Below are 72089 nucleotides of genomic sequence, written 5' to 3' on the forward strand. Positions count from 1 at the left end.
AAACCTAATAGAACGCGTACTGTAACTGCTATCTTAGAGTCAGCAATGAATAAGGAAGAAGAGCAAGAAGAGCGCTTATCTGAACATCAGTTTTCCTAACTAATGATTTGTGACTGAAATGAACTTTATATCATATGATTGTTAGGGATACGCAGGTACTGTAGAGACGCTCACATAAATAGAGGTGGGCGATCCTCCCTCTGACTTTAGAACTGCGACAAGTTTATAATGCAGATCAACTGGCACAGTTTGGAGCACCTCAGGGTCTCACTAGGCTCATCACATTAGAAACCCTCCGCAAACTAATCATAGAAGTGGGTGGTTATCAGCAACGTGTACAGATCCTTGAACGCGGGTCATCGCGAGAACTATATCCAATCCGTCACAGACAGAACAAGAAAGCGAGATATTCTTGCTAAGAGGAAGGATGTATCAAGACGTTTCAGTCATTGGCTGCCATCCAAAAACACCCTAACAAAGGCAAACAGTGAAGCTGACAAAAAAATCCGCCTATGATAAGTTCAAGAGAAAATGGACGAAGACCGGCTTGCCAATTTAAAGGGGGTGGCTACGTTCAAGGTCGGACCTCAGGTAGACTTCTGACGAAACATCCCTAACTAGCCAAATGGACTTTGCATGGGCTCTTTGGAAAACACAAAAACCAGCCACCTTTTCTCAGAAAAACAGTTAAGAATATATAAAAGTAATATATTTGAACTGCAGATAAAGACGTGAATGAAAGTGATCCTCGCAGTAATGTGCACTACTTGGGCAGTAGTGAAAATAAGGCCTGAAAACTACTGCCCAAGTAGTGCACATTACTGCGAGGATCATTTTCATTCACGTTTTCTCAGAAAGCACAGAATTGTCTCCTTAACATGAGTTGGACAGGGGAGGAAACCAGTACGTCAACCGCCTCTTACAAGGCAGAAGATAAGGAGTGACCTTGCAAATTTAGACGAAGACTGCAGGAGAGGGTACAACTGCTATTAAACTAAAAAAAATAAAGATCTTTGCATCTCACTTTTCAAAGTTGTCAAATATTTGGATGAATCGAAAAGTCTAAATTTTGTCTCCACTACACAACAAATAACACAGTAGTGTACACCAAATAAGTTTATTTAGGGAAGCCTGCCGAGAACCAACCCGAGGCATATATAGCCCGGGGAATGCATACATACATATCTTCGCAACTGATATACCATATACAATCCTGATATACAGTCAATTCCTTAGACATTAAAAAAAGGTATACATTACTAACATGCAAACTTCACCAAGTCTGGATTAACAGAGATGGGCAACCGCTTACAAGGACATAACTACGGTTATACAGAGGCCAGAAAAAACCTGCCAGAAAAAACCCCTTTGGGGAAAAACATGACAGGAAATCTGGGTAGGAACCATGGCCCAAACTCAGAGCAGTTGGCAGCCCATCCTACGAGGCTTCACAGCTAAAGAAAATATGTTTTCAAACTAAAATAAATTTGTCATCAGCCAGAGGTGAACGGTTGGTTCTGAGGCCTAGATGGACATCACGTGCTATACTTTCCCTTATATACCACTGCATCATTACCCATGATGCTCGGGCCTAAGGCCCAGGCCTTGTCGTATCTCGTGCCGACAAAATATCTATTTCTGCCTTATTCGCAGACTCATTCGTCAGAAATACCATAAACTCAGTCGTTTATTTGCCTCTTTTGCTTGACAAGCCGTCAATCAAATTGACTGATACTTGAAGTGAACATTAATTAAGGATCAAGAAAAACCGGGGGGGGGGGTGGTCTATATCCCCCCGGAAAAAAAAAACCAAACAGAAACCAGTTTGTCTTTTTTAGTTTTGGGGTAGATCCTTTAACCTGGCAAAGTTTCGTTGAAATGGGTGAGATGGAACGTAGCACGACTGCCAGGTGCTACATGCCATTTTTCTCAGATTTCTTCGACAATTTTTACCAACAGAATTCCAACCTACAGTTGATTTGAAAATGTATCTCGACAGGGTGGACTACACAAACATACTATTTTAATTACAGTGATAGTGGTAGAAATCTATAAAAGCAACCGAGCAAAACACCGAATGTACACACAAGGTTCATGTACAATTAAGCGAGTATTTTCATGCGACAACTACGTTTCGAATATTCTATGTATGCGAACATTTTAATTAACTCACGCTCACGTATTTACGACAACATTTATAGTTACATGTTATTTACTCTACAGTTATGGCAGTGGGATAGATTGTACACTAAAGAACAATATATGCGACAGGCCAATTTCAGCTAAAAACACGTTAGAGCTGGTATCTTTGTAAACAGCGATTTGTTTATTCAGCACTCAAGAAAAATAAACTCAAAAATTTTACCTAAAACGGTGGTTTGTTCACGTAACAGTAATTTTTAATTAATTTTTAAGTTAAAATTGACATATTTAAATGAATCAAAACTGAAGTAGAGACCAAACACGTCGAGTTTTGTCCCAAAAGCGTGCGATTTGCAGTAGGAGTAGAGCAAGAAAATGGCCTAACTCCGTGAAAATGCATGCTATATATTTTGGTCTAGCGCGCTCGCTCTTCACGGGCCAAAAATAATATTTTTACATGATAAAGACGAAGAATTTCTCGTTGAAAATAGCCCTTTTATTTTATGTACATTCGTATACCCTCGATGTTATGGTCGTCTGAAATATAGCAAAATTCAGCGTACAAACGAAATAGAAAATATAGTGTACTTTACGCGGGTGGTTAAAAACGAAAGAAAGTTCAGTTGGAGATGAAATATAGTTTCAAAGCTACTTCAAGAGATGAAAAATAACTTATGAAAAAAGTAATCCAAGATGTTTCGTTGTCTTGTACGAGCGTTGAGAAAATGCACTGCAAGCCCAATAGAAATTATGCAAATTGGGTACGTTTTGGCCGATTTCGAACTTTCGTATTTTTTTCCAAAACAAAAACTCGCGGGAACTTTTGAATATTATTTTTGAAAACGATTCACCAAAAGGGTCTTTTGGAGCAAATAAAAAAAAGTTGAATTCTTGCTTCTGTCGCCGGATTCTCGAAAATTACTGACAACCTCTCTTAAATGGCTAGAGAGACTTAAATATCACCACCTGCTCATTTCGGAAACTAGATTCGTTCTTTGGATCTTGCGTGGTCTTCAAGAGGAGAGTTCTCAACGCCTTTAGCAATGAGAGTGGTAACTGCTTTAAAATAACATAGAGAACCTGACGGAAAATACAAACCAAACAAGAATCGATCAATTTCGTTGCTTCACGGCCGTATATGATCGAAGTCTTATTATGTTTGTTTCGTCATTGATCTCATAATTTTCATTGAAGCTATTGTGGGAAATGGTCTCATTCTTTTCCCTCTCTCCTTCATCAACCATCAAAATGTTTGTTCAGTAATCTTGCATGCACTGATATCACCGTTGGACTCAGTTTCCAGCCGTTTCATCTTGCTTACGCAATTTCCCAAGAACACTCTGCAAATTGTGACCATAGCTCGCTCCTCAACCGAACCTTGGGGGTCATTTTCTGTGGCGTGTCTGTCCTCACAGTGACTGCAATAAATATAGGCAGACTTTTAGCTGTTTCACTTGGGCTAATATATCGACAAGTAGTAACTCTGTGGCGAGTAAGAGTAACTTTAGTCCTTTGTTGGCTTGTTTACATTACAAGAGGAATAACAAACCATTCCATCCTTTTTATTTATTTGATAATCAGTAACATGAGTGTAACTTTTTCGATGATGACTTCTACTTTCTGCTACATAGCAATTGACAAAAAACTCCGCCGTCAACAAGCTCAACTCCAAGCCTAAACTATCATTCCCAAATTGTGTGATACACATACATTTTTCAAAGATAAAAACATAGCAGAATGACGTGCTCATTGTTGAGTTGAATTAACAACTGAAAGATGGAAACTTAAAAGCCGCGCTTCGAAAGATTGCAATATCACTGTCATCATCCGAATCATCATCGCCAGATATCGTGATTTCAATTTCGTCGTCATCATCATCATCCTCATCGTCATCATCATCGTTATCGACATCGTCATCTTCCTTGCCACCTTCGTCGGATTCCTAAGAGAAAAAAGGCATTGAGTCGTTATTTTGCTGACCTACATCAAACACGTGTTGCAATAAGTGACGTGATTTAAAGTTCATCTCTGCTTTAGTGCCAGGAGGGCGCTATAGTCCACAACCTAACAAAGTGCAGGATTTTGTATGCAAATAAGGCACGAACGCTCGTCCTCGTCATCAGCCCTACGCAGCCGCCCGACTTCGTATACCCGGCAAACGCTTTCGTCGGTGCTCGCCTGATTCTAAAAAAGAACATTGCGGGATTTATGATATGAAATAATTCATGTGAACTGTTATAACATGATGACGAGATCCTTGTGGTGATATTTTGCAACTTATGCAATCATGAAATGACAAGTAAAGCCAGTCAGATGGCTCACATTGCCAAAGTTTCTCCCAGTTGTCGTGGCATAAGGTAGCTGGGATTACTGCTAGCTCCTAAGCTTGTAATGCAGGCATTATATTAGGGCGAGTTAAGGTTAAGAAGTTCGCGATCTATTATTTGACCGGCCATGTTTGACTTGGAGATTGAGTGGACAGTGGAAGGAGGGGGCGGTGAAAGGCGAAAAGACGCTTGCTCGAAGAGGATGTTTAAAAGCGAAACACCTCCTAACGAATTGTGCGTCACCGCATTTTCGGAATTGAGCAAGTAACCGCAACCACAAGAAAAACAAAATAGCGTAGAGCGGATGAGTGAAACTATGAGGCAGTTTTTTTTCAGCGAGGAGACAAATGACTTCGACTTAACCCCCTCCGAGGACACAGATATGAGCTGATATTCACTGCATTCTATGTTCTTTGAGTGTAGCTTCCGTTAATCCCTTTGACGATGTTTCTTCCATTTGATCGTAAACGGTACTTTGAAGCAGACACACTTCTGCACACGAAGGTTTGTTTTATATTTAGTTTTAATGCTAACTGTGTTCGCCCACAGCTCTGTTTGTGGGCGAACAGTTTCCCAAACCAAAAATGACCTCAGGCGAGCGTAATCTTCATTGCCCCACCCCCCTTTTTGACCGTGGCTCAACCCCGTGTTACAAATTTCTTCCTCTACTGGAAATGAAAGGCTAGTTAGTCGCAAGGCTCTCCTCCCCACCCCCTTCCCCAGCATTTCGTCAAGTTTTCGCACCAGTTGCTGCTACCCATTTTCATTCCTCGGTGGAGAGATGTACTGTGAGAATAACGTATCTTCCCAAAGAACGCTTCACAAAGACCTAACCAGGGTCCCAACCCAGACTCCTACACTTTAATGATTGGGCTTCAGCTCCTCAAATAATTTCACAAAGAGGTTTGGAGGAAGGAAAAAAACAAAAAAAAAAAAACAAATACAACATTGAGACTTTGAACAGGATTTGAGCTTGTGACCTCGCGAGATGCCGGGTGCAGTGCCCTGGCCGACTGAGATATGTAGTCACTACCCCTTAATGAAAGGTGAATTTGTCGGCTCAGGTCTTACGATCAAGATGAACTGAATTGAATGTTTCATAGAAATCATAAGATTCCTCTTATCTCTGAAGGAATGAGAAGAGGGAGAAAAAAGAGAAGAGAGGAAGGTAAGCAGGAGCGGGAGAGGAAGAGGATGGGAATGAAAGAAGAAGGATGGAAGGGAGGAAAACAAAACAATGCAGAGGTTTCCGATTTAAAAGTTTACCTTACAAAGTTGTTACACTTGTCAAACTTGTGTATAACCCGTTTGCCTTTGACATCCCATAATACACCGTCGTTCAGTACCCTGTCGTCCGTGGGATTAAAGGAGGCGAGGTTCTTTGAGTAGTTGTTAGTGTTGTTGGAATCGTGCAGAGTTAGTACCCGCTGACCTGTCGCAGTGTCGTAAATCTGATGGTTGAATATAATCTAGTGAATAATATCATCACACTCTAACTGCATTCTAATGCTCGTTGTTATCGAGAAATAAAAAGGGTGTTTTAGCAGAGAAGTACCACAAGCAATAAACGACAAAAAAAAAAACAACAACAAAAAAAACTGAACCAAATACAAGAAAACATTGGTCAACCCTTACTAAGGTTATCACAAGGCTTTGCCTCCAATTTATTAACGATCTACCGCTAGAAATCTCGAGTTCGACGCCTTAAAGTTTGTTTAATTTTTCAAAAGACGCATTTCAACTGAGAGACGTGAAAGAAAAACCAAAGTTGTTTCTAAAGCATATCAAAATAACCAATAAAAAATTATTAAACACAGCCAACAGGCCTCAGAACAAGTAAACTGAGGCGTAGAAAAGTGATCTTGGTCTTGAAGTCTGAGCTAAAAATGCTTCTTGAAAGTCCATGTATTCGTATTCCATGTATTTGTCAAACTAAGGCTGATCGCGATGTATTTAGAAGTGAAAATGTATCATATGTCTTGAACTCACATCAAAGAGTTCAGAGTGAGCAAAGGAACACGAATGGAGAGGATTAACAAGCTGCTTATACGCTTTCAATTTTAAAAAAAATGTTAGTGGAGATACTCAGAGTTCACAAATAGAGCAAAATATGCCAGTAACAACAATTAGACATAGTTTGACGCTACTCTGGTTTGCAGATTTAGTGAATGTAACCGAAGAAGTTACGATTCCGATGGCATAGACCCAACGTAAAAGGACCTCTTGTTGCAGCGTTTAGATCACCCCTGATGAAGGCACTAGACAGGAGTGTCGAAACGTTGGGTCTATGAATCGTAACTTCTTCGGTTACATTCATTAAATCTGCAAACCAGAGTAGCGTCAAACTATGTCTGATTGTCCACCTGGTTGCCGTGCGAACTTTAATATAACAACAATTAATTTCCATTCATTATGGAACGATTAGGGTGAAGCCTTGGAGTCTGTTCATCACCTTTGGGATGGAAGGAAAAAATGTTAAATAATAGCGAACTTGAGCAGTCAGGAATGAAACGCCGAGGAAGACGTCGACTAAAATAATGAATTTTTATTTCTGGTTCGGATTTTGCGAATGGTTGGGTGTGTTTACCGTCTCTTACGGTGCCAGACCACAACCTCAGCATAACATATGTGAGCCTGGTTGAGTTCCAAATGGAAATTTTACTCCTATGCCATCAGGGTTTCCGTTCTCAGACATAGCAAATTTTGGTGATTTCACGTTTCAAGTGCTGTTCTCGTTTTAAGCCGTCGTGGTTTGCCACAGATCCCTAATAAACATAAGAAAACGTATGCATCCTGACACTGTAGAGCCCACAGACAGAAGCGAGTTTACACTAGTTATGGGTAAATCGGCAAGATCCGATTAGAATTCCAGTCGCTTGGGTAGCAAAGATTTTCATACTCGACCACTTCATGGAATATCCAAACAAAAAGTCCACAAAAAATGAACCAGTCTTGTGCAAGGTTATTTCTTTCTTATCTCTCTTCATGCAGCAATAAGTGCTGTGAAGTTTTTTCTACCTGAAGGTTATACGTTATACATAAATAAGCTTTTTCTGGGGGGGGGGGGGGGGGAAGGGAGAGGGAGATTGATGAAAAATAAGCAGAGATGTGTTATTCATTGCTATTTCATGTTTAACGGAATGATACTGGTTACCTCTTTCTTTTAGAAAAAACTGGTCTGCTCATAACTCACAGATCACTGGTAAGTTAAATCTGCACTAAATAATGTATTTCTTACAACTACAAATCAAAAAACCTAAACACATTTTTTTTAAATGGAAAAATGTCTTACCCTCTCCATAGCGTCCTCATTGTAAGCGAGATAATATAAACACATAGAACATCCGTAGCAGCCACAGATGGGCGGGGCACTTCTAGTAACCGCTGGACACCGTTATGAGTCACAAATTTTGTGGCAAACTTTTTATGACAAAGAAGGGATGCCAAATACTAAAAAGACAATAAAAGGAAATAGCTTTTCAATTCTGAGGCTTTTTTTGTCAGATCTCAGTCGGTACAATGCATTATTGTCTTAACCTTTAACTTCCACGAATGACCAACACAGAATTTCTCCTTACAATATCAATACAATATCAACCAGATAAGTAATGAGAATAAAGAAAATGATCAATTCGGGCAGGATTAGCTGATCCAATACTAAATTATCCGAACTAACATTATAAGAATTCTATGGTTGACAGTAAGGGGAATTACAAATTTGATCTGGGAGTTGAAGAGTTAAAGCAGTGTTTTTCAAGAGGGATGAATGAGGTAGAGTGTCGAAAGTTTCGTTTACCCAAAAGACAGAATTGGTGTCGAATTGTTCATTAGTCGTAGGAGTGCCAGCGACCCAGAGAAAATCGAGAGTCAGATTCGTAAGTGGAGCCAAAAGCTTGACGAAATAAGAGTTGGAATATTCCGAGCAATTTCTTTTCTTCCGATTCTGCTAAAAACTCCAACGCTTATGATCCAGTGAAAACTCGATTGTCGGAATCACAGGCAATGCCAGTTCTTAACTGAGCTAACTGATGGCTCAAAACTCCAGCAATTTATTTTTCACATATCATTAGCGAAGGAGTCACAAGTAGCATCAGTATTTTGCTTCCGATTCTATCAGTTTGATTTTCACAGGATCATGTCGCTGTACGCTTTTTGTAAGGACACCGGCGAGGGTGAAAACCAACCATAACTGCATGAAATTCTAAACGTACAACACAAAAGCATGACGTTACCGCCTCCTACCTACCTAACTTGAGGGCTTCAAAGACAAGTTGTAGATCCACCTGGCCTTTAAATGTAATGTAGTGCATTACAAGATCCTGGGCTTTAGATTCTGTCGGCAACAGCTGAATTGAAACGTTCAAAGAAAAATGTGTCAAGATAAATCAATGGCCAAGCAATGCTCCAGGCTACGCTACGACTGTTTTAGTTGCCACAGCAACTGATAAAATTTTCTACGGCTCAAATAGAACCTCTTAATTCAGAGCTGAGTGCATTAACTTTTGACCAAGGCCAATTTATGTCCCTTCATCAAAAAAATATTTCTTGCTCGCGCCAATTAGTTAAAACGCATCACATGATCAAAAATCCTTGATCCGAGTACATTATCTTCTGACCAAGGCCAATTTATGTCCCTTCATCCAAAAAGTATTTCTTGCTCGCGCACGTTCAGTGAAAGCGCATATGATGATCAAAAATTCTTGCTCCGATTGCGTTATCTTCTGACCAAGACCAATGTATGTCCCTTCATCCAAAAAATATTTCTTGCTCGAGCACGATTAGTTAAAACGGTCCAAACTCAAATTTTTCAAGTTATAAGACATTTCTAATTAATCCTTGATTAAGAGCCCTTTTCCCACAAGCTTCCCACATACTTCAGTGGAGAGACTCTCTCTGTTCTTCATATATCATTAAATGCTCAAGTTCCTAATTGCAGCACATACCTCCTGATATTCCCCCAAGGGAGTCAGATACTGCAGAATTAGTCTCTGCTGCATGCCAAGAGTCAGGGGGGGAGAGGGAAAAGGGCATAGGGACTACGTGTTACCCTCCCTTAGGTGCACAAATCACATTTCCAGTGGAACGGAAACCCTTGCTTGTTTTAACAAGCAATGGATGTTTTGCTTGTAAACAACTTTTACCTGAAAAAAAAAAAAAAAAAAGAAAATATCTATTAATATTAAGGAAACTGAGCTGGCTTGTGTAGGGCAAACCTACTTGGAGTACTTCCTTCCTGGCACCCCCCCTCCTCACCCCACCCCCCCCCCCCTTGACACAAAAGAAGAAAAACAAATGATAATATGAACAAAAATACTGAAGTGCTTGAGGAAGGACACTTCTCTATCCATGTTATTGTGACCACCTAGATATACTATCAAATCCCTCTAGTTCAAAATTCAAAGCTAACCTTGTTTCCCTTAAACTCCCAAAAGTGATCAACATGTAACTTCTCTCTATAATGTACATACGTAATTCACTTAACAGCTATTGAGAATACACAAACTTATCAAGCAGAGGTTGTTATCTTGATCTAAATACCAAATTCTCATAACTAATTTACATGGAAAGATGTAGCAACTATAGGGGAGAATTAACAATCTGATTTTGGGAGTCAAAGGGTCAAAAAAAAAAACATAACGTGCAGCTTTCCAACATTTTTCACAAGAGTGGAATTTTGAGGCAAAAAATAAATAAACTCAACCTCTCAAAGACCCTATTTGCACTTACCGGTATCTAGTGTCTATTCCATTGAAAGCTTCAAGGACCCCATCCAAAAGATCTCACTTTTGTGGAACTTATTCATCACATATTCCTTGCAGTGCTCTCAATAAGATTTGAAGAGGGTGGCTTCCTTGGTAAGGCACCTGCCGGAGAATTTCCCTCTTGTAATCCCATTACTTCCATTTGGAATAAACTGGCTTAAAACAGAGTTTTTGGGGCCAAACTTTCACAGATGATCATTAGATATTTTTGTTCTTGACAACAATTGTTTAACTGATCATTTTATTCCAGATCAAAATTTTCCATTCCCTGTTACTCACAATGTTACTGTTTTTGCTCTTGTTCCTGTTTGTCTTTGCCTTCAAGATAATCCTGTTTAACAGGTCTGTCACAAGGGACTGTGTAAGGTCTGACAAGTCCTTTAAAATGTGCAGCTGCCACAGCATACAGGGAACCTAAACATGTGAAAGTTAACATTTAATCCTCAGCCTATGGTTTAAAAAAGGCGTTCCAAACAAAAATGCCATGAGTGACAAAAGACAATTCCTGAGAAGTGTAAACCCAACTATACACTCTGACTTTTGGAAAACAAATGCTGTTAAGCACAAAGCTAAGGTGTAATATTTAAAAAACCCCTTTTCACCCTAACATCAGTATGCATATTCTCCATACTGTTCTATATACATTTTTTTAGTTTTTGACTTGGAGAATTTATTTAACAAGATGTCAAAAGCTTCTTTATTTGGTGATCATTTCCTTTGTTCTCATAGCCTTTATGTTTGATTCAGGGGAGATATTGTAAGGAGAAATTAGATGCTGGTCACTCTTTAAAGTTGCTATATTGACTTACCAAGGTAGAGTTTTCTTCTCTGAATTCTGCTGCAATATCCTGGCTCTCCATGGCAAATGCTAAAAGACCTGTTAATAGAATAATTATCAAAGTTTCTATTATTTGATACTTGAAATTAAAAACAAATTAAATATGCAACTGCAGCAATACACATTAAAAATGAACGAAAAGGAATATTAGAATCCTCAATGAAACCATGACTATCTATATCGTAGCCTTGTGCACTACCTTGGATCACCTAACTTAAACAACCTTCTATTTACACCCAGTTAATAAACATGTACACAAAATTGAGTTAATTCAGAAGCTGAAGCTGTACAAGAATGAGATAAATCTCATTTCCCCAAGAGGCCACTTGATGCAAATATTTTGTCAACTAAATTTTCTTTTTTCTCTTTTTCAGTTATGGTGACCAAAATGTTCAAAGCCTGAAGTACTGTGTAAAGTAAGACCAGTAAACTATGCTATAAATACCTGTAGCATATGATCTCAGGGGTTCCAAGGCTTCTCTGGCCCACTTGCATAATTGATTAAGCATTGCTTCCTACATGTACATGATTGGCATCAAATTTGTTGATAGATCTAAGGTTTGATTCAACGTGGGGACTCAGATCAGAATTTTTTTCTTTGTTGTGACAAGACAAAAAACATCTTCCTCTATTTCTTTACCAAGCTCAAAACTTACCATCTCTCTTACTCTATTAAAGAAATATGTATTTATTAATTAAGGAAAAATGAAAGTGAATCTGAAAAGTTTGCATTTTTTTAAAAGTTTTTTCCACTGAAGTGAGGTGACTGAGAGCAACAAATAAAATCTGTTTTTTTTTTTTTCATCCATAATTTGATAAAGTAGAAATTGTGCGATTTAATATTAAGTATTTAATTTTTTTCTAAAAAGGAAGGGAGTGCCATGCCTCAGAAACTGGACACAATTTCTGGACTTTAACATGAAACTCAAGCTGACAAAAAAATGTCACATCTTAAGATTATTAACACTTTAACTCCCAGAAGTGATTAACAAGTAACTTCTCCCTATAATATTCATACATTATCCAGCAAAAAGGTAATGAGAATAGTCAGACTTATCAGGAAGAAGTTGTCATCTTGATCTAATATCTTGTACATATGTAAGAAAATAATAAAAAAAAAGTATGAAAAGTGTAAAACACCAAATTCGCATAACTAATTTACAAGGAAATGTCTAGCAGCTAGAGGAGAGAATTTAAATCAAATCTTAGGAGTTGAAGGATTAAGAATACCTTGCTAAACTTACCATATCCTGAAAAACTGCAGCACTTTCCAGCCCAGGCATGGCATTTAACAACACTCTGGCTGCAGTGCAGTTCAGATCAAACTGTTCCACAGTGCTCATGATGTAGGAGTTCAGTAGTTTGTCCATATATTCATCATTTCTGAACAGCACGTTTCCATGCGATGTTTTATTCGTTCTGAGAGGGGAAAAGGATTTTTTTTTGGTGTGTAATTAGAGCCACATGCCAATTCAACAACAGTTTTGGTTGGATAGAGAAAACAATGACAAAAACAACACATTGCCATTGGGGAAACAGATTTGTTTTGCGATAGTTGGGGGCAATGCGGAAATTTTACCAAAAATACTACTGCTATTACACTTCACCAACCTTTGTAGTGTTTTAACGGGTGATACATTATCCTGATCTTCCTTTCGCCAAGTATCCAAAGGATTACTGAGTTCAGAGGTGCTATCCAATGCAGCCAAAACAAATAGACAGTTTACTACAACGAATCCACAACGTGTCGAGTTTCGAAGATTGAAAAGCCCGCCATTTTTTATCCGAAAGATATAATGATAAAGGATTACATGGTCTTCCTCTTCGAAAGTGATCTCGCTTTTCTCGGCATAATTACTCTGATATTACTGCAAGTGATTTTGTGGACTGTGCGAAGATCAGATGTAATTCCTGTGTGTAAACTATAATTATTTACGACGATTAGTCACATGGCGAGTTCCAACACAACACGCGCTAAGTCCCAGGCTATTATCAAATTTGCGCGCGGAATGCCTAGTTGTTATTGACCTCAAACCAGTCTTTTTTATTTTGCGACTCGGTCGGCTGTGATCTTATTTGGAATGGTTCACCTTTAACGACCAAAAATAATCATGAGAAATGAATGACTTCCATTGTATTTTGCCCTCCTTAACTTTTGATTCTAGTTTGATAAATTTTTTGAAGTGCTTAGGAGGAAATTAGAGTACCACAACTGAAGTTCAGATAGGTTAACGAAAGTTACTTAAACAGTTACAAGTTCTTTAATGATTTTACGTTTCTTTCTTTGAAGGCTCATCACCAGATGATTATCCGGACAAGTTGAGGCAGTTTTTCTGTGTAAGGTATGGAGAAGCATGGGGATCTCGTTTTTATACAATGTTTACCCAAATTGTCGTTTCTGAATTTTACAGTAAATGTCTTACTTTTTGGTCCATCACTTTCTGTCATTTGTCCTGACTTTCTCTGATACTTGTCTTCTGAAGTTTTCAAACTGTTCATTAACAGAGCAAACCTGCAAAAATGTTCCCCGGCATCTGAAACTTGGAAAATATTGACCGATCAGCTTGACAGGTATGAAACCATCTTTTGGATTCTGCTATATTTACTCCCCTGGTCTGGGAACTAAACGATCTTTACGTAAGGATATTAAAACGGTTTTCAAATGAGGTCCACCAAAACAAAGTAAAGTACCCGTTACCAGCCACAAAATCTACAAATAGCTAATCATACAAGTAAACAGACAATCAGGCAATCGGGCAATCAGAATTATGGACAATTCCATGCAGTTAAACGTGAAAGTCGTTATTGGTATTTTACTTGGTTCTCGGGGTAAGCTTTTTTTGCTGATCGTCACGAGCAAATCGACTTCATTCCTCCAAACTGTGGGTTGAAGAATGGTCTCTCCGTCATCTCTGTCATAATTCAACACCGTCTGTATGTAGGCTTTGAGATGGTACATGTCCTCTTGTCCTGTGAGAAGGGCGCCATTAGCTCGGAAATTGACTTGTTTGAAAAGTGCGTTATTAGCAGGTTATTAGCTGGAGTTGTCATGCGATTCACAGTGTCATTGCGTGAAGTGAGACTGGCATTTCCCGTCGTCTTGAATCCCAAATACAATTTCACAAAACTCCGCTCCAGATAAACGTAATCCGATTGTCTTTCTATGTAAACGTGAATCGGAGTAATACTCGCTGTCTGAGGTGGTACTTTGACGTACCTGTAACTAGCAGTAGAAGAATCCGTAGGTGGAATCGTGAATAGGTTGAGATTAGGATTGATAGCGGCTTGTTTTCACGGCCATCTCGCTACAGATGATGTGTTTACTTCAACGTCTCCATCGTTTATGGGTGCGTCAGCGAGTAGAACGGTTCTTAAATGATCTTCTCTTCCTCAGAAACCCACTGCCTTGCTGACCATGATACCTTTGTCTTCTTTTATACTTTTTTAAAATAGGAGTCACAGGATCATTCGAATATCCTGTACCCACCCCAATGATAGTGGCACTACTACGTATGGTACTGATACGAGTCATTTTTTAGGCTCCAAAGATATAGTTCAACTTTCTCCTGATTTTTCGTTTCACTTCGTTCTTGAGTGCTATAGAAGCACCTCTCTTCGCTCCACGTCCCACTTCTGACAAGGATCGCTTCTTCAATCCACTTTTAAATTCTTTCTTCACTACCTTTAAAAAATCTTGTCTCATACCACTTCCTACTTGTGGTGGAATGTCGCCTGGTACACCTGGTTCGTAGAACAGGGGTGGCGAACTCCAACGAAAAATACCACCTCCCGTTTGATTCGGACCCCCACTTGCTTTGAAACGTTTCAAACTACCTCCTCTCAGGATGGTGTGTCAAGTACGAGTACACACGTCACTTTAAATCTTTTTTATGGATCCAACTGTTATATTTAGCGGGATATCCATTCCACTTGACGTACAATTTATCTTTTTGTCGTTTCAAGACTTTCTCCACTCTAAAATACGAGGATTCGTCCAATTGTAGTTTTTGTAAATCCCACACGTAAAACGTACCCTGCAAAGGTGTGTCTTCGAATTCTTCCATTTTATTGGTGGTAGTCATAACCGGTAAGACTTTGCGTACCACAAACACCTCTTCAGTCCAACCGGGTAAGTATCCTTTTTTGAAAGTTCTAAATTTTTTATTCAATCTCACTTTATCCCCCACTTTAAAGGCAGGAGGTTTTTTTCTTGAGATTCACATACTTGCCGTACAAATTGTCCCAAACGTCTTTGGGATTGAACATAGTGACTTTGGCGGGAGTCATGCGAATACTTCTATGATACGTGTGATTATATTGATACACGAGTTTCGGTAAGTTGTCTACATACTCTAAGGTATTAGCCGCTGTAAAATATTTGTACAGTTTAGATTTCACACTTCTATTAAATCATTCGACAATACTGTCTTTGGCATCTCCGTGGATGGAAAAATGATGAATGTTCTGCTGTTTCATCAGAGTCTGAAAGACTTGATTGTAAAATTCCTTTCCTGCATCTGTCTGTAAGGTTTGAGGTTTACGTCCCTAAGCAGTTTTGAGGATCTTGGCAAATGCTTCCGCGACATCTTTTCTTGTCATCTTTTTAATAGGTTGAGCCCACGCGTATTTGGAAAACGCGTTAATGACGACCAGAATGCATCTGAATCCTTTATTCTGTTTAGCCAGAGTTTGCACTTCCACCAAATCAGCTACCCACTGTTAATCAATGTCAAAGACGACGACAGGTTGAAACATACCTCTTCTACGACGCGGTTTATGAAGCGTATAGGCAAGATTTTTCTCTAATTCTTTTTTCGCTTTGGGACGTGAAATACCTTTAGCTTGAGCATATTGAGACACGCTCCCTAGACTGCCGACGACACCGGGTGTATCGTAATCGAGTATATTCTTTGTCTCGGATTGAATCTTCCTTTTCTTTTTAGCCATTACAATTTGAACCAATGACTCACACAGTAGTAACCAATCCAATACTCTCCCAAATACTGTGTGTACAATCGATTCCACATATTATATGCATACTTTCCCTCGTAATATCGCATGAAAGTCATCAAGTGATGAATACGAGTATGGGGAGGATACAAATGAGGTTTCATAGCATGTTTATACACATCTTCTATCATAAGGGAAGGAACCCAGTCGTAAGGCATTCTGTACACGTCATCGTCTTCGTACACGAGTACCTTAATGCGTACACATACCCACGATACGAATAGGTAGTGAGCGTAACAATATAGACGACGCCACCAAGAACCCATGATTGAACAAAATGAGAACATGATTTCAATTTACACACATTTTATTTATCCGCATTATAACACTCCAGACACATGACCTCGTTTTCTAAACATTCCAGTTCACTACTAGTTAGGCCTAGTCGTGGAGCTAACCTCCTAAACAACGATAATCCAATCCTCTGCGCAATATGTGCATGCTCTTCTTCAGAAAGCTCACCTATTAAAAAATAAAAAAAATTTACAAAATTCATTTTTGAAATAAAATCGTGAAAAATTCTTCCACTTTTTTAGGATCTTCTTTGGCTAATTCCTGAGCTAATAAGAACAGTTCTTCACCTGTGGATATGCCTTCCTTAAATCTACGCTCTGAAAAACGCAAATTATACCATTTTACTTAAAATTGATATAAATGTTAGAAAATCTCTAGGATCTCTAGGATCTCCTTGTTCATGAGGTTTAAAACCCATAAGTTCTTAGGCGTAACTTCGCCATTTACCGTCCGAAAATTTTTCAACCTATGCATCTACTCCTTCTTCTTCTACAATTTAAAATAAGGGCAGTGTAAGATGACGTCGTCTATCTACGACAAAAAATGTCATTCCATGTCAGCAAACAGAATTTGCTGTGTTTTCCTGGAGGGTTTGTAACGCCACCAATGGAATAGATTACAATTCTTCTGACGACATTTCAAATACATCTTTTGATAATTCATGTCTGACTTGTGATGCCACTGGGTATCATTCACCGCTGGCAATTGGAGAACCAACAACTCTTTGTAGTTGTGCGACAGTTTACCATCAACCAACTGAAATAGAAACGAAGTTCACGTAAGTATATCAACGTTCAATGGCTTTTAAAAAATGTATCTTGATTTACATAACTTACCTCCGACACCAAAGATGATGACGAAAATGAGATTTCAAACAGAGTTCCTGAAGGCTTAGCTGTGCGGAATCTCATTGAAACACTCCACAGAAGATTGACCTTTGAGTTGGCAGGCACCCTCTTAAAACTCCGTCTTGAGAATCTCCTAGTGTATTTCACACCTGTTGAACAAGGAAGTTTGTATGAATGCTTTACATCAAAGAACCCGTGATAAAAAAATTGACGTTCTCCTTAGTTGAGGTATTTTAGGGTAATGCGAATCCCAGAAAATCAACGCTGACTGGAGGCCTGTATAATTTCTCTCCAATTTAACCCTTTAACTCCCATGAGTGACCAAGACAGTATTTCTCCTTACAATATTAATACAATATCAACCAGATAAGTGATGAGAATAAAGAAAAACATCAATTTGGGAATAATTAGCTGATCCAATACTCTTTTCTCAGAACTGTCGGGTCAAAATCTGGTATGGATCGATAATTCAAGGCGGAAATACCGGTGATTAAGTTCGTGCATTTATTAATTGAAGATCCACTAAATCAGATAAACTCGACGATACATTTCTCATAACAAGGAACCGCATACATTTAAATGCTCATAAGGTGTCCTTTATCATGCACAACTCATGAACTGTTGTCTGCATCTTAGATACTAAGTATTTGAAAATATTTCAAAAGATTCCGTACTCTTGCGAACGCTTCAAACTAAAGTAAGTGCGAGAGGAAAGATTACTTACATATCCGTAAAAAAAAATTCAATACCTGTTTCACCGCGACTTCCATCAAATCCAGTGGGACAGTCACACCGGCGAGTACCAAGTAAGTTAAAACACGTGCCTCGCCCGCAAGGTTGTTTATAGGCGCACGTGTTGCCCATTGCTTTACATTTAGCACTGGTTCCGTTGTTGTACAATGGCTGACTGAGGTCCAAGAACTTGTGATCGATGTAAACATTTCTGATGCAGCCAGTAAAATGTTTGTAGGGCACTGGGAATGTAATTGGTAGCGGCACGAGCCCACCGAGAAGAAGAGGGCCTGTCAAATGCAAGGGGCTAAAAAAAAAAAAAAAAATCTGACAAAAAAATCACTGCTTGGGGTCAAGAACTCGTCAAAAACATCTTACAATAAAGGTCACCCACTATACTAAAATTGTTGCATATATTGACCCGCTAATAAATACCTAAAGCTCTGATGATGATGATGATAATTAGTAATAACAATAATAATAACAATTAATTATAACGATAACACTATTAACAGTTCGTATGATATATTTCTCTATTCTCAATTTACTTACAAATTTATTATAATTAATTAATAATAATTAGTAATTAATTAATTCAATAATTAATATTAATAATAATTAATTCAAACAAATTGGAAATAAACATAGTAAATAAACTGTATTTTTAGCATAATTAATTAGGTAAAAACCCGAACGCATTTCTTCCTGCAACGATTACCATCTTTCCGGGCGCAAATCGCGCGCGCGTTGCTCGGAGGTGATTAGCAAGGGATATTTGGAGTTTGAGTAGCCAATCAGAGTGCGCCTATAATGCTACCCACTCTATATATACTCACAAGACTGTTAGCCTTTAACTGACTTTACCAAAGATGTGTTACAGATGTTTCGCTGCACAGTAATATTGCGTGACGAAGTAATACCACCCCTTATTTTCCTCTTCGTTTCGTGACCATCAAAATATTGACTACAAAGGAGTTAAAACATAGAAATGTTTGCGTTTATGCATTGTAAACGACTTACCGAGTTCAGGATTATCAGGGTACTTGGCCTTTCGCGATTTCCCATCTAAAATTTGAACAACCAAACTAAAATCAGTTCCCAAAAATGAGGAATAACTCCATTACAACGTATTTTCGCTGAGCGAAATGAAAGACTTGGACGACACAAACAAACAAACAAACAAACAAACAAACAAACAAACAAACAGAATGTACAGTTTCTGCTAGCCATAAGTCATTCCTAAAATGGTTCAAAGGAGTTGGTTCCTTGAAAAAAAGCAATTATAAATTCCACTATACAGCAATCAATGCCCAGCCCCTTCCACCCTAAACCAGTTAGCCTGGCTCCATGTATGATTGTGGTTTGAGATTGCTTCTGATTGCTTTTGTGTTTTAAGTCTTGTCCTTACTTTCTAGGTGATTCTTCTTTTCTCCCCACCGAATTGAATTGCAAAGGAACATTTCTTGTAGGACGACTGTAATTAAGGAAAACTAGTCTTCGTAGGGCACAAATCTGGTCTTCATTGAAGAAAAAGAAAGGGGATTTGGCGGGGGCACTTTTCTTCGGTCTCTAGGGTATAGAGGCCGACTAGAAATCACTGTAATTTATTTAAAGCCACGTTCTTACTACTTGGACTGAGCAGAATGTATGGTGCATATTTGAGAGAAATTACATTTCAAACACACACCTGGTGCACTGGTATCTTCATCTCTCATAGTATCCGTGACATTGTTGTCTGTAGTAAACCGACTCGTTACACTGCAACGGAAACCACTGCTGGATGGCTCCGTGGTAGATGTGCTGGTGGCGTTTCCATCATCGTCAAAATCATACGGGAATCGGAGAGGTGCCGTCTCCCCAGGGTGATAGGAGCGTTTCTAAGGAAAAAAAAACGGAAATCGAATTTTTCGTCAAACAGGTGAAATCAATAGGTTGGGTGAGAAATTGGAATGAGAGAAAATGGAATAGTCTCGCGAATACGAACAGGGAGGGGAGGGAGAGTGCATGAATTGAAAAGTGGGAAAGAAGAAGGGGAAAAGAAAAAGGTTAGTTCACCCTTTCACCCTCAAGATCCAATTGAAAATTCTCTCCTCTTACCACGATGCATTTCCTTGAAAATTAGAGGGAAGGGTTTGGTATTACTTCAGAATGATATTCTCCGGCTGATAAGACTGACTGTTCTCATGACATGTTTACAAGATAACAAACTGGAACCTCAGGGAGAAGTTACATGTTGATCAAGTCTGAGAGTTAAAGAATGAAACGAAACCTTCTTGTTTTATTTGTTAGTAATTGCCAATGAACTTTAAAAGGACGTGACAAGCGGGAGAAGGATAACATTGTAGTACTCAGAATGGAGATGAAACAATGAAAATTTGCCAAACAGTATTTCCTCAAACAAGCGGCTATTTAAAATATCGGCCAAAGGAGGGGAAGGGGGGTGGGGGGTGCACTTATTGGAAGGATGGCGCTTAATCGAGGGGGGGCACTTGTTGATCTCCTTTTCTGATTCCGCTGCAGTTGAAGCTCAAAAAAAATATAGATAAAGTGGCAAAAGAAAGCGGTTTTCTTCGTATCCCTAGAGGGGGCGCCTGAGGGTGGGCCCTTATTCGGCGGAGGGCGCTTCTTAGAGCGTGGGTGCTTATTCAAAGAAATACTATATTCCTAACAGGGGAGAGATTGGGTCGGATAACAGAATGGCTGAAAAATGAGACGGAGTAAAGATATAGCAGACCATGAATTGATCTTTTGAAAAGGGGGTCAAAAAGCGGAGAAGAGCAAGTGAAAAACAGAACATGCTTTCTAGAGAGGACGAATCAATGAATATGGAATGTCTCATTTAAGGAAAGAGGGTGAGTTAAGCATAGAGACGTAAAGAGGGTAATTATTCCTCTTACAAAATGCTGCGTGGGTTTCTGTATCCCGTATGTCTTGTCCGCAGTCTTCAAGCGCATGTACACATTCTTGAACTCTTTCCGAACCTGAAGGTTTTTTTAAATAATAAAGCAAGAGTGGGAAAGTGAATCAAATATTCCGCCTCCATGAAATCAAATTGAAATCGTGGAAAAAAAAAAAGAGAAAGATATGTTACTCACCGTCTTGTCCAATAGGAGATAAAACACTATTATACACAGGCCCTGTGAACGATACAAGCTCATCAAAAATTTGTCGCTGATCGATCGACCGAAGAACTACAACACAGCAAATTAAAGGTATTCAGCATTTATTAATTTCGAGACGAGTCCTCACATCTTTTGAGAGTTGAAAATGAAAAGGAAACAGGCATTTTGCTTATTGTTGATTATATGTGTTCAGGTACCGAATTAAATTTTCGTCTCTACGCCTCCTTAGCCTGTTTTTCTCTTTAATAAGCTTTTCAACCCAGTTCCTTTTTGCGTGAAATAAGAGTTAATTAGGACTAAAATTTCGATCACGCTCTGATGGGGTAGAAGCGGTGCAATCCCGGTTTTAGTACCGAAAACAACTGGATGAGAGAAATCCTCCATTGCCTTTCCGCATTAAATTAAGAACTACTCTATAAAGAACAGGGCACCTCACTTCAGATGGGGGATCATTAGAATACTCCAGAACCTTATGGGAGGGATTCGGTAAATTTCATTTTATCATTTTAAGGTATTATAACATTTCTCAGTTACTGAGCAGTTCGAGATTGGTCTTTTGAGGGAAGCGGTTTTGAATACAAGGTCTGCATAAATCTGATGTCTTCCGTTATCTATCGCGTGGTAGTTAACTATTGACCTCAGTGGAGGAAGTTAGCGGTTGATATTTAATCTCACCGCTTCACAGCTCGGTAAATATCCATCACGAGCCACCTCTACTTCGGTGAAAAGTTGTTTAATAGTCTTTTACGCTTAAGTCTGGTTTTCCCCAGCGACGCAAACACAAGCGTAAGCACAAACGCGAGCACCAGGAAAGTATGCCAATTGAAAACGAACGTCGACGAGCACAAAGAGTAGCACAAGAAAAAGGACAAATTTTGATCGTTGCGCTTGATTCGTGCTTGCTTCTCTTTGAGCTGTTATGCTTGTGTTTGTGCTCACGTCGCTCGAGTAAACCAGGCTTTAACAAGAGACTGTCGGAAATGAGACTAAAGAATCTGCTATGTTCCGAAACTTCACGTTTTTATTTTATAAAATCAACTTAATCTCCCGCTCTCTCTCACCGTTCTCTTTCCCACGCTCTGGTCTCTCTCAATTTAAATACATAATATGATCCTATTGTTCAATCATCTGTCACTTATCGCAAAAAATCAACCGGAAATCAATTAACGCTGAATAATCTCTCACACACTCCCCTGTTTTTCTCAACGGAGAAAAACACTAGAATGGGGCGCTCGATAAAATTTGAAATTCAATGAACGAAACAGAAAGTTAGTCCAGTATATCAGTTCAGTGTTCCTAAATATCTCTAATCGGCATCAATGTTCGCATCTTGAATGCGATAACGAGCGGCTACCGCTGCATCCCTCCTGGGCCTGAATGTCGGGGCTAAAGGGTTGAGCTGCAGAGGAGCCTGTACATTCTCCCGATCGCAGGACAGCTCCAGTGGGTAAAGGTGTTGTACCGCCCGTTCAAGTGTTCCTTTCCCCGCTCGAAGTTTGGCAGCTCGAACGATTCCGTCTCGTCCCGAAATCAGATCTTCCACGATTCCAATTTTCCATTTATTGCGATTTCGTTCCTCGTCCTTGATGATGACTACCTCTCCTTTGGCCAAGGGCGTGGTTTGACCCTTGTGTTTCATCCGGTGTCGTTCTCTCAACCCTCGTAAATATTCGGTAGTCCACCTGGTCCACAAAGCCTGCTTGCACCTTCGCAAATATTTAGCTCTTCTACGCAGATCAAATTCTCTTAGATGGTGTGGTTCCAGTTCTGGTAGCTGGTTTGATCGAAGAAATAGCAGTGAGTTAGGGGTAAGCACGGGTAACTGTATGTCGTCTTCGACGTAACATAAAGGGCGATTATTCAAAGCAATCTCCACATCCAGTACCACTTCACACAGCTCTGTCCAGGTCAACATTCCGCATCCGATAGTCTTGTTTAAAGCTGTTTTTACCAGTGCGATGAGGCGCTCGAACTGTCCTCCCCACCAAGCGGCGCGGCTGAGGTTGAATTGCCACTTGATGTTCTCATGTGCTAAGTAATCTTGTGTCTTCTCGTCACGCATAACTTGTTTGAGCCACTTCTCGGCGCCAACAAAGGTTTTGCAATTGTCGGAATACATCTTCTTCGGACGCCCACGGCGCGCGATGAGCCGTTTTAGACTTCTTAGGAATTCACTGGTTGCCAGGTTTGGTAGTACTTCCAGGAATAATCCTCGGGTAAGACTGCACGCGTACAATGCAAGATAGGCCTTTCCTTCTGTTTTGGCTTGTAAGTCACCTGGTAAGGGCCTATCCCATGCGATCTTCGTGTCGCAGGCATCTCTGTAGAGCATTTTTCCAGAGAGGGTCACGGGTGAAGCCAGACCGAGTGGATCGTAGATTTTTGCGACTTTTCCAAGAATACCTCTTTTTGTCGGCTCAGCGGTTGAAATCGGGAAGCTGACTTGAATTTCGTCCTTTTCTTTGTCCCAGGGGACTCCTAGCAGTTTTGATTCGCCCTTTCTGGTTCCCAGTTGTTGTTTGGCGTAACTCTGACTTTCTTCATCTACAGTCGCAGTTTCAACTTCTAGTTCCCGATCGTTGGAATGCCACTTGTGCAGCTTGAAAGTCGCCTCACCAAAGATGGTCGTGGCTGTCATCTTGATTTCTAACGCTTGTTCTGTTGTCTCCCCACCACTGATTAAATCATCCACGTATATACTGCGCTCTATCTCCTCTACTAATTCCGGGTTCACCATTTTGTATCGCTGTAGATGTTCTTTGATAACTGCGGCCAAGAGGAATGGAGACGGTGCCAAACCAAAAAGTACTCGAGTGAATCGCAAGGTATCTACTTGTTTGCTTGCCAGATCCTTTATCCAATGAAAGCGTAAGGTATCTCGGTCTTCTCTTCGGACGCGAATTTGCAAAAATGCTTGTTTTAAGTCGCCAGCTATTGCCACGGGATAGAACCTATTTCGTACCAGCACGTTCCAAAGCTGGTTCTGTAGTGGAGGGCCGATTTCGAGGCACTCGTTGAGTGAGGGGACACTTGCATTAGCTCTTGCAGAAGCATCATAAACAATGCGTATCTTTGTAGATTCTGCATTCTCGCGCACGACCGCTTTATGAGGAATGTAGAACTCTTTTCCGTCCTTGACCACCTCGTCAGCGTGTTCTACGATCCCTTGGCTCAGTTGAGTCTGGATAATGTCGTTGTACCTCTCCAGCTCGCCTTGTATCTCTAACTTCCGCACGAGATTTTTGAGACGTTTTAAACTTCCAGTGTGATTGTTCGGTAGGGGGGGGGGGGGGGGTGATTTCCTTTCCAGGGCAAGTTCGTCTCGTACCAGCCTTCTGAACTCCTAGTTAGTTGCTCTTTGAATTCTTCGTAAACGGTTTCCTGGTCTCCACTTGGATTGTCCTTTAGCCCCAAGACGTCTAACTTGCACAATTCTTCGTAATCAATTGCGGAGGTCTGCGTTAACAACATGTTGCTGAGATCCAACTCCGTTCCAGGTGACAAAATCGTCCAGCCGAACTTCGTGTATTCTGCTACTGGTTCTCCCGAGCGCCCAACTCTTGGTCTTGCCCCTGTTTTGATCTTAGCGTACTCGTTTGTTCCAAGGATCAGATGAACAGGCAACATCGCTTTCTCGTCGTTATCATTTGTGGTTACGCCCTTCAAGTGAGAAAACTGAGCTACGATTTCTGCGCATTTTGGGTTTTCCAATGTCAACAACTCATTGCGGTCGACTTTGTTTACTTCGGCTTCTAAGGTGAATTTACCATCGACGCTTCGAATTTGTAGGCCATAGATGTCTATCGCTTTGTTTGAAGTACCAAACATCATTTCAATGCGCTTGAATTGTTGACGGATAGGGCGCAAATGTAAACAGTTCAGAAGCGTTGATGAAGCGTAGGAACTTCCGGCTCCTGTATCCAACAATGCTCGGCATTTAACACCGTTCACGTCAACTGTTACCATAGGATACACCACTCCTTTCCTTTCTGCGCTTGTTGTGGTCATCAGCTGGTCTCGCGATGTATGTTTGTCACAGATCGACGTATGATGTCTTCGACTGCAGATCTGGCAGCCAGAACGGCTTTTGCACTCAGAAGCACGGTGTCGACTTCCGGTGCAGTTAAAACAAAGCTGTTTCAGTCCTAATTGTTTCCTGCGGTCTCCAACTGTCACAAACTTGTCGCAATTCACAGCTCTGTGGTCAGTTGCGTCACAGTAGACGCACCCTCTTTGTGTTGGCGTAGTTTCGTTGGCGTGAAATGTTTTCTCGCGATCGCGGAATTTAGCACCTTGCTTTCCCGCATTATCCGCGCCGCTCCCAATGGGGTTGATTTCCTTCCAACTTTTCAAAGCTTTTATCAACTGTGAGAAGTCCCAGTCCTGCCAGTCCATTTGTCCTCTCACTAGATCTGCTTTTACACCCTTTAGTTTGTCGAGCACACTCCTTACATTTCCAGTGACGTCTTTCAATTTGCCCAGTGTCTCCAAAGATTGCACATTGTACACGAGCTTCTTGTAAAATTCGTGGATAGGCGCAGGTTGTGTTCCTGTAATGACAGGCAAATTCGCGATGTTCTGGACGTACGCATTCACGATCTCGCTCGTTTTCCCATATTCGCCGATGAGGATATTTTTTGCCCTTTCGTAGCCCTCTGTTGTGAAAGGCAGTCCGTCTATCTCCGCTCGAACCTTTGGATCTACCAGCTCTTTTAGGTATGCAAACTTGGTCACAGATGCAAGGTTTGCTTTATCAATTTCAGCTTGAAATTTGTTCCAGAACGGCAGCCATGCTTCATACGTCCCATTAAACTTTGTGATCTGTAGTTTCGGTAGCTTTGTTGTCATTTGTTCAATCTGATTGGCCTTCTCAACAGGTTGCTGTTTTGCCTTGGTCTCTTCCAGTTGGCGTTCGAATTCTAGCTTCATCTCCATTTGCTCTCTTTCGAATTTAAGCTCCTCTTCACGAGCACGGGCTTTCCTTTCTTCTTCGTCCTTGTGCTTTCGATTTTCGATCTCTCCATTCGTCTCCACGAGCCATTTTTCTAGTCGCGAAACTTCTTCGTCAGCTTCGGCGATCGGTTCTTCAATGCTGCTGCTCCAACTTCCAACGTCTTCTGCACTTTTCCCGGCCTTGAACATGGTCTGTTCAACCTTTAGGTTAAGCGCGTCTACTTCTTTTACTAATGCTTGTAGGTTGTCGCGATGTCGCGCGACCGCTCCTATGTTTCCCTTTTCCACAATGCCACGTGTTTTTCCATTAGTGTACAGCAACATCTGCAATTTAGTCTCTGCTTCTTTGGTTAGTTCCTCCATGCTTCGCGCGTCCCGTCGGAGGTGCCACTGTGTCGGAAATGAGACTAAAGAATCTGCTATGTTCCGAAACTTCACGTTTTTATTTTATAAAATCAACTTAATCTCCCGCTCTCTCTCACCGTTCTCTTTCCCACGCTCTGGTCTCTCTCAATTTAAATACATAATATGATCCTATTGTTCAATCATCTGTCACTTATCGCAAAAAATCAACCGGAAATCAATTAACGCTGAATAATCTCTCACAAGACGATTAGTACGCTCATGAATCAGTCAAAAGTGTTATCTTACGTCAAGTTAGATTGTTCGTCGTCATGGTGATGGTGGTGATGCCGGCGACGTCTCTTTCTTGTTTGTTTTTGAAGTGATGCGAACAACGCCATGATAAATACGAGAGTGTTGAGCTAAGGTGATTAAAAGAAAATCAATGAACAACACGACATACTAAATCAATTAATATAATAATATTCAAATACTGCACCATTCCACAAATACAAAAGGTGTATGTAAATATGTACAATTTCAGACCGTCATCTCTATGTAATTGTTTGTTTTGTTTGCCACAGCAACATGCATGTCAACTGAGCCAAAGAATGCCATTGAGGGAAACACTATGGGCCGGTTATTTACACGACGTCTAACCCAAACCGCGATTTTGCGCAGGCAGCGAGCCTTAGGTATTCTCTATAAGAGGGTTGATTTAATTTAGATAAATTTTATTTCCAAGAGGTTCGGCTAAATTATGGATAGCTTAGTGCGTGGTTTTGTTAAACAACGGTTAAACTTTGTCTAAATAACCGGCCCTATGTCACAAAACGAAATAAAACGGGCCCACCGTTCATCAACACAGTATCTGCAACGAGATTATGAGTGGAGAGGAGGATGGGAAAACAAGATGAGGAAGAACGGGTGAAAAGTGGACAGTTGACATTAACTCTCCTCATTAGTAAGACAATTCTTATGATATTAGTTTGGAGAATTTGGTATTGAATCGAGTAATAATATAATTGATATATTTTATTTTTTTCCTCATCACCGCCCTGCTTTATAGTGTGATGATGTTGTAAGGAGAAGGGGAATGAGACCAGCTTCCTAGAGATGTCACTGGATGATTTTACAAAGATTTTGAATTCAATTTGTAATCAGTTTACCACAGGAGATTTACCTCTGGGTTTGCCGTTAACATTGACATGTGTTTTCAGAAGTGGGATCATTCGTGAAGCTACTTACCGCGACAATGATGCTGACAGGAATCGTAAACGTCCAGATAAGTGTTCCATCTGTCGACATCCAACAGCTGCAAAATAATAATAATAAAATGTCAAATGTCGCGAAATTAATGGGAACTATCACTATCTATTGCGTGGTCTAGGAATGTTAAAAGTACAAACAAACTGTTTACGGGGACTAGGAAAAAGTTCTACAGAGACCATACTTGTAAGTTTACTTACAATCTCTGGTTTCCGTAGCCCTCGTTCGCTAAGCCAGCGGAAATTCCGACCACAATAGCGGGACATCCTGAGACAAAAAAAGATATAAAAAAATAACAGAGTAAAAACCTTAACACTCGTTGTATAGAAATCCGTGTTTTATGCTTCAAATAATTTTCGATTGGTACTATTTGAAAGCATTAATTGCGAAAGATTATCTTCAAATAGATGATGGCGAGTGAATATTTTAAAATTTGTGACTTTTGTTAAGTTTCTTGTACCAATCATTCCTCTTCCATCACCCTCCGCCGTTTTTTTTTTCCGAAAAATGTCTGCTTACAACTCACGAAATTTAACCTATTTACTCCCACGATGTGATTGTCAATTCTCTCCTCTCCAGTTGCTTTACATTTCCTTGTAAATAAGTCCCAATGATTTGGTGTTGGATCAAGATAACAACTTCTACCTGATAATTTGGGTATTCTCACTTCCTGTTTGCTGGATAATGTATGGATGTTAGAGGGAGAATTTAAGGGTTAGTCACTCCAAAGGATTGATACCATACATTCCCTGTTGGACAACATTCGTACAACTTACCCCACCCCATGAAGAAATAGAAGGACATTTTGCCAGTGTCTATATTCCTCTTTTCCCTGAGCCTGCGATACATGTGCAGACCTTCGACGAACATCCACGAGAAAGAGGTGCTTAAGAAATAATGCAGCACTATGGCGATCAACTGACACAATCTCTGCAATGAAACAAAAATAAAAGCAACGTCGTAAGATCAGAAGCCAAACTAATATGTTTTAAAGAAAGCTAAAGCTAGATTTCCAATTTTGCGTTTTTGCGCTAGTGAACATGCGTTAAAAAAAAAAATTGGCCATAGTTGAAGTAGACGTTTACTTGCGTAAAAGTATCCATTGAGTGAACGCTGTCATTTTTCAAAGCTAGCTTTGAAACTATTTGCGGTGGCCAATTTACTTTATCAACTCAATTGATAATACTTAATCACCCTACTGTAAACATAAGTTAGCTTTGTATTTGACTCAATCTGATCTGCCGTTCTGTTGATTCCCAAGAGGAACGTCAGCTTCGAAACGAAAACCGCTACAATAAGGTTCTTATGAATTGTTATTGAGTTGCTCTTCAGATTGTTGTAAAGAAAAAATAGTGATGGTACAGATAATGATGCGTTTATACAGCGCATCCTCCAAAAGAATATGCTCTAATGCGCTTACAACTTTTTGCAGCGGACTTTGACCGGACTGCACTTAACACCTTACAATTTTTTTGAAAGGGAATTTTGCAGGTGTCTCCAATTTAGGAATTTTTGGAAAACAATACTTCACCAAAACACCGAGAGCTCCGCTTCCTACGCTTACGAGAAGTGCGTGGGCTCAATATTGTGTTGTTCAATTTTGTATTAGAAGTACCCATGGGAGAAGAGATCATGATATAACGATATCGAATATTTCCATAATTGCTTACGACCGTTGTGAGAAGGTCAGGTCAGTAAAATGACGAAAATCAAATAAAAATTACCTTAGACACAAGAATAGTATAAAAGCTGTCAGTAACAGAACCAGGGACACCGAAATATCAATGTACGTCACCAAACGCATGGCAAAGGCCGCTTGCTCGGGATACTGGTAAAAAATCGAAAAAAAGAGAAAATTATTTGTGACACTGAAACAACACGCCACCTCTTTCAGAAAAACATCAACCACAAACTCAACAACAAGAACAACAACAACAACAACAACATCAAAAACGACTTAAACAAGTTGAACTTAGTTTTCTTTCACGATTCTCAATTTATGAACTAATTTCATTTCAATCTTTCCCCTGGATCATTTGGATCAGTTTTTTCCAATGTGTATTCTAAAACTAGATTTAGACTCTGATAGATCTACCAATTATAATAATCTTGTTCGAACTAATTATTGACAATTTTACATTCACTTTCCCGTTGCAATAGTTTGGAAACTGAAAACAACCTCCTCTGAAGGAAAAACTGAGATTCACCTTCATACAGACTTAAAAATAAATTAACTCTTTAACTCCCATTTGTGACCAAGACAGAATTTCTCCTTACAATATCATTACAATATCAACCAGATAAGTGATAAGAATAAAAGAAAAAGATCAATTAGAGGATTATTAGTTGATTCAATACCAAATTCTCGGAACAAACATTATAAGAATTGTATGATCGGCAGTAAGGAGAATTACAAATTTAATCTGGGAGTTAGGATCTGATTGTTAATTCTCCCTTCTGACTGATACGGTTTTCTTCTAGATAAGCTACGAGAATTTGGTATTAGATCAAGATAACAACTACTCCATGATCAGTTGAGAAATTCTCATTAACTGTTTGCAGGATAATATGTGGATATTATAGAGAGAAGTTACATGTTGATCACATCTGGGAGTTAAAGGGTTATATATCTTTATCTTGCAGCTCTTTCTCTTTCCTTTCTTATTTACAATCTACTGCCAACAACTCAAATCTAAATATGTATCATGGTACTCGACCAGATTAGATTTTTAGCTGTTCTGGTAACCATCGTTATTGTACATGCATGTCTTCTGAAAACAAGGTAGTAAAGTTGTCGTTGTTGTTGCTTTTTGCTGTAACAGCTTCACAATCATCAACCTCACCTGAAGATTTAAGTCTGACAGGACTGCAAAAGCCGTTAGGTGAGTTCTATTGGACTTTACTGATTTACACCCGTAACGTGACCATCCACCACCACGCGTGTCTCTATGGTAACGAAAAACAATAGGCAGGCTTAGCAATCACAACGCTTCTTCTGGTTCCTGAATAACTGTTTTCATTGTGTCCGTAGTGGAATTTTTGCGGTAGTCTGACTATAGACTACCATGTAGAATATCGAAATACTACTTTAATGCTACTTGACGTAATCATGAATTGAGAATCTTTTTGTATGCAAAGTTTAACCTTGCACATTGGGATGCAAGGTAAGCGTTCTTAAGCTAAAGGGCAGCTTTTTTGTGATGTGGGTATCCTTAAAGAAACAGTTGGGCAAATGACGAATGGTTGTCTGGATCCTTAGATCGCAAGAGCGAAGAAGTTACATCTTAGCAAACGCCAGTATCACTCTTGTATATGAAAACCGTTCGGAAGTTGAAGCATAGCCAATGTTTTTCGTAATGATAGCAAAAGACGTCAACCAAAAGTACCTGTACCTGTCATATTCGATTATAGTATATTTTATAGCGGTTTTTGCCATAACGACGACGTGCAACTCTTGTAGTGTCTCCCATTGGCGGTTTCTAGGTTACCATGTTCTCCCGCTGACGACAACTCGGAACGAAAATGAGTACATATTATTATTATTATTATTATTATTATACTCACGGTACTGAATAATTCCAGTGCACACAAATGTAAGACGATCGATTCACCTAACAGAAAGGAAAGATGACAAATAAACCAACATGACAAGCAGTTGAATTGATCACAGGGTAAACCAGGCTTATTTAAGAGAAGACAACTTAAACATTCTTCGGTTAGTTTCTTAAACAAATCCTAGCTAAAATTAGTAACAAATAACAACTTACAAGTCTGTTGGCAAAGGCAATGCGGACAGGGTATGTTAAGGGAGCCATTTCCATCTGAGGTAACTTGACAGAGACGACATCAGAGCTGACTTCAACGTTGTACTTCGAGTCACTGGAAAAGTAAAAAAGGACCTTGATTATATCATAAAAATCCTCATGAGGCAATGCGAGGATAATTCGCCTCGCTTTTGCTGATAAAAACACAGAATATACACATTGTGGTGAAAAAATAGTTTTCAGAGATTATATCAAACAAGGAAGAAATAAGGAGAGCTAAGCCCGAAGAAGATTAACCTTGTACTTCCAAGATCTCAGTAGTAATTCTCCTTACTGTCTGCCATACAATTCTTACGATGCTAGTTCGGAGAATTGGGTATTGGATCAACTAATAATCCCTGAATTTATATTTTTCTTTATTCTCATCACTTGTCTGCTTGATATTGTATTGATATTGTAAGGAGAAATTCTACCCTCGTCACTCGTGGGAGTTAAAGGGTTAACAGGAACTGCAGATGTCAAACTTGGAAATCATTTATGCTTATAACACTCACAAACTACAGCGTGGCTCGCTTAAAATAAATCAATATATGAGTTTTATCAAAAGTAAAAAAAAGACAAGCAAAAGCAGTTAGAGCAAATCGTAAACTGCTTTTAATTATTTCTAGCACATATTCCATTTCTCAATCAAACCACAATATACACTACCAGCACTCCCTTCTTCTCGGTGCAGTCCGTCGCACGATTAAAATAAATTCCGTGGGGAAAAAAAAGACGTTATCGCCCCTCACACCCAGAATTCAACGTGGTGTGCTTACATCAATTTCTTTTCTTTCCTCAATTTCTTTTACCTAGTGCGACAGACTTCGCTTCAAGGCAGGGACTGCTCGTAGTCTAACCACGAAATAGTCTCTTCTAAATACTAGGGGGAAAAACCAAAATTGTTTAAAAATTATATCCAAACGTACTTTCGATGCATTTAGTGCATGTAACATACCGCGTCTTCGCGTCAAACGCTTTGGGTAATAAATCTCCGATATTTCTGATGATCATGAAGCCAACTCCTATGTTGTCTTCCACATCTAAAACAAAATTAAATAAAAAAATTTTTAGATCTCTTAAAGAGCTGTCACTCACAACATTATCATAATCATTGCAAAAAATTATTCAAACAATCTTAAAATTGTTCAAATCCGCCACTCTTTTTGACTGTTGTTTGCCAGCTCTCCTAAATATCCTTTTTATCCTCGCGTGCGTGCGCGCGCGCGGAATCCAAACGCGCATTGATTTTGCTGTTTCACAGTTTATTCTAGTAACTACCCACGAAGGCCTGGCAGGCCCCCTTCTTTAGTTTTAGGGAGGCCCTTTACCAAGGAAAGGGTTATTAAGCTCGAACTGAGTTTTACAGAACAGATGCCGTATCAGTCTTCTGGCCAGTTATGTCTGCGAATACTTTATAAAATAGTTCTTACAAAATAGAGTTATCCTTCGGCACAATTTTTAGCGCCTCATTTGATATTTAAACGTCCCTTTTATGAGGCAATTTTTTTCGACTAGTGGCGACCCGCAAAACCGTGCTCAAGCATAAACCCAGGTACTTGTTATGCAAATTCACGACTTACCTTTTCCATTAAAGAAAGGTTTAGGAAGGTAAATTCTATTGGAGATATTACGCCAAATTTTATAAGGAGAGTCGCTGTAAAGGTCTCTTCTCGCGGGGTACGATAATCCAGAGAATCCTTTGACATACACTGGATGAAGTTCCATAACTATGAAGAACAAAGCGTGGATATTAGCAAGTGAAAGCAACCGTTTGTTTACAACGAAAGCGTCGGCTTGGTTAATCCAAAACAGTTTCCATAGTTTGTGGAAAACTCATAAAAAGGGCGCAGTTACGGTATTCTAAAATATAGGCTTCTACGATTTTCGCATATATAAGACAGGAAAATTTTACGCATGTTGGGGTGGTGATTGATGTGAACCTTTCTTTTAAGTATCATTCGTGCGCACGTTCAGGATCAAGATCAGGATTAAGTGTTGTTGCAGGAACATTAAAATATTCTCTAGCGTTGAATGCCGTTTAGGAATATTTCATAACTCTTTGACATAGCTATCGTGCGCTTCTTAACTCAAACACCACAAATAAAATCCTCAAAATCATCAGAAATCTCTATTGACATCATCCGTTTTTCATAATTTTAAATTCCAAAAAAAATACAGTGACATTGTTTGGAACATTTCAATCACTTATGAGACAGAGCGGAGGAATTCCCCGACAAGTAAGTACTAAAATTACCTCAAAATGCGACACAGCCCCGTTACACACAGCAAACTCAACAAAATATTTTTCTTACCAATATTGGGAGTAATAATCGTGTACGGTGGCAAAATGCTTTCGGTAGAGCGCCTGTATCTGCGCAAGTCTCGTTTTAAGTACGGTAGACTTCTGGCTAAGTTTCCGCTGAAGTTTTCCATCTGTTTTAACAGAGCCGCTGTCCCTGCGGATTGCTGTCAAATTGAAAGAAATAGCAGTCAAGATAAGAGGCTTATAAGGCCAACGGAAGGTAATAGTAAGGTTAAGTGTACATAAAGATATCTACTGCTCCCAAAAATCGCCTTACAAAACTCTTGACCTCACTGCCAGTGCCTCCGAGCTAGTGTCGGTATAAACAAGCTCACAATCCACTGGTCATGTGTTTCTAGGAAAAAATATTCAAATGAATTTGAAGAGAAATTTTGTGTGCTTTGTGATGCTCGGCCGAAATTTTTCGTTCTTTTTCTTGCGTTCTCGGAGAAATTTTGTGTTCTTTTGTGACGATCGGCCATTGATAATTGCGTCTTGGTAGCTAATGTCTGCCCACATTTGCTAAGTCAACGAATGACCACAGACATCTGAAAATATCTTAGTAGAAGCGCGCTTTCCGAACAAGTATGATGATCACAGTTAAAAACTCGTTATTGGCTTCTGTTTGCAGTAATGCGAATGGCCGAAAGGGCGTGAGTTTCACAAGCCAATTGGAGAGCATAGCGAAATAAGAACCGGCGACAAATCGACCGTGGATTACTTGCAAAAAAATAAAATAACAGCAGAAATAATTCAGATTTATATCAGGACCTGCACAACTGCGCACCTACCCCTCCCCTAGCCCAAAAATAACACTAATTTGTTATTGGTTGACTGTTCTGGGATTAGGGGAGGGGTAGGTACAGACTTGCTCAGATACTGATCCAATAATTATTACCTGTTGAACGACTTCCCACACATCGTTGTTATCGGAGCTAAACAGCGTACTGGCTGACTGAAGAAGGACCTGTGGATCATATCAAATAATTACTTAAGTTGTTGTTCTTGAGAGACGCAGAAATTGTAGGAGCAAGGGATTCCGGATCGAAAAGTCGGTTTTGATCCGTAAACTACTCTCTTGGTTGAGTTTTCTGGCAAAACTTTCTTTAACCCTTTACACCCTAACATCAGTATGCATATTCTCCATACTGTTCTCTTTACAATTCCTAAGGTGCTGACAAGGAGAATTGGTTCAACGATCCTGAGCTTCTGTAGTTGTTGATCATTTCCAAATTAGAAATTAGATGTTAGTCACTCTTCAGGGTGAAAAAACTGACCAGTGAACTTCATTTGCACATTCGCAGCTGCATATTTAAATTAAAAGAGGATTTTCCCGTCCAAAAAAATTGTACGTTGTGCCACATCATCATTTCGAAACGGCTCTCTTAGTCACAATTTCACTTCTTGACTGTGGGTTTCTTGTGGCTTGGCAAGAAATAGGAAATTTAGACACCATAAAACTATTATCTCCGCCACCAAAACTTTTTTACACAGATAAGGCAGTGAACGCGTTTCCCGATTCAACAGGTCTTCCTCACGCGAGGAGGTCTGCCTTTGAAAGTGGCAAAAGTTCAGGCAATGTTTGTACAGTTAACCCTACGCACCCTACGATCAGTATGCATAATCTCTATACTGTTCTCTTTACCTTTCCAAAGGTCCTGACAAGGAGAATTTGTTAAACTGTCTAGAGCTTCCTTAACTGGTGATCATTTCCTTCATTCTCATGACCGTAATATTTGATTCAGGGATGATATCAAAGGGAGAAATTAGATGCTAGTCATTCTTAGGAGTCAAAGAGTTAAGAGCTAGGCATGATGGGATCGTTGCTTGAGGTGCGAGCGTTTCCCTCATTCTCCTGACTTCTTAAAGAAAAACAGAAACTGCTCTGATTTTTTTCCCTGGATTAGACTCTCGAAACTATCCACGGTTTAAATAAAGTTCATCTGATAAGCTTCTTCCATTTGGTACTTACATTACAGTAGCACTCTCCTGTAACTTGTTACAAACTGGACTCAGATTCATTCCCCACTTCACATTTACACGGACCACAGACGCCTATACTTGAAGCACCAAAGTACTTATCTCGACAGGGTACCTCCATGCGGACCTCACAAAATTCCCTTAAGAAATTATACAAAACATTAAAACTCTAAATTTAAGTGAATCTTAAGTTCAACAGTGAGAGATTTGCGTTGCATATCGTTAACTGGTGAATTCGCCCCACAGCAAGTTCGCGCCTGATCACCAGTACCAGTTCGCCCGCAAATCATTAAGATTTTTTTATTTGTTTACTCGCCCTGGAGTGATTTTGCGGCTTTGCATTACTCGTGCATTAGTGGTGCCTTTTAACACAGCTAGGAATTTGCATATTGATCGAACGTCGTCATGGTTTCGCTGTAGAGATTATTGAGAGGTAAACATCTCTCACATTTGACCCTAGTGTAAAAGATCCTTCGAGAATGTCCTCAAACACCAAAATCGTGAGCTATCGAATTAAACTCTCGAAGGGAAATTCCATATCTACGCGCGCCCATGTATTATTTGCTATTTATTTACTCATTTATTTCATTTATAACAACTTTGTTTGCATTAAAATGGTACCCACAAATGTCCAATAGGGAATAAATTTAAATGAAAAAAATGTAAAATAAGATAAAAAATGAAAAAAAAAAAAATCCACTTACCAGTGTACTGTTGAGGACAAACACATCGGAATCCCTTTCCATGGTTTGTACTTTCACATTTGCCATGTCGGCACGGCTTAAGAGAACATACGCGCACGCAGTGTTTACCAACGCAACCTACAGGACATGTGCATTAGTGAGAGTCGAATTCCTCTTGACACGTGCTGTAGTCTGGAAAAGGGTTCGATGAGCAGTGGCTTCCTATTTTCTTTTCACAACCAGATGGATGCTGTTTTGCGATTGACTCCAGAGTTCATGTTGATCTCAGTGCTCCCGACAAAAACCCCTACGGATAGGGAAAGAGGGAGGTTAGTGTCTCCTCATATAAACGGGTAGCCGAGTTGGACCATTTCCGAGAGGCCTCAGCCTCTGTTTTAAAACGAGCCCAGATACGATACTTCTCATAGGAAAATAAATTATTTTGCAAACGAAGCTATTTTCACGAAAAAGGAGTCGGAAATGGCCTAATATTCATACATCCACTATTGCCATGCTCACTCCAATTGCACAGTTTCAGCCCTTACTACATAAACAAGCACGCACGAACACACATGCACGCGCTTGTACGCACCTGCTCGCACACGCACGTGCACACGCACGTGCACACGCACATACGCACTCACACTAACGCTCCAAACCTAACGTTTAGTCTGTCTTGCCTTTCTGTGATGTTTTTTCATGTAAATTATTAACAAGTAATAACACGATTTATCTTGCAATTTAGTAATAAGTACTTATAAATTTTTCAAAGACTACAAACTTCACTCGCCCTACAGCTAGTGCAATTTTGTGGTACTGAAAAATTTACTCGAGCGTATTAACACCAAATTCGGCACTCGAAATCGTGTTATTACCTATACTCATAAACAACTATCTTTTCCTCCAAGCTTCGGAAAATCAGTGCATTGCTACTAATTTAATACCTGGAACAAGCTACCGAAACATAAGCCTACAATTTAACTAGAGGAATTTGTTTAGAAAAGCATACCTTGTATACAGCCTCTAAATCCACCATACACTGCAGACTTGGTAGAATTCTTCCTCGCTCCCATGAAAAACTGTCTGACAACTCCAAGGTCTTTTCCACTGGATGCATTTGCAGAGACTTTGCAGATGTAGTCCATTGTTATGTTAAGGGAAGAATCTGTCCAGAGGATCTCGATGTGATGCCACTGGGTATCATTCACCGCTATGCGAGGCAATTGGAGAACCAACAGCCCTCTGTAGTTGTATTACAGTTTACCATCAACCAACTGAAATAGCAACGAAGTTCACGTAAGTATAAGAACATTCAATGACTTTTATACCATGACATGTACCTTGATTTACATAAGTTACCTCCAACACCGAAGATGCTGACGAAAAAGAGGTTTCAATCAGAGTTCCTGAAGTCTTGGCTGTTCGGAATCTCATTGAAACACTCCACGGAAGATTGACCTTTGAGTTGGCTGACACCCTCTTAAAACTCTGTCCTGAGAATCTCTCAGTGTATTTCACACCTGTTGAACAAGGAAGTTTGTATGAATGGTTTCCATATAAGAACTCGTGATAAGAAATTGACGTTTTCCTTAGTTGGGGTATTTTAGGGTAACGTGACTCCCAGAAAATCAACGCTAACTGGAGTCCTGGATAATTTCTCTCCAATTTAACCCTTAAATTCCCATGAGTGACCAAGACAGTATTTCTCCTTACAAAATTAATACAATATCAACCAGATAAGCAATGAGAATAAAGAAAAACATCAATTCGGGGATAGCTAGCTGATCCAATACTAAATTCTCTAAACTAATATTGTAAGAATTGCAGACAAGCAGACCAGCGACGAGAATAAAGAAAAATATCAATTAAGGAATTATCAATTGATCCAATATTAAATTCTCAGAACTAACATCATAAGAATTGTATGAGAGACAGAAAGGAGAATCACCAATGATATCTTGGCAGTGAAAGGGTTAAGAAACAGAAACTGCTGACACAACAGAAGACAGTATTTGAGGAACTCGGCCCTTAACGTTAAGGAAGGGAATCTTTCAACTCTGAGGATTGTTCACAGGGTTTTTGAAACCGGCAGATCTTCGTCAGATGTACAGAAAAACTGATTTTTCGCTCTTTTCTCAGAACTGTCGGGTCAAAATCTGGTATGGATCGATAATTCAAGGCGAAAATACCGGTGATTAAGTACGTGCATTTATTAATTGAAGATTCACTAAACCAGACAAACTCGACGATATGTTTCTCATAACAAGGAACCGCATACATTTAAATGCTCATAAGGTGTCTTTTATCATGCACAACTCATGAACTGTTGTCTGCATATTAGATACCAAGCATTTGAAAAGATTCCAAAAGATTCCGTACTTTTCCGGACGCTTCAAACTAAAGTAAATGCGAGAGGAAAGTTCACTTACATATCCGTAGAAAAAAATTCAATAATTGTTTCACAGCGACTTCCATCAAACCCAGTGGGACAGTCACACCGGCGAGAACCAAGTATGTTGAAACACGTGCCTCGCTCGCAAGGTTTATATGCGCACGTGTTGCCCATTGCTTTACATTTAGCACTGGTTCCGTTGTTGTACAATGGCTGACTGAGGTCCAAGAACTTGTGATCGATGTAAACATTTCTGATGCAGCCAGTAAAATGTTTGTAGAGGACTGGGAATATAACTGGTAGCAGCACGAGCCCACCGAGAAGAAGAGGGCCTGTCAAATCCAAGGAGCTAAAGAAAAAAAAAAAAAAGGATCACAGTGTTACTATTTGCAGTTCGCTTTTTATTCCCAACACAAAAACATTCTATACACGATTTTGAGAATTTAAAAAGTAAGTAGATATCTAGAATTATGTATAGGACAAGTAGTGCAAAAAAGTGTACACTTGTGATCAAAGCGCGCTGATCAGGAAGTTCTAGTTCTCAAGATTACAGTTGACCCTTTGACTCTCAAAAACGAGAGCTCCAACAGCAGTTTGACATAAGTAATCTGACAAAAAAAATCACTGCTTGGGGTCAAGAACATGTCAAAAACATCTTACAATAAAGGTCACCCACTATACTCAAATTATTGCATATATTGACCCGCTTATAAATACCTAAACCTTTGATGATAATGATAATAATAATAATTAATAATAACCATAATAACGATTAATAATAATAATTAATAATAACCATAATAACGATTAATAATAATAATTAATAATAACCATAATAACGATTAATAATAATAATAATAATAATAATAATAATAATAATAATAACACTATTAACAGTTGGTAAGATATATTTCTCTATTCTCAATTTGCTTACAAATTTTAGAAATAATTAATTTAAACAAAATCGGATATAAACATAGTAAATAAACATCAACACAGTTTTTAAGAACCCAAACTAGTAAAAGGCAGCCAAATTGGCTTTAAACAGAGCAAAGCCAACAAGTGGAACTCAGTGCAACTGAAAACAAATCCAGTGAGTAGCAGAGTGGAGAACTACAACCTGAATACAAGTCCAGTGCCCTAAGCACTCAGCCACTCTGCCTACTCCTTGGATCTTTCTTGATGGCGTGCATTTACTTAAAAATGTACCTGTAATTTTCTGATTCATCTTTAATTTGAAGCTCCTGTGCTGCAGCAAATGGGAAGGAGGCTACTTTGGTCCCAAAATTCACTGCCACTGCAAGCTTACAGTTGTCAACAATGATAATGTCAGTCTAAACAAGAAAAAAAAATTACTGGGTAAAAATCATTTCAAAAAGGGTCACTAACCCTTGTATGTACTAAATTTTTTCAATATAAAGTGAGGACTAACTCTGGAATACTGGATTTTAACAGGGGATTAACCCTTTAACTCCCATAATTGACCAAGACAGAATTTCTCCTTACAATATCAATATAATATCAAGCAGACAAGTGATGAGAATAGGAAAAATTTTAATTGGGGATTATTACTTGATCCATTACCAAATTCCCCAAACTAACTTCAGAAGTAATATATGGCAGACAGTAAGGAGAATTTTTAATGAGATCTTGGGAGTTAAAGGGTTACAGGTAAAGGTGAAAGGGTCAAAGGGTAAAAACACTTAAATCCCTCCAATATATGTACACACAAATTGGAAGTAAACATAGTAAATAAACATCAACACAGTTTTTAAGATTCCCAACTAGTAAAAGGCAGCCAAACAGAGCAAAGCCAGTGAGTGAAACTCAGGGCAACTGAAAACAAATCCAGTAAGTAGCTGAGTGGAGAACTACAACCTGGGACCACCAGATTACAGGTCCAGCGCCCTAAGCACTTAGCCAGTCCCCTTAGCACTTGGCAAGTGCCCTAAGCACCTGGCTGGCACCCAAGCACCTAGCCAGCACCTTAAGCACCTGGCCAGCACCCTAAGCACTTGGCTGGCACCCAAGCACCTAGCCAGCACCTTAAGCACCTGGCCAGCACCCTAAGCTCTCAGCCACTCTGCCTCTCTGATGGTGTGCATTCGCATAAAAATGTACCTGTAATTTTCCAATTCATCTTTAATTTGAAGTTGCTGTGCTGTGGCACATGGGAAGAAGGCTGCATTGGTCCTAAAATTCACTGCCACTGCAAGTTTACAGTTGCCAACAATGATAATGCCAGTCTGAAAAAAGAAAAAAAATGATTTACTGGGTAAAAAACACTTCAAAAAAGGGTTACTTATCCTTGTACGTATTAAATTTTTTCAATATAAAGTGAAGACTAACTCTGAGATCATCAAAGTAAAACACAAGATAACTTGGGATACTGGATTGTAACAGGGGGTTAACCCTTAAACTCCCATGAGTGACCAAGACAGAATTTCTTCTTACAATATTAATACAATATGAAGCAGACACATGATGGAAAAAAAAATCTTAATTAGGGATTATTACTTGATCCATTACCAAATTCCCCCAACTAACTTCAGAGGAACTATATGGCAGACAGTAAGGAGAATTATGAATAAAGGGTTACTGGTAAAGGTGAAAGTGTTGTTTGCTGAAAGGGTCAAATCCCTCCAATATATGTACATAGCAGTTTACCCTTTAACTCCTAAGATGTGATTGTTAATTCTTCCCTCTTGCTGCTACACATTCCCTTTTAAATAACAGTTGTAGTTACAAGGATTTGGTGTTAGATCAAGAAAACAACTGTAACTGATAAGTCTGAGTATTCTTATTACCTGTTTGCAGAATTATGTATGAATACCATAGGGAGAAGTTACATGTTAATCACTTCTAATAATTATGTATGGATACCATAGGGAGAAGTTACATGTTAATCACTTCTAATAATTATGTATGGATACCATAGGGAGAAGTTACATGTTAATCACTTCTAATAATGAAAAGGTTCATCTCAGGAAAGTCACTTACTGAATTAAGGGCAGAAAGATTTATTGAGTTATCCTTCTGGCATCTGAGATCAGATCATTTTTTTAAAGCCAATTTGTAGAATTATCTGTCAAAATTAAAGTGGCCTAGGCTACCATTCATTCAGATGAGGGCATGCTGGTTATACAATTGTACAATGTATGAAGACATGATGAGGAAATGATAAAGGAAAAACCTAGATGGAAAATTCTAATTATTAAAACTGGGCAGTCAGGATGAAAGATTCAAGTTTGAAAAACAATGATCTGATTACGATTCTGTACAGAACTAATAACAGTAGCACTCCACTACTACATATTTAATGCCCTCCAAAAGTTTTTTTGGGCTCAACTACATTCTTTTACATTAATGGTCCACAACTGTTATTTCAATGAGATTTTACATCTACAGTGATGCAGGTCTGGAATATGGCTCTCCCTTATCAGCTGCAGATTATTTGGTTTCTACCAGTAATTGCCATGCCTACACTGGAAGAGAAATAATTCCAAAGTCTTTTTGTTTTCTTTTCTCTAAGTTAAAAATTCAGTATCAACAACATTCAAAAGGAATTGATATATTTTAGTATTTTCTCACAGGTTCAGACTCTTTGTTGTGTGATGCCCATTATTTTCCCATGACCTCTTCGTTTTTTTAAACAATGCAAGTCATACTTCAACTTGTAATTACTTTTGAAAGAATACAATGAATTACTTATAGGTCATGCATTTTCATTGCACACCACTCAGTGCTTAATTGCAATGGAAAACAAGCAACTTTGAATTCTCTCCAATAAATAACAAATAGCAACTGGAGGGAGAGACAGGACTACATCCCAATTATTGATCTGAGAAGGAAATATTTATCTTCATTCCTTTACATTTTGACTTTCTTTAAGTTCAGAGTTTATCAATGAAGGTACCGTATTTTTCAGTCGTTTACCTGCACGGCCGATAACCCACACTGGCCGATTATTGCATACAGCGAAAAAAGGAGTTAACAGATTACCCGCACTGGTGAATAACCCGCACGTTATGCGCATCGAGTACAGGATAACTAACTAACTAACAACTAATTATGCATGAAATAAACTCGAGTCGGCATCATGTTTTTGTGCCGCTTTGTGGCACTTTTAATATAATAAAATTCATTTGAGATGGAAATGCAGGTAGGTGAGAAATTTTTTCAATTCAACTTCCAGAAGAATTTAAATTTGTCACATAACCCGCACCTCCCTATTACCCGCAGTGGCATGCATTTAATGCAAAATCAACAGATTACCTGCAGGGAAACAACCAGAAATTATGGTAGTAGTTGTTTTCATGTGAAAATTTCAAGTTTGTTTTCTTGTTTTTGTCTTGCGTGGAGTTGTTTTTTTTTTTTAATGGATGATCAAGAGGAAAAACAGGCAAGTGTTGATTTTCATGAAAACTTTCTTGAAGTCAGAAGTTTTACCCTAATTGAGCTCTGTGAAATAGTCCAGTAATATCTATCAAAATTTTAGCACAGAGAAGCAGATAATTGCAAAGTTGATCATGTCTTTTGGGTGGTTTGTTTAATCAATAATGAAAAAACATATGTTTTAGATTTTTATCAGGTTTTGGCTTCCATGCAGAGAAATTTAACCAAGATTGAGTGCATGATTTTATGAAATTGTTCCTTAGAAAAAAAACAATTTTCAACTCTAAGAGATAAGGCTCTCTAATCAATTTAAATGATTGGAATTTGTGCATTGTAAGGAATGTCAAATGAAAAGTATTGTGTAACATACACCACTCCAAAACTGCACTCTTCAAATCAGTAAAAAATTCCATAAATAATACAATTTTTGGCTATTTTTTCCCTGATATTGAGCAACCAAACACACAATTGTGCAACCAGCAAATACCATGGTAATGTGAATGGTCAGATATGTTTGAGACATGACCCTCGACACTAGAATCTTAACAACTGAAGTTAACATATTTACCCTCAAATTACACAAGAGTTGTTTACAGGTCATTGGCCACCAAAAATACATATAACCTTAAGAGTAAAAAAGTTTAAGCCACAAAATCACAGGACACTCATAAACATATTGAAACCATTATGTGAATATTGCTCTAGAAAAGCTCCAATCTGTAGTTTTACACTTTACCTGTAGGTACATGTCAGTTTGAATTAGTTTACAAATTTAAAGTAACATCTAGTTCAGAACTTTGCAAATTGTAAAGTACCAGAAAAAAAAGTAACAGACTGTGATACAAAATAAATTGAATTTCTCATTGCCTCCTTCACCCTTCAACTCCCAGAAGTAACAAACACGTAATTATAATATCCAAACATTATCCATTACACAGGTAACAAGAATACTCAAAGTTGTTATCTTGACCTGATTCTACCAGATTCTTGTAACTAATTTAAAGAAAATGAACAGCAGCTAGAGGGGAGAATTGACTCTCAGATCTTGGGAGTTAAAGGGTTAACTGAACAGAAGACTTACATGGTATAAAAGGTTCTTGATGAAATAAAATGTAATTCAACATTCATGTGCATATACACAAATAAAATGGAATTCATATCGTAAATTTTTTTCCAAAATGATTCTTACCCTGTTCTGCAATGCCACTTCTACTTTATGCCAATTGCCATCAATGACACCACCATTTACATTTGATGTAACAATGACTTTGTGGGAAAACAGTGACAACCTGCACCAAATTTGTCCTTGCCACACTTCCACTGCAATAAAGTTATGTTTTCCATTGCACCATCCATTGAAGAGCAAAAGCCCACTGTGCTCAGTGGTGGTAAACTCCATCTGTATGTGTAAATGCCATCTTTGTTTCAATGCTAGAAAAAATATAAAGTCATCATCATCATCATCATCATCATGTCAAAACAAACTACAAACAGTGCCATTGAGTAACAATCCATTCACCCCTAAGAGTGACCAGCATCTAATTGCTCATTACAATATCACCCCTAAATCACTCATTAAAGTCCCTGGAATAAAGGAAATGATCACCAGCTAAAGAAGCTCTTGATTGTTGTACAGTCTCCTTGTCATTAACCCTTTAACTCCCAGAAGTGATTAACATAAAACTTCTCCCTACAATATCCATACATTCTTCAGCAAACAAGTAATGAGAAAATTCAAACTTATCAGGTAGAAGCTGCTATCTTGATCTACTGTAGCACCAAGTTCTCGTAACTAATTTACAAGGAAATGTATAGCAGCTACAGGGGAGAATTAACAATCAGATCTTGGGAGTTATAGGTTAACTTAGGAAATGTACAGAGAACAGTATGGAGAATATGGGTACTGATGTTTGGCTGAAAAGGGTTAACATAAAATTACCTTTTAGACCTACATGAAGGATAGTAAACCAATACATTTAAACTCACAAAAAGCCTCACAACAATTGAAATTCCATCCCCCAACACAAGGTAGAAGTAGCACCTGGATTGGAACACAATGCTCCTAACACAGTATATGTGACTAACTTGTTTGATTTCAAGTCACCTCCCATATTAATAATCTATTTGTTACACAACACCAGCACTTAACTTTAAAAACCTCAACATTCAAAAATCCATTATGTCTTAATTCTGTCAGTTTTTTCATCCATTTTCAATCCTGTGTGAAATTCAGTCAAATTCAGTAAAAAAGAGTAAAGTCCACTTGAGTATCAAGTGGCCCATGCAGTCATGCAGAAGTGACAAGTTTTAGAAGGGGTGCTTACCAAAGTAAAGTAGAAGAGCTTATTCTAGGAATTATAGTACATGTAACTACAAATAAATCCTTACCAGGAAAGGCAACAAATGATCCTTTTTCAAAACTGCACGTTTTTTCAGTTGGCACAGTGACCCATCAACTTCATTCAGATCTTTGCACTGACAGGTGAACCTGCTTCCAAGAACATTTTTACAACCACCATCACTATGGCATGGGGCATCTGTAATTAGTTTGCACTCCAACTGAGCGGAATACCACCTTTAATGAGCTGTAGGTGTTGGATTTGTCAGTATAGTCAGTGTGTGACAAGCAGCTCTTTCTGGATGTCGGTAAGGGGAAGTTGCATATTTCTTCGACTTAATTATCCTTGATTCTATAAGTATATACTCAGAGTTTGTTTCATAATCTAACAATCTCTTGGTCACGATCACACCATTTTTCTGAATGACAAATGTTAATGGATCATTGCCAGACACAATGCTGTAAAAAATCTCACCATCTTGAACAAGGTCTTGGGACACTGCTTTCACGGTGACCACATTGGAATGCATTCTCACATCTTCATCAAGAAACACTACATACGGATCCTTTTCAAATTTTGGTTTACTGTCACAAACATCTTCCAGTGTTGTCTTGACTTTCACGGTTGACTTCATTGATGGTCTGCCTTTGTTGACAGCAACCACAGTCAGTTCATATTCTGGAATTGTTTCACGATCAAGTTCTGATGATTCCCTGATTGTTATCAATTTGAAAAGCACCACCTCCATCACCTAGATGAGAATTGAAAAATACAAGAACAACAACCAAAAATATTCATAAGAACACAATCATAAATCACTTAATCAATACCTGTACTTGAAACCTATCAACCCTTTAACCCCTAAGAGAGACTAGCATCTAATTTCTCCTTAAAATATCCCCCAGAATCACACATTAAGGTCACAAAAACAAAGGAAATGATCATAAACAAGAGAGGCTCTTGATGGTTTATCAAATTCTCCTCATCAGCACCTTAGGAAATGTATAGACAACAGTATGGAGATTATGCATACTGATGTTAGGCTGTAGAGGGCCAACAACATTGTGCTTTTATTATTATGTAAAAACAAACACATTCAATGTTGCCATGGGTCTGTTCAGATCACAGCAGATGTCCAAATGTAAATAGAACAAAAAAAACAAGAACACAAGAAGCAGCCAAGAGTGTCACTGAGTAGATTTTTCTTCACCCACTCTTGCTAAAACATGTTAACCAATTTTAGACATGCACCAGTGTTAGACAGTGTAGCTTAACATGAATTTTAAGTGAAAAGATTTGGAATGTTGTAAAAAAAAGCAACAGTTTTTACATCTTTAACCCTTTAATCCCTAAGAATGATAAACATCTAATTACTCCCAACAGTTTTACCTCTGGATCAAACATTGAGGTCATGAGAAAAAGGAAATGATCACAAATCCAAGAAACTCTTCACTGTTCTACAAATTCTCCTTGTTGGTTGAAAATGTATAGAGAGCAGTATGGAGAACTTGTATACTGATGTTAAGCAGCAAAGGGTTAGGGATTACTAAGCTATAAATGTCTACAAAACAACAGGGAAATACAAATGAACACCTGAAATTGAAATATGTTATCAGACTGATTCTGTCTATAGAACTACATGCAAGTATTTGGGGATTAAGAGGGTTAAGTTTCTAAAGAAACTACTGTATGGTGCTGCGTTGGTGGAGGAACAGGGTAATCCATTATTATCAACTGAGTTGATAACATACAGATTGGCTACCTTAAAGAATTACAAAGCTAATGTTTCAAGCCTTGGCCCTTTCTCAAGGCCATGACCATGGGCTAACACTTGAAACATCAGCTTTATAACTCTTTATGGTGAGTTACCAACTCAGTTGATAACACTAAATTACCCTATTTGAGGGTTACTTATGCGTGTAACTCATGATGAAATATCAAACAGTAAATTAGATGTATTTACCATTTTTTTTGCAAATGAGTAGATAACGGTTTTATTTGAACCCACATCATCATCAACTGCAGAGACTTCCAAAACGCGTGTTCCAGGCTGTACATTTTCCAGAATGGATTTTTCATAGTTGGACTGTAAAAATCTTGGTGTGTTGTCATTTACATCTGTTACTGTTATACATGTATGTACATTAGCAGTTCCTTTAAACAGCAGATTACCATGATCAGTTGAACTCACTTCAAACCTGTACTGTGAAGTTGTTTTGCGATCTAAAGGATGCAACACAGTGATCTCACCAGTTTTAGAATTGATTTTAAAGTCTTGCAGAGATTGTTCAATTGCATAGGTCAGTTTAGCATTCAATCCTTGGTCACCATCAGTTGCCTTGACAATAAGAACCCTTCCATCAACTGCGGTAGCCTCGCTAATCCTTTGTCGGTAAATACGTTGTTGGAAAATGGGCTTGTGAGTGTTAGCACCAGTTACATTAATACGCACACCTGCAGAGCTTTCCAAGTGACTGTACTAGCTTTTACTGTTAATGAGTAGAATCTACATGTAGTCTTGCTGAAGTCCAGTCTACATGATAATGTTATAACACCATTACCAGAAATTCAAAAGCATTGTCTTTAACTAGGAATAGACATCTGGAGACTGTGAAAGATGGTAGTCTGCCCAAGGTCAGGGTCAGTAGCTGTCACCTGAACAATGTTTGTTCCAAATCCAGCATTCTCCTCCACTGAACCAAAATAAATGGATTTTGAAAATCTTGGAGGATTGTCATTTATGTCTCCCACATTGACGGTCACTTAAGTTTGGCTGCTCGTTGGGGGCCTGCCCTTATCTTTAACCTTGACGTGAAATACATATCGATTCACTGTGTCTCTGTCTAATTTTCTGGTAAGGTACAGGTCCCCAGTTTGGCTGTTAATACCGAATGGTAAATTGAACTCCACTAAACTGTAAATGATCTGTTGGTTTGTACCATCATTTGCGTCAAATGCAGTAACATGTGTAAAGGTGTGTCCTACACTCTCACGTTCCAAGACCATTTCTTGAAAATCAAAATTCACAAACTGAGGTGGATTGTCATTGACATCAATAAGATATATCTCCACCAAGGTTTCATTGTAATTTGGTGACTTGCCTTTGTCTTAGGCCATCACAAAAAGTGTATGCACTGGAATGTACTCATAATCAAGTTTCTTGTTTACTTTGATCTGACCATTAAGATGATTGATAGAAAAAAGTTCCTGGTCATTACCACTGCTAAAACTGTAGGTGACTTCACTATTGGTGCCAAAGTCCTCATCTGATGCATTTACAGTCAAAACTAGCTCCCCTGTTTTGATGTTTTCAGGAATCTTTTAGGAGTATTCTCTCTTGACATCAGTAACAGTAATTCGCACAGTAGCCTGGCCTGTCAAAGGAGGGGATGCACTATTACTTGCCTGGACAGTAAGGGAGTATTGCTGTACAGTTTCTCGATCCAGATGTTTGTCTACAGTTATTGAACCACTACTCTGACCAATTGCAAATGCACTGTTAACACCACTATTATTAATGATGTTGTAAGGGATATCTGCATTGGAACCTGTATCTAAATCGCGTGCCCGCACATCAAGGACCGTCTCTCCGATATAAATATCCTCTGGTATGACTTTTCTGTAGGAGGATGATTCGAAGTTCGGCGCGTTGTCGTTTAAATCATCGACATATATGGTCAGATCTGCTTCAGCATACAACGATCTATCTTGTTCGTATTCGGCTTTGATACGCAAATAGTACGTCGGCATCTTTTCACGATCTAAAGAAGCTGAAGTTTTTATTAATCCCGTGTTAGGATCGATCCCAAAGAACAACAGACTGAGTAAATTCTGCGACGCTTCCATCGAGTATTTAATTTTCCCAGTGTACCCATTGTTCGTATCTTGTGCTTGAATCATAATAACGCTTGTTCCTACGGGACGATTTTCTCTAACCTTAGCAATTAACTGAGAGCTGGAGAAACGGGGAGCTGTTTTCTGTGGTCGACGACGAAATCGGCGTAACTTCTTGGCAAAATTGTTTGCGTTTTTATCGATAAACAACTCAAGTCGCGCTACAAGAACTTGACGTTTATTTCCACTCGCATTCTTAGAACCAACCGGAAATACCAACTCCACTACCAGAGTGTTTTCTTGAAGTCTAGGTAACGATTTTCGAAGCACCAAATAATCGGATTTGGCGTCGAATCTGAAATACTTTCTCCATGGTGTATCTCTAAGCCTTGGTGACGCAGGATCTTCTTCGTGAATGAAGTCTTTCAATCGAAGCACACGTGTTCCGACTGGAGCGGTCCAAGACACTTTTCTCTGAAGCTTTCTAAAGCAGTTTTTTCCAAAAATTGTCACGGTCAGAGGTCTTTGAGTCCTCTCTGCTGAACTAAATTTGGAAGTCGATGATACAAAACTATTAAACGAATTGAGCTGTAGAGATGTGCAGTCTGGCTTGCGAATCATTCGCAATAACCGTTTGTTAAACAATAGACAGAATTTGAAGAAGAGTAGTGTGTTCGTCGGTGTTCGATGCTTCAAGCGTGCAATTCGTCCATCCCAGTCTACTTAAATTAGCTAAAATACTATACGGCTCTAACGATCAATAAATATTAATAACGGTGCCGTCCACTCGATGAAAAGGCCACAGGCACAAATGTAAAAGAAAACCCAACGATACGCGGTCGAAACAAGCCATTTGGCGGTGAGTCTGTTGACACCGTGTTAAGATAAGCGCTTTTCATGAACGAAGTTGAAAATCACCAGTTCTTCCTTCAGCATACGTAAATGAACAACACTCGCTATTTTACTTTTCCATAAACACGGCTCAACATTGGATAGAGCGCTCATCTTAGAGCACACGAGCTTTGAAGTACCTTTGATCTTTTCACTTAGCTTAGTCGAGTGTCGGCAACAGGTCTAATTTGTTTGACTGACAAGTTTCAGCTAATTGGCTTCCTCGCCCTCACGTGATCCCTTTCTGTAGCTGCGCGAGTTAATGAACCCAAGGTTTGCATGACAAATAAAATTATTTGATTTTCCACAAGCATTCTTGTGTGATTTATTTGCAAACAAAAGGAGAACTGGAGGCTCACCGTGTGATCAATACAGCAAGTGCTTTTATTTCGTCATATCGAAAAGTTGTCGAAAACATCGTTCAAATCAAGAACTTTCGCAAAATTGACAAGATTTGCGCGGAATTCTACAAATTTTTAGTGGAAATAAAATTGATTGAAATCGCTTTTGACAATATATTTAACTCCGACTTGTATCTTAAGGCTTGAATGCCTGTCACACAAGATACCTTGATGATATTGCTTTAGCGTAAGCGCAAAAGTTAGTCTCTAATTTTTGCAGCTAAACCAAAAAATAAAAAAACATATCTATTATTGCACATGATTATTATTATTACTATTGCAATAACACAACCAGACCTTTGCCTGGGTCATCCTTCATCTGATTTGTGCTCAATCCCTAGATGAAAGATCGCAAATAATTTGCAAAGCGAAATTGTACTTGTAAACGAAAGCGTAGCGTGCGTGACTCTGACATTTCCTCTAAAATTCTTGACGTGCCAAAAATTTGCAGTGCGGAAAAAAACTCTCTAGAATATTTTGTCAAGTATGTTGTCTTTACAAGTGTTTGTAACTTTGAACGTGTCAAGACTTGCTAATGATCGGTTGACGATAAAACACAAGAGACAGGATCCAAAAATATGTGATATTAAGGCTGCCTATGGTTTGTGTTAGCCATATATCTTCTCATTCAACAAAGAAATTCTTTTTCTTCTTTCCAAACTTGGAATAATAAAAAGATCGATTAAATTTCAAACGGGGAGATATGTCCTTAGATTTTAAAAATTCAAGGAATAATTAAGTCGCTAATTAACGATTGACAGAAATACGATATAAGGCGAAATTAAATCAAATATGGATACCAACAGGTATGAATTCTTGAAATAAAAAAAAAATGTGTCCTGAAATCTTGCAAAAAATGACAGCCATCTGTTTTGAAAGCAAAGTGCACTGCTTCGGCGAGTCATTCTAAGTACAGGCGTTGAGTGCAGATCCGCCTACACTTGCTATGAGATATCTCAAAAATCACAAGAGACTCTCGACATCAAAGCCGTAATCAATTAAAACAGAGCTTACACTGATTTAAATTTGACGCAATTACTCAAGAGCCTTGAGAGCAATGCAACTTATAAAGCATTCTCTGAAAAAAAAATACTCTTAAAGAGAGCGATACATATCATAGCGCGAATAATTTTCACGCTGATACAGTTTGAATGAAAACGCTAATTTTCCATTTGTGATTTCCTGATAGCACAGCCAAGAATTCAAGCTGAGAGTTCAGGGGCAGCAATGCTCATTTTTCATGTTTTCAAGCGAAAAGGATAAAATAAAGCTTCAAAGGAAGGCCGCTGATCGCAAATAAACGCTTGCCAATTACTGATAACTGTCTAAAAAATGAACAGAAACGTTATAGAAAAAGCAAGACGAATCAATATACACTTGAAAAGCAAAACAAGACCAAACTAAAACGACAAACAAAAACAAAAAACAAACGAAGAAAGACAAAGAGAAAGGAAATTAGAAACTGTTGGAAATGGGAAAATTGCTTGACAGCTGACGGTTGAAACAGTCTAATGACGCCACTAAACTTTATTTGTCACCAAATGGCTTCAAGCTTCAAGGATCTCTCACTTGATTGGCTGATTCAAAACAATGATGATGTCATGATTCTAATTTTTGATCAACAAGAAGAATATTATGCTAATCAGCAACGGTATTCGAAAACATTAAAGCTACATGAGAATTTACCCATCTATAGATTACCATTAATCATTTTATTAGTATGGTTATTAGTATTTTTATTATTTACATGTATCATCATCGTCATTACTGCGATTGTTATTGTTATTCTCGCCTTTTCTATCCCAACAGAGCAGTGTTTACCTATCTGATAACTATCTAATTTTTTTACGGGAGGTTTCTCCTTAGAATTATTCAGCGTCAAAGGTGTTTGCTCATTTGAAAAGCCTTGAACGTTTTATTCTTAATAGTGTTATAAAAAATTTCATAAGAACCATAAGATGCCTCAGTTACTCTCGAGGTGAATTTTCTAAAGTGTTGGATTGACTATCATTACGGAACCAAGTGATAATAAAATTATATTTATAGAAACCCGTTTATTCAGAAGTTAATTGCATTCTCCAGATGGCTGCAAGCTTATAATTTTCTTGCCCTCTTACTTGCTCTATTCGAGGTGAGGTCATCAACATTTAAAGAGAATTGGATTCTGAAATACATCTTTATGCAAAGTTAACGGCACCGGCTTCCTTTTTTTGGTTTTTGCTATCACGGAAGGAATATTTATATTCAGCGACTTTCGACTTTGTTCGGCAGGAATCTATTCATTTTCAGAGAGACACCTTAGAGAAAGGTAATTTTTTTCTAGGCTATTTTTTTACCGTGTGGACCATTGAAAACATGGTAATTCTAAATATTGTGTAATTCAGTTGTTACCTGCTGATGATGTGCCGTGTATAATTGATCATCGCCGATGATCATCATCTCTATTATTTCGACTCGGTTGTTAAATAATTATTTTAAAGCTAATGGTTTTTAGTACCATACAAGTACTGATTTTAATTCTGATCAGGGTGACTTCGACAGACATAAGAGTGTAGTTGTGTTAATACCATTATCTCGGTATATTTAGCATTTTGGGCCAATATTTTTAGAGTACTTTGTTTCTGTATGTTTTATCTCTGATAAAGTGCTTTTTGGATAAGCGTTGCTTCTATAGTTCTATATCTAAGTGGTCGTTATACCTGAATTATATTCGCACATTTACCTGTTTTCCTCTTGACAAAAAAAGAAAAAACTGCTGAAATATTTTGTCTTAAAATAGTACATTAAATAGGAAGAAAACATGACAACATTAGAGGGAAAAAAAAAATCCGTGGAAGAGATCATGAAATTCTGAGGACGGGAAACGACCGTGCGCTATAATATTTGAAAAAAAGACTTGTTGGACATTTTTCTTTACAGCACCTGTCGGTTAAATTAGCTATTATGATTTGGTTAATCTACATTACTTGTTCTTGGCCGCTCGTTCTAAAGGAAACGGCTAACTACTAATAACTTAAAGACTATTATCATTTTCTTTTCTATCTCAAGAGAACGTTCTTTTTCCCGCGAGTAACTATCTATTTTCTCGGGGTTTCTCTCTAAGACACCTTGCATCGAAGGTAATTGCTTATTTGAAACGCGTTGAACTTTTGATGCTCAACAATGCTCTATCAAATGTCATATCAAGAAGTCTCGGTTTTTGTCGAATTCAGTTTCTTTTACCTTGTTGGAATGAGTATCTGTAAGGAGCAGATTGGTGATAAAATTCTCGTTAAGCTTGCCTATTCAGAAGTCACTTACAGTGGCTTCAGGAATGCTGTGACGAACAAGTAACATAGTTAATCTCTTTTTTCTACAACTCAATGCCACTCAAAGCACAGGTAGAGCAATGAATAACAAAGGCCCATACGAGAAAGACATACACGTATTTGTGCGAGTATGTCGACGTATCTCGCTTGATACGTGCGCATGGTACTTCTCTACAATGTCCCCTTATCTTTGAGCTGCACTGTGTATATCAGAACATTTCATTGTTGCTAATGTCAACATACAATCTTCATTCTAAGTTCTGACGGTGAAATATCAAATTGCACAACAAGTTTTCAAACGTAATTTCGACCGTTTCTCAGTAGCTTGTGACCATAGTAGCATCATTATCATCATTATCATTATTATAATTACTACTACAACAACAACAAGTCTTTATTTCTAAAAAAAAAATGGAATTACAATGAAATAAGAAAAATGATTATAATGAACAGGCAAAATAAACATAGTTGTACCATTTTTGGAGCCTAGACGCTGGAGGAACCGTTAGGTTTTCGAGCTAGACCTCTATGAATTATTATTTCTGTTGCTATCATTGTTATTATTTATATGATTATTTGTTACCTTTGAATTATTGGTTGAAAGTCAATTGGTCACTGTGCTGTATCAGAAGCTATATCAGTGGCCACATGCAGTCTCAGACTGCCTATCGTTCCTTTATCGGTGGGAGAACTTAACTAGGCAGCGCAACAATCAGCGGATTGCTTACTTTCCTACCAAAAAAGGAACGATTTGACTACATCCGATTTTGATTTTTTTTTACCTTTTTTTGTTTCCACAAAGATTGTCATGAATCCCCAGGTTGTTCTACTGCTCATGCTGGTAGCCGTCCCCTGCACATCTGCGAGTATGTTGCTACTGCCATTTTGTAATGTTTAACTTTTAGTCAACCGAGTGATTCCCTGTGAAACCTTATAACCAAAAGAAGTTTAGCATGTTAGATACATTATAAATTCCAACCCTATTCTGAACAGGCTTTTCTGTATCTGAAGGAGACCTTAGAGGACCCGTTACACCAAATTTTGATAGAACTGATACACTAAGTACTTGTAACAACCGGTCTAAACCATTCAATATCTCATGCTGGCGTTACATTTAAAAAAAAAAATGAGAAAAGCTTTAAATCTCAGGTAAGAAGCTCGCTCGCGTGTCTTACTGGTATTTGCAACATTTCATCGAAAACTCGCCATCCTAAAATGTTTCCATGAAAATTTCAACGGACAATAAATGTTTATTTTTAATGATGGTAATAATAACAATGATGGTTAAAGTAAATCTCATCACATACAGTCGAGTCAGTGAACTTCTGAATTGTGTATGATGTAGACGTATGTACTCCAATCGTTTCGTGAGAGTTTCAGTAAATTGGAAGGCTTTATCTCTCATCGAGAACAAAGGGAAACTAACCTCAGGAGTTTGTTGCCATCAAGAAATTATATCCGGCTACGTTTGGGACAGAGTACTGACCTTAGGCGCCATCCGGAGAAAAAATTGGCACGGGCTGAATCGACGAAAAGATTATTAAATACAGAACTCGATAAAATCATAACGATAAACTGAAAAGATGTAAAGCGGACGTTAACGGTTATCAAGCTTGATCTTTGATGAAAAGTTACTGCAAAATGTCAGTCACAAAGGATCAATCAGCAAAAGTAAGCTGCTCAAGTCGTGAAGTAGCCGTTAATATTCATTATATATTTTTGGTAAAAAACGTACAAGAAGTGCCAACGTTTTGTCACGGTTTATGTGTTACTTTTAATCATCTGCCAGTAACTTGTCGAGGCGATAAGATTGCTTGTGCAAATCAGCAAAAGTGTATCCCAGCGTCTTACCGCTGCGATGGAGACACTGACTGTAGTGATGGATCAGACGAACAATGCAGTAAGTACTGTGGTTGATCTTCTATTTCTGTACATCTTCTTATTCTCTATATAGGGTTAGCGTAAAAATGCTATTCTCAAAAAGTAATATTAAATTGCAAGGCTAACTCTCTTTTCAAAAATATAGAAAAAAATCTATATTTTCCAAGAACACCACATTTCCAAGATCACCTCCAAGACAGTGAAATAAAATAAATCATATGCAGAGGTAGTTTTACAAAACTGATCTGGCTATTGGTTGAATGCCGTCACATTGGGCCATCTTTAGATTAAGAACTTTAACGGAATGAAAACGGTTCTTGTGATGGCCAAAGTCACTTTAAAATCGAATGAAATAAACTGCAATTAGTTGAATGAGATAGCGGCGATTTCATATACGAGATAACTCCTTTTGTATCTTACAGTTGGACAAAATCAAATGCATTTATTGGGAGACCAGAAATGATGATTTGTACTTTGCAACGTAAAATGCTCTATATGAAAAATTTTTAAAGCAACCATTGTTACGCATGCATGCAGTGAATGAACACTTCGGGATTTCTCGAGTATATTGAGTTCCCCAAGCGTTAGCATATTAATTTGAAAAAAGCTTTTCTAGAAATATAGTCATACACTCACCGGCATTGCCTTAATTGACTGTATTGATTGACCGCGAAAAGGCGAAAACGCGAACGGTCGCAACACAGGGGGTATTAAATTGCTAATGTAGAGCTTACCAATAAATTTTTCTTTTACATGTAAACTTTTGTCGCCAGTGCGCCACAACCAAAATTTCATTGAGCTTAACGGCATTGTGATGATACTAATAGACCAATTGAGTAACTTTTCCTTTTCTTTCATGTCTTACCTGCGCCAATCAGCTGGCCGTAAGTATCATAAATCTAAATCTATCTTTGTGTCGTTTCCTTGTAATATTGCTCGGATAACCGCATTGAAGGAATGGCATATTTTGTACATGTCGCTTGTATTTATTTGATTTACATGTAACTATCAATAGAAAATCTAAGATTGAGGATCTTTGAAGTATTAAAAAATGATTTCAAGAGGTGGATTGAAACGACAAAAACGGAACAAAAACCAAAGTTAGCTGGTCGCCTCCTGCTTGATAGTCAGGCTGTATGAGATATGGAGGAAAAAAACTAATCAAACATGTTCATCGATTTCCATATATATTTACAAAGCCTTTCTTTCAAGACAGCTGAAATTCACGGATATTCATGTCATCAAAAAAAGGATAAAGTCGAGTTCTCGTCTCTTCCTTTTTTCAAAATTAGTCTAAAAGTCAAAAGAAGAAAAAATGACACAGAGAGTCCAAGGGTCAGCGGCAACTTCCTCCTTTCTGTAGACGACAGGGATTAAAGTTTAGAAAGGGAATCTGTGTTAGCAAGAGCTTTCGAGTTGCTCATTGGTCTGCTTATCGGTTCAAACATATTTAGCAGGGGAGAATTTTGAGGCGAAGGCATAACCTCGGAGATGAAAATTACTGTCCTATAGTTTTTGACTTCAGAGCTAAGAAGTATGTCTGAATTGTTAGGATTATTTTAGGTTTTGCTTGTTCTTTTCCTTTTCTTAAATACATAGGCTCAATATTTTGTCTTTGAATTTAAGTTGTTTATATTATCCTACAGGAAAGTGTGCAAAGTACGAGTTCACTTGTGCTAATGGAAAGTGTCTTGATAAATGGAGACGTTGCCTTGACGGAGATGACTGTGGTGATGGTTCAGATGAACAGCAGTGTCGTAAGTTTGTTATCACTGTCACCGTTGTCCAAATAGTGCAGTCGCCTTTCCTATGGGCTGATGGCTCACGATTCAAGTTGTGCTGTGGTAATCAGGTCGAGATACAAACAAATATTGGGAGCTGTCTCTCCTCCTTCTCTCTTTTCAATGAATCGAATAATTAATAACTTTAACTATAATGTGGACCGAGTAGGAAAAATTAAGCTTGTTCTTATTGTTGTTACTATCGACAATTTAGTATGTTTTTCTTCAGTTTCCATTTCATTTTTATTGTTTATTTAGTTGTTTGTTGTTGCTATTTTTTTTTCTTTCAACTGCAAATGCAATAAATAAATCTTGGTTACTACATAATTTGAGATTGTTTTCTTCTCTCAATGTACGAAACATTTTCATGGAAATATTAGCTCAAAGTAAGTAATCTTTTGGATATTTTAATAATTTCTTAACTTTTAAGTGCAAAACAGTGTGTTCGCTTATTTAATCACTTACTTATTCTATGTCATTTATACTTTTCTGTAATTATTTCAGTGCAATGGTAATCACACTTTTGTCAAAGAGAAGCGTAGCAGCTACCTGTTTGAAGCATTCATGCTTGCGGGCGAGAAATTTTTTAGAAATTTTTTTTTTTTTTAAATCGAAACTTACTGTTGACAGTCACTAGTATACAATACATTTACTGAAAATAATTCAATGTGTTTTTATGTTTTCCCATTAAGTTTTGAAATGAGGATAGTTTGACGTCTTTCACGTTTCCATCATGATGGCGAGGCCCCCTGTTTTTGTATAAAATGGATTTGTTTTATTTGCCCTGGCGAGCAGGATAACAATATGCTCACAGGTCACCAAGTTTTTGCAACACGACCTACAATAGCTCTTCCTTTTCAGGAGGAGAATGTGCGCACCTTTGCTGTCAGGGCGTTGATATTGATTTTTAGGGAACTTTTAAAAAGCACAGGGGAGGATTAACTCGGCTGCATCATTCACTATGATAATAAAAACTGCATGTCCAAAAGAAAAGCATTTAAATATTTTGATTAAATTTCTGGCACTGTATAGGAAATATTTCGTTACTCTTCCCACTTTTCTATGCTTTGTTAAACACGGGAATGTGATAGCCGGTGATTTTCTTTTCTTTCCTTTCTCTATGTTTTTCATGGACTGCACTTCGGAAACATCAGGAAGTAAGTGCTACTTCAATTTCTTAATGTAGATGTTACTCCTAACCTGTCACATGACCAAAAAGCTGCTAACCACTCCCATTCTGTACCCTTTCTACCAACTGAAAACTAATAATAACAAAAGAAAAGATCAGGAGGCGTTGTACTTCATTCAGAAGTCGAGATTTGCGTTTCGGCCTGTAAAATAACCCATGTTTCAAGGTCACACACTGAATCCTAAACCTTAATGAATAATTTTACTTTAGCCTCCCTTCAGGACTCACTTAATTTTGCTTTTGCATTGTTTTGAACAACAAATGATTGTTAAAATTTGAAAAATAGCTTTATCTTGTGGCATCATATTTAACTTTGAATGCAAGTTAGCGTGGATTTGAGTCCATTCAATGTTGAAGATTTGGTTTTTTCTTTCCTTCCTATTCTCTGCAAAGGAGATATCAAAGCGTCACCATCTTAAACTTAACGAAACTTGCTTTCGGTAAAGGTCTTGAAGAAAGACTTCTCCTTACTTCTGTTCCACCGAAAGGAAATCAAAATCGTTTAAAAACAATGTACTTCCTTTTTCTTTTTTCAATTACACCACATTGCATAAAAAAAACGTTTCAATACTAAATGGCTTCGCTTTTCTTTCAGTTATTGATTAATGGGCCGATCAATTTAAGGCTTTAACATTCCCCCGTTGGGGAACGGTCGTTCGTGCCCAGGGTTAGGGAATGTGAGCCTCGCTTGGTTGGGGTGAGAATTTGAACAGGAAGTGTCGAATACAAGTGTTGTAACTTGTAATGTGGAGGTGTTTTAAGATAAAGAGTTTTTGGGTACGAATGGCTCCGGAGAAAAGGTCTACCAGGTCTAGCTTATAAGGCTTGGCAATGTATAGAATATCAGGATCGCTCATTTTGCCTTTTCAAAAAAAATTTACCATCAAGTACAGCACTTGGGTCCAGTATTGAAGGACAATTTTGGCCCCGGGGGCTGAAATTTGAACGGATCCACGGGTTCCCCGTGGGCGCTGTTGAGGCTTCGAATTAATTCAATGCATAATTCATTTATTGGCCTACTTATTTTTCATCTAATCTCCCTAACTTAATTGTCCTTCTCTGCTTTCTCCACTCATGTGCGGCCTTTGTGAAATACAACAGCGTGTAAGTGATTTTTGATTAGATTACTGAAGTTAATAATTTAGTTATAACATCTGTTTCTGCTCCACTTTCCATAACATTCCTAAATACCGCAAACGTGCGTGAGTAGCAAAACACAGGATGAGAGGATGAGGATGAGAATTTGATGTTCTTATACCAGTCGTTGTAATAGCAAAATAAATGACATATCTCGATAACAGTTGATGACGAATAAGCGAGGCCAGCTTTCAGTCCCATATGATGATTGAAGGGAAGTGTGTCAGTATTGCCTACTTTAACTGTAAGTGTTAGTTGAACTAAACAATGTTTTATAATACTTGAATTCTGCTTATTCTTATCGTTTTCTTTGCTCTCGATATCGCCTTCGGTGGATCAAATACATGTAAATACATCAGGCGGTAGGTGAAAGCTTAGAACGAATTACTTTAAGGATAATGATACGTTGTCATCTCCTTTTGTTCGTTTTTGTTTGTTTGTTTGTTTGTTTGTTCAAGAATATTCTTATGATTAAAGCATGAATGAGTGACCAGCTGCATTGCGGGCACATCTGCGCCGCTGTCTTTCTTGTGTTTAGTGGACAACTAAGAACAACGAGTGCGGAAGATTTTCATAAGAGAAAGGGGGGCGGGGGGAGAGAGAAAGGGAGAGAGCACAATGTCAGCAGAAGATAATGCATTGAACAAAACTTTCAGGGAACTGGGTTTAAGTAAACGGAGAGGGAAAACTGAGAAAATTGAAATATCGATGTAGAAAGGGATGATCAAAATATAACATCGACAGTACACCAGAATATTTTTTCAAATTGACATTTTTCTCCGCTCATGCTGACATTAAGTAAAATTCTAAGCAGAACAAGAGCAAATTAGATAAAAATCTGGCAATTACTGCAAGCTTCCTTCCCATTCAACAAAAATGCCATTGCTGACAAGTCCGCTTATAAGATCGAAAACAACTTTGTCCCTCAGTGAACAAGCGGAAAGACACGTATCAAACAGTTGCCCATAAATATTATCATATTGTTACCTTTAATTGTTGGTCATTCATCCTCTAAGTCTCCAGACCAATAAACCTTCAAAAGTGTAATACGAGTTCTTATCCCTTGTGTTTAACCTAGTTTCATTGATTAGTTTTTAACATTACTGCATTCTTTTTCTTAAATTACTCTTTCCTCACTAAAACTAACATTTTTTTGTTACTTTTCTGCCCCTGGTTACTGCTCAATACAGCATGTGAGTATGATTTTAATCGTCTATTCGAATTGTGAACTGTTGAACTAAAACGATTTTTAATTCAGACTCAATTTGCTGATTTTTGATTTTACTGTCTTTTCTATTCTCTTTTATTATCTTACCTGACCTTGTGACAATAAGGCTGTAAGTAACCATTATTTTTTATTAACCTTCTTTAGCATTTTTGGCCTGCTTACATAAGTCAACTAAAATTTTTATTCCCTTTTTTTATTCATTCAATTTGATTTAATCGAATGCATATATCTTCGTTCATCGTCACCATTTAAACATAATAAAATAGTGGCGATTTTTTGTGGAAAGGTAAACCTAATGTAACTAAAGTGCGGATTAATTTTTTGTAGTGCGTCAGTCTTTGGTTGTCAGTTTTATTGGTATATTGGCAAACAGCATAACTTCGAAAGAGGAAAAAATTACTTTAAATGTACTTATCGACTGGATGGGAGGGCCGGACAGGTAAACTTTTGGCTCGAAGGTCATCCCAGTGCTTATTATCCGGTCCGGCCCGACCAAACTCAGTCAATGAACATTTTACCACTTAGTGTTGAAGATTTCGAAATTTCTGTCTCAACCTAGTTAGGATGTACCTGCATATAAAAGAAGGGCGCGCGGGTCCATACGGGTCATATGATGATTAAAATTACAATACATGCCTCCAGATGAGTTTCGGGTGTAATTGAGGCAAAGCGTCCGCTTTGAAGGGTCTCAATGGATTTAACTGTCAGCCATCACACATCCCAAAGTTTAATCATCAACCGTTGAAAAAACAGTTTAGTTTTAACCTTCAAACGTTCAAAGACCTTTTAGACCTTTCCACCTCAGCTGCTTGCCACGAACAGTTCTAAGTGTCGAAGTATTTTGCGAATGATAGTTTTCAGGTTTCCAAACACATTCACTTCATAACAAGAGATTATATCCTCGTGCTTCGTAATCATTTCCATTTTTAACTTGGTAGTTCAATATTTAAACATTTTTTTCTAATCGATAACCTGTTGCCGACTATGACACACCACGCCTTGTCTTGCTTGCAGAACCGGCGTAATTTTTTTGCGTCCCATTGGCGAACGGAGACAAGCGTTAGGTGAGCGCGAGGGAAGAGCGCAAAAAAATACATACTTTCCACACTTCCACCGTTCATATCAAATTGATCAGTGAATATCATGTAATAATCGAATATCTTTCAACAAAAGCGTAGCGTATCATGTTCTATGGACGAAGCTATTCGAGGAGCCCTTCGTTTAATTCCGAACAAGCCAACTGTAAAGAATAGGCAAAGGAAATGCATCGCTGATGTATTTGCAAGCACATAAAGAAGTAAATTGGGAATACGAACAGAACTGATCTTAAAAAAAAAATAACAACAACAACTGTAAACAATGGGATGGGATAAATGTCATTTATGACATTTATCCTCCGAAGGTAGCAGACGCACTAGGTTTAGAAAACTTGTTCGCATACGCATTTGAAAACACCAAAATAACTGTAAAGATTTACTTACGTTCAAATATATCACCTTCCTATAGCTTTCGCTCGCATAGAAGCATATGTTTACTTGTAACCGTCATTTCTTTGGAGAAAATGTTGCCTCGACATAAAATCATGTTTGTTGTAGTCTCCGCCTGTGTTTAGGGAAAAATTAGCTTGAATAATTGGCGTAGGTACAGGGTACAGCTGGTTTTACCTTTCTTTTTTTGTACTCCTCCTTCCGTGCGTGACTCAATCTTCGTGCTCGCTTCCTACTTGCCTCTGTTTGTCGGAAAAACGCAATAAATTGCGCCTGTTCTGCGGGGCACAGGTGTTTTTTTTTCCACTCCTCCTCTCAAGCGTGACTCGCACCTCACGGTCGCTTCCTGCTTGCCTCCGTTTGACCGAAAAACGCTGAAAAATTGCGCCTGTTCTGCAGATCCAGGCCTCCTCAATGAAACTAAGGGTTCATGGTTTCCTCTATCTTGTCTTTCTTCATATCAAAACGGATGGTAAAAACAAACTTTTTGTTTTAACCATATCAACATTCAGATAAGGTAGTTTTTCTCGGAGTTAGTCGAGAGTAAAAGCTGTGGAAAATATTGCCTGAAATAATCCGAATTGGAACGAACACAGCTTTACTGGCCTTTTCCCTGGGAATGTAAGGTAATGGTTACTAAGCTAAAACTATTAACAACACTTCACTGAAGAGTTGTTGTTTTCTTTCTTTTATGTCAACTGATGCTCAACAGGGTGTAAGTATCTAGTTATTGTGCTACGTATGTTTATCCATTCCCTGATCTTGTTGTTTAAGATCAATCCTATTTCTTTTAAAATAGGCCTTTGACTAGTATTTGCATAAAATACAGTTTGAATACTTATCATTTTTTTTTAAACTGATATGTAATTAAAATCAGACTAATCTAACGTTGTGTTTGTGACTTGTCACATAACTTTCGGGTAGCTGAGTAATTTTGTTGGACCTAGCTTGGAAGTTACAAGAACAATAAGAAATAATAAGCTACATTTTACATGAGGGTGTTTCAATTTGTTATAAAAAAAAAAAGGAAAAGGGCCCTGAGACCGATTTCCTTTTTTTTAAAATGATTCTGACATTTTTTGAAAGTATTTTAATTCTAATCATAACCTCCCTAGCTATTCACTATTCTCAAAATGTTTTTCGTGGTTTTTCTATCTTGGTGTGCATAGGAGTACAGGTGTTTTTTCGTGGCTTTTTTTTTTTTTTTTTTCACTCCTCCTCTCGCGCGTGACCCGCTCTCGTGCACGCCTCGCACCTGCCTCCGTTTGACCGAAAAACACTGAAAAATTGCGCCTGTTCTGCAGATCCAGGCCTCCTCAATGAAAATAATGGTTCGTGGTTTCCTCTTTCTTGTATTTCTTCATATCAAAACGGATGGTAAAAACAAACTTTTTTTAAAAACCACATCACCATTCAGATAAGGAGGTTTTTCTCGGAGTTAGTCGAGAGTAAAAGCTGTGGAAAATATTGCTTGATAATAATCCGAATTGGAACGAACACAGCTTTACTGGCCTTTTCTCTGCGAATGTAAGTTAATGATTACTGAGTTACTACTATTTACTACACTTCACTGAACAGTTGCTGTTTTCTTTCTTTCATGTCAACTGATGCTCAACAGGGTGTAAGTATCTAATTATTGTGCTACGTATGTTTACCCATTCCCTGATCTTGTTGTTTAAGATAAATCCTATTTCTTTTAAAATAGGCCTTTGACTAGTATTTGCATAAAATCCAATTTGAATACTTATTATTTTTTTAAAACTGATATGTAATTGAAATAAAATTAATATAACGTTGTGTTTGTCACTTGTCACATAACTTTCGGGTAGCTGAGTAGTTTCGTTGGACCTAGCTTGGAAGTTACAAGAACAATAAGAAATAATAAGCTACATTTTACATGAGGGTGTTTCAATTTGTTATAAAAAAAAAAAGGAAAAGGGCCCTGAGACCGATTTCCTTTTTTTAAAAATGATTCTGACATTTTTTAAAAGTATTTTAATTCTAATCATATCCTCCCTAGCTATTCACTATTCTCAAAATGTTTTTCGTGGTTTTTCTATCTTGGTGTGCATAGGGGTACAGGTGTTTTTTCGTGGCTTTTTTTTTATTATTTTTTACTCCTTCTCTCGCGCTCGCCTCGCACTTGCCTCCGTTTGACCGAAAAACGCTGAAAAATTGCGCCTGTTCTTCAGATCCAGGCCTCCTCAATGAAACTAAGGGTTCATGATTTCCTCTTTCTTGTCTTTCTTCATATCGAAATGGATGGTAAAAACAAACTTTTTGTTATAATCATATTAACATTCAGATAAGGAAGTTTTTTCTCGGAGTTAGTCGAGAGTAAAGGCTGTAGAAAATATTGCCTGATAATAATCTGAATTGGAACGAACACAGCTTTACTGGCCTTTTCCCTGGGGATGTAAGTTAATGATTACTGAGCTAAAACTGTTAACTACACTTCACTGAACAATTGTTGTTTTCTTTCTTTCATGTCAACTGATGCTCAACAGACGGTGAGTATCTACTTATTGTGCTACGTATGTTTCTCCATTCCCTGGTCTTTTCGTTTAAGATCAATCCTATTTCTTTTAAAAGAGGCCTTTGACTAGTATTTTCATAAAATCCAATTTGAATACGTATTATTTTTTTTAAAACTGATATTTAATTAAAATAAGATTAATATAACGTTGTGTTTTTCATTTGTCACATAACTTTCGAGTAGCTGAGTAATTTTGTTGGACCTAGCTTGGAAGTTACAAAAACAATAAGAGATAATAAGCTACATTTTACATAAGGGTGTGTCAATTTGTTATAAAAAAAAAAAAAAAAGGAAAAGGGCCCTGAGACCGATTTCCTTTTTTTAAAAATGATTCTGGCATTTTTTAAAAGTATTTTAATTCTAATCATATCCTCCTTAGCTATTCACTATTCTCAAAATGTTTTTCGTGGTTTTTCTATCTTGGTGTGCATAGGGGTACAGGTGTTTTTTCGTGGCTTTTTTTTTTCACTCCTCCTCTCGCGCGTGACTCGCTCTCGCGCTCACCTCGCGTTTGCCTCTGTTTGACCGAAAAACGGTGAAAAAATGCGCCTGTTCTTCAGATCCATTTCTCCTCAATGAAACTAAGGGTTCATGGTTTCCTCTTTCTTGTCTTTCTTCATATCAAAACGGATGGTAAAAACAAACTTTTTTTTAAAACCACATCAACATTCAGATAAGGAGGTTTTCCTCAGCATTAGTCGAGAGTAAAAGCTGTGGAAAATATTGCCTGATAATAATCCGAATTGGAACTAACACAGCTTTAATTTACCTTTTCCCGATCCTTGGGGACGGAATTGAATGATTACTAAGCTTAAATTATTAACAACACTTCACTGAACAATTGTTGTTTTCTTTCTTTCATGTCAACTGATGCTCAACAGAAGGTAAGTATCTACTTATTGTGCTACGTATGTTTCTCCATTCCCTGATCTTGTTGTTTAAGACCAATCCTATTTCTTTTACAATAGGCCTTTGGCTAGTATTTGCATAAAATCCAATTTGAATACTTATCATTTTTTTTAAACTGATATGTAACTAAAATTAAAGTAATCTACGTTGTGTTTGTGACTTGTCACATAAATTTCTGGCCGCTGAGTAATTTTGTTGGAGCTAGCTTGGAAGTTACAAGAACAATAAGCAACAATAAGCTATATTTTATATGAGGGTGTTCCATTTTGTTGTTAAAAAAAGGAAAAGTGCCCTTAGACCGGATTCCTTTTTTTTTTAATGAATCTGACATATTTTTAAGTATTTTAATTCTAATCATAACCTCCCTAGCTATTCACTATTCTCAAAATATTTTTCGTGGTTATTCTATCTTGGTGTGCATAGGGGTACAGGTGTTTTTTCGTTGTTTTATTTTTCACTCCTCCTCTCGCGCGTGACTCGCTCTCGCGCTCGCCTGGCGCTTGCCTCCGTTTGACCGAAAAACGCTAAAAAAAATTGCGCCTCTTCGACAGATCCAGGCCTCCTCAATGAAACTAATAGTTCATGGTTTCCTCTTTCTTGTCTTTCTTCATATCAAAACAGATGGTAAAAACAAACTTTTTGCTATAACTACATCAACGTTCAGATAAGGAAGTTTTTCTTGGAGTAATTTGAGAGTAAAAGCCTTGGAAAATATTGTCTGATAATGATCCGAATTGGAATGAACACAGCTTTACTTGCCTTTTCTCGATCCTTGGGAATGTAAGTTAATGATTGCTAAACTAAAATTATTAACAACACTTGACTGAACAATTGTTGTTTTCTTTCTTTCATGTCGACTGATGCTCAACAGGGGGTAAGTATCTACTTATTGTGCTACGTATGTTTATCCATTCCCTGATCTTGTTGTTTAAGATCAATCCTGTTTCTGTTAAAATAGGCCTTTGACAAGAGTTTATATATATATATATATATATATATATATATTATGAGGGTGTTCCCGCCCTGAGGGCCTTGAGACCGGATTTCTTTTTTTTTTCTTTTTTTTTTTTTCCAATGATTCTGACATATTTTTTAAGTATTTTAATTCTAATCATCACCTCCCTACCTATTCACTCAGGTTTGTTTTAGTGGTTTTATTTTTCACTCCTCCTCTTGCGCGTGACTCGCTCTCGCGCTCGTCTCGCGCTTGCCTCCGTTTGACCGAAAAACGCTGAAAAATTGCGCCTGTTCTGCAGATCTAGGCCTCCTCAATGAAACTGAAGGTTAACAGTTTCCTCTTTCTTGTCTTTCTTCACATCATGACGAATGGTAAAAACTAGACCGTAACGCAGCTTTCCTGGTTCCCTCACGAAAAGTGATATGTTCACCCATTTTGATATGGAGTTTATTTAGACAACTCATTTGAGGATCAAGAAGATAAGAAAATAGCCAACGGTTTATTTCATAATTTTTATTTTTTAAAGAGCAGGTGTATTACAACTTAGTACCAAATGAAGGAGATAATTAATCGAGAGTAAACACTGTAAAATCAGAAATAAAACCAAAAAAACAAAAAAATGCAGCCTGAGTGTAATCCAACTAAACCGTAAAAACTAAAACGAAATTAATGAATAAATAAACAAATGTCATGAAAGCGATCCAATTAAACCAGGTTAGCCCAGGACATCCTCAGTGACAGTTATGATCAATGATTTCTTCGCTTCTATCGTCGAAAAAGGGAAAAAAAACACCTGATAGTAATCTAATTAGGGCAGATCGTAGCATACCACGCTAAAATCATAAGGCAAGAGAGCATTAATTTAATTTTGTATCTTTTCTTTCGTTTCACCTGATTCTCAACAGTTTGTAAGTATCTATTTATTGTGTTCTGAACGTTTATCCACTCATTGATCTTGCTTTCAGCTTCAACTCGATTTTATCTAAAATAGGCATTTTGTTAGTATTTGCGTAGAGATCAACTTGGATATGTATACATTTTAATTACCTGAATTGAAAAACCTTACGCTACACAAACTTATCAGTGCGAAAGAACCCATCTTCTACACTACTCAATTTTATTTCATACTTAGTCTTGCTGTAAGTTGAGCTCAATTCAACTAAATTTATTTTCCTCCGAGTCGTGTTTTCAGAGATTTGAATTTATAGATATAAAGTTGAATTTCATTGTCTTTCTATACCGTTTTTCACTTGTGATATTATATTTAGTGAAGCAAAAGAATGTTTCTGAACATATCATGGAATTCTTTGCAACAAAGTCTTTAAATAATGGTTTTAGTACATCACTATGCAATGTTTGACTGATAAGTCACTGAGCTATGTTATGATTAATAATAGAGTAGCAATACTTACAATGGTTCTTATCACTTAAATTTGTATCATTAATTAATCATTTTAAAGTTTTCCCAATCAATGAAACTATTGGCAGGTTTATTAAAGCAACATAGCGAATTTCTGAAATGCAGAAAATTAGGTAACACTAAGAATAGACCATGTTGTTCTAAATGGTGCGCATGGAAATTTCATACCTTAAAATTTAGATAAAGCGGTAGTTAGAAATATATATTAGTTCATAAGTTTTTGCATTCAATACTAACAATATTTTCTTTTATCATTATTTCTCTCTATTTTTCAAAATGAAATTAATCTCCAGGCGGTAAGTACCCACCATTTTATTTATTTACGCGAATCACAGACATTCTAACGTTTGTACATGCCAAAAATGTTTTGAAGTTAGCTGTAATTTTAAAACACTAATTCTGCTTCTTTATTTCCTTTTTCTCCCTCAATCGTACCGGATATATCAAGTGGGTAAGCGGTTTTTACGTTAATCATCAAAACAAACTTTGTATAGGTAATCACATGAGGCCAAGTACTATTAAGGATTAATTGCACGAGAGTTTTCAAAATTTTCCAAAATTACCCGAGTCGCGAAGCGACGAGGGCAATTTGGAAAATTTTGAAAACTCAAGTGCAATTAATCCTTAATAGTACGAGGTCTCATGGGATTACTTGTTTATCAATAAAGGGCAAAATTTATACGAAGGAAAATCACGCGCGCAGTTTATTTTTAACAAATTTCAAGATAACGAACGGTTGCTATGCAACGAATTAGCCAATCATTAACAGGTAATCATGCCCTCTCTTGATTACTAAAAATGCCCTCGATTAAGAAAAAAATGCCCTCTCTCTCAACCAATCAGCGCTCAGTAATTTTGCCCTTTATTGATAAGATCTGTAACACGTTTTACTTAGGCGCTCCGTATTGGGGTAGATTCATTTTCAAATCGCTGTCAAGAATGTAAGGAACAAGTGTGAGTGCAAGTATTTCACATCAAGCGTTCAAGAACTATTAGAAAAATATGTGAAGTTACTCTGCTGTGTGGAAGTGATAACTCTTCCACATACCTTCCACACGTTTTTAACTTGCCTTATGTAATTCATACATGGGCAATAAATAATGGTAATAGAACTGAGTGGAGTCCAATTCGGTCTGTAACCATACGAGTGATTATCAGAATCGGAAGACCGCGCAGCGGGAGTCGGATTTGTTAATTACGAGTATGATCACAGATAGAATTGGACGACTTGAATTCCTGTTTACAATTAGTCAGAACGATGACAAAATTTGAGAGGGAAAATAGACATCCTCAGTACGTTTTCATTAAAAAAAACAACAATTAACTCGGCGAAATGCGTGACAACATCGCTTACTGTCCACTTACACAGGCATGACGTGTCCACTGTCCTGTTAGTGCTTAGATCGGGCTGGTGACAACCAATCACGTTGGAGAATTTTGTTATGGTTTTGATTAGAGTGAAAATTGTGTGTAGATATTGATCAGAACTCCCCGTTACGAGCGCCTGAGTACACGCCCAGATGCGTCTAGTGGAGTAACTCCCTTTTAGCGGTTGAGGGAATGGGACTGATAAGAACTGTGTCACTTGAATTGGGAAAACACTGGGTGGAGATGGTATTAAGATAACCTTTTTGGAAATGGGATCGGTATATCCCCCATCCTGACACTAAATTAATTGTAAATTACTATCAGTCTTTATTTCTGGTATTCCACAAATGGTAGCTCGTCGTTCCTAAGACCTCTAAAAACATTATTTAAATTTCTCCCATAATGATTATTCTAGATACACTTTTGACCCCCTGGACATCAGGGAATAATACAATTTCAATGCGAGCACTTTGATTCCTTAAAAGGTCGTAGGCATACAATAGGACGCTACGAGTAGTTAGATTATCCTTTAGGTCAGTTTCATCAAACTATTCGCTTAGTGGAGTCCTTCGCTAAGTTTAGTACCTCTTTCACATTAATTAGCCTTCTTGGGAAATACTTCTTCTTACAGCTCCCCTGAATGCTCGTCGTGTGGATAAATATATGTTAGATTCTTCTTTAAGGACTACTCGATAATGATATCTTTTCTCTTCATGGTTGTAAGTGTACTCAGCATGTCATAAAATATTAAAATTGTTTTAGTTTGCACAATGACTAATCCAAAAAGTGTCCTTTAGCAGCTGACTATGTTTTGGTGGGCAAAATACAATCAAATGACCACAATTTTTTTTATTTTGGCTTTTTTGTTAACGGTTGAATTATGGATTCGTTTTCTCAAGCGATAGTGACAATCGACGATCTGCTTCTGCACCTCATTGCGTGACATTGCTAGTGTCTTTGTTATTGTTATGGCTCCGAATCAGGGAAAAATATTAAGCAAGCAATAATATAAAATGTATTCTTAAGCAAAGAGTAACTTGTCAAAATATTTCTCCTCATCTTTTCCCCCTTTGAAATCTGCGTTGGACTTCAGAACGTAAGTAAATAAAGTATTTCTCTTTTTTCCCTACTTTTGAGTCTCACTGTCTAAGAAGTCCAGCGTACTATTCGACCACAAGCGTTCTCTTATTAGCAGCACAATTTGAATCCAGGCCTGGTGGGGGAGAAGGACCAGTTTGGACAGAATTGATTCATTTGATCTTTATGATCAATATCCGTTTTACTAACTCAAATGCATTTCAGCCTTCTCCGCGATAAAATTATGTTGAGCCCTTTGGGATGAATCCAATGAGTTGGATTAAATGTCAAGGCGTTTTATTTCATTTTGTGCATGAAAAGTTAGTAAAACTTGATATGAGTCTTTTTTTTTTTTTTTTTCTCGAAGTGGGTGGTACTGTCTAAGCATCCAAGACGATTTCATTCTCCTTTTCCTCGTAATTCGAATATATATTAGAAGGAATCATTTCTGCCTTAGTTTGTTTGTTTTTAGGGTTGTTTTGTTTATTTATTCATTCTTTTTATTTTCTTTCCTGTATTTTCATGGAATGATTAGGAAGGCGTAAGTGCCAGTTTTCTTTTATATGTCTTTTATCAGTGTTTGTATAATTTCGAAGTCAAGCTGATGTCCAGTCTTAAGATGCTTTGTACAAAATAAGCTATCTAAACTCGACGGTTCGTCATGTTTGTCCTTTATTTCTCGAGATGGGTGGTACAGTCTAATGCGTTCAAGAAGATTTCACTCGCTTTTTCTCGGATTTTGAATAAATTGGTAGGAATCCCGTTTCAGTTAGTTTACTGTTTTTCTATTTATCTATTCTTTTTTTTCTCATTCCTGTATAACCATGAATATAATGGACACACCAGCCGAAGGTAAGTTCAAACTTTCTTTTCTTTGCTTTTGACATAGTGTCACTATAAACAAAGTCGAGTTTAGGTCCAGTCTTTAGATGCTTGGTACAGCTTACTTTTTTTTTTTACTGATTTGTATATCTCTTTTCTGTTTCGTGTGTACGAAGAAACTCAAACTGGGCGGTTCGTAATGTTTCTCTTTTGATTCTCGAAGAGTAAGGCGTGAAGCTAAATGTTTATCGAAGTTGTGCGGCTCATAATCTGATTGAAATTCGAAAATGAAATAGTAAAACATAGGCTGTGTTCTTTATGAAGAC

At 38.0% G+C, this 72089-nt stretch overlaps 2 protein-coding genes and 3 pseudogenes across 5 annotated transcripts; all 5 read right to left on the reverse strand.

The window, feature by feature from the left end:
- Window positions 1-1826: 1826 nt before the first annotated feature.
- Window positions 1827-13035, reverse strand: LOC149045705 (DDB1- and CUL4-associated factor 1-like). The gene is made up of 9 exons (XM_089207429.1): window positions 12681-13035; window positions 12314-12488; window positions 11515-11584; window positions 11041-11108; window positions 10511-10645; window positions 7762-7919; window positions 5736-5920; window positions 3853-4084; window positions 1827-3560 (listed from the first exon to the last, which is right to left on the reverse strand). Exons 2-7 carry the CDS (start codon window positions 12437-12439, stop codon window positions 5887-5889), a joined length of 591 nt encoding a protein of 196 aa, XP_089063555.1. The 5' UTR covers window positions 12440-12488; window positions 12681-13035; the 3' UTR covers window positions 1827-3560; window positions 3853-4084; window positions 5736-5886.
- A 3333-nt stretch (window positions 13036-16368) lies between these two features.
- LOC149045706 (cadherin EGF LAG seven-pass G-type receptor 1-like) lies at window positions 16369-34708 on the reverse strand. The gene is made up of 20 exons (XM_089205945.1): window positions 34646-34708; window positions 33758-33911; window positions 33026-33172; window positions 32401-32485; window positions 31407-31518; window positions 31204-31250; window positions 30483-30585; window positions 29363-29467; window positions 28868-28974; window positions 28416-28567; window positions 27840-27906; window positions 27619-27685; window positions 26680-26792; window positions 21049-21124; window positions 20851-20934; window positions 19641-19830; window positions 18974-19018; window positions 17971-18260; window positions 17210-17370; window positions 16369-17129 (listed from the first exon to the last, which is right to left on the reverse strand). The coding sequence occupies exons 2-18, from the start codon at window positions 33876-33878 to the stop codon at window positions 18247-18249; spliced, it is 1635 nt and encodes a 544-aa protein (XP_089062071.1). The 5' UTR covers window positions 33879-33911; window positions 34646-34708; the 3' UTR covers window positions 16369-17129; window positions 17210-17370; window positions 17971-18246.
- Window positions 21120-26673, reverse strand: LOC149045707 (uncharacterized; annotated as a pseudogene). Its single transcript, XR_016186907.1, has one exon. The product of XR_016186907.1 is annotated as an uncharacterized LOC149045707 (transcript).
- A 3068-nt stretch (window positions 34709-37776) lies between the features above and the next one.
- Window positions 37777-45771, reverse strand: LOC149045708 (cadherin EGF LAG seven-pass G-type receptor 2-like; annotated as a pseudogene). The gene is made up of 5 exons (XR_016186480.1): window positions 45586-45771; window positions 44387-44628; window positions 40012-40136; window positions 38840-39151; window positions 37777-37930 (listed from the first exon to the last, which is right to left on the reverse strand). The product of XR_016186480.1 is annotated as a cadherin EGF LAG seven-pass G-type receptor 2-like (transcript).
- On the reverse strand, window positions 45728-50957 carry LOC149045709 (cadherin EGF LAG seven-pass G-type receptor 3-like; annotated as a pseudogene). Its single transcript, XR_016186908.1, has 3 exons — window positions 47500-50957; window positions 46011-46287; window positions 45728-45782 (listed from the first exon to the last, which is right to left on the reverse strand). The product of XR_016186908.1 is annotated as a cadherin EGF LAG seven-pass G-type receptor 3-like (transcript).
- Between the last annotated feature and the right edge of the window lie 21132 nt (window positions 50958-72089).

The sequence above is a fragment of the Pocillopora damicornis genome, chromosome 5 (genome assembly GCF_964200805.1).
Source record: "Pocillopora damicornis chromosome 5, jaPocDami1.2, whole genome shotgun sequence".
In the NCBI taxonomy this organism is placed as follows: Eukaryota; Metazoa; Cnidaria; class Anthozoa; order Scleractinia; family Pocilloporidae; genus Pocillopora; species Pocillopora damicornis.

What these genes read in the sequence shown, in the direction of transcription:
- LOC149045706 (XM_089205945.1), bottom strand. Translation starts at nt 33,878, where the DNA reads ATGGAAAACTTCAGCGGAAACTTAGCCAGAAGTCTACCGTACTTAAAA. An exon ending in CTATTTCTTCATGGGGTGGG is followed by an intron (nt 27,907 to 28,415) that starts GTAAGTTGTACG and finishes TTTTTGTCTCAG; the next exon opens with GATGTCCCGCTATTGTGGTC. An exon ending in AGAAACCCACGCAGCATTTT is followed by an intron (nt 19,831 to 20,850) that starts GTAAGAGGAATA and finishes TTTTTTCCTTAG; the next exon opens with AAACGCTCCTATCACCCTGG.
- LOC149045705 (XM_089207429.1), bottom strand. Translation starts at nt 12,439, where the DNA reads ATGGACAAACTACTGAACTCCTACATCATGAGCACTGTGGAACAGTTT. An exon ending in CTGCAGTTTTTCAGGATATG is followed by an intron (nt 11,585 to 12,313) that starts GTAAGTTTAGCA and finishes ATGTACATGTAG; the next exon opens with GAAGCAATGCTTAATCAATT. An exon ending in GAGAAGAAAACTCTACCTTG is followed by an intron (nt 10,646 to 11,040) that starts GTAAGTCAATAT and finishes TCACATGTTTAG; the next exon opens with GTTCCCTGTATGCTGTGGCA.